This window comes from Humulus lupulus, chromosome 2 (assembly GCF_963169125.1).
Source record: "Humulus lupulus chromosome 2, drHumLupu1.1, whole genome shotgun sequence".
Lineage (NCBI taxonomy): Eukaryota > Viridiplantae > Streptophyta > Magnoliopsida > Rosales > Cannabaceae > Humulus > Humulus lupulus.
Window position 1 is genome coordinate 204,185,601 of NC_084794.1, and position 72,089 is coordinate 204,257,689.

Consider the following 72,089-nt stretch of genomic DNA (forward strand, 5'->3'; position numbering starts at 1 on the left):
TTGGAAACTTCAAGGCCAGATGTCAAATTGAAGTTACCGCTCATAGTTCTACCAAGATGCGTCTTCCAATCACGACATTATATGTGGGCAGAAAATCAACTACTTTGAAAGTAGTGAGTAATTTCCTGTACGTACGTGCTGTTCCCGTTGTAACTGGGAGTCTGATCGACCCTGTTGGTGCTAATACCTCACCAGAGAAACATAGATGGTTTGTGTAGTGCACCAAATTTTTTTTTTTAGATTATTTAAATTTTGTGCTTTATTTGATTTAAATGTTAAGTGTGATGAATTGTTTTATTTAAGTGTTGTTATTTTATTTAATTGTTTATTTGTTTCATTTGATTGTTTGTTATTTTATTTAATTGTTAGAAATGTTTTGGTTAATTAATTTAATAAGTGAATAATTGTGTAATATGTTATTTTACTATTAGTGTTACATTTTATTTAAATGTGACAAATGAGGTAATTATGTGAGCTATGGTGGAATGCACTAAGGTGCATGATAGATAGTAATGCACCCTAGTGATTTAGTGTGTGCTAGTGCATGGTAGCATGGTGCACATGTGTAGATTTTCTACACATTTTATGTTTCCTTATTTTAGATTTTATTTAGGTTAATGTATTTATAAAAAAAAAAAAAAAAAAGAAAGGGGAAATGGGAAGTGGGCGTGTGACCTAGTGGGAATGGAATATTTCCTTAAGATGGTAAAAAAAAATCAAGACTTGAAGACCATGATCATTTGGGGATAGGCATGATCATATCTTATCCCTTTGTATCTTTTTGAAATAAAGAGAAATCAAAGAAAATAAAAGAGAAATGGAAACTTTCCTTAATATTGTTTGGGGAGACTTTATGAGAGGATTTGTGATAAAGGGGCTAAGAAAGGAGAAGAGAGCCATTGCTCTTGTGTGTGTGTGTGTGGCTGCCGTGACCTAGAGAGAGAGAGAGAGAGAGAATGGCGTGTAGAGAGAGAGAGAGAGAGAGAGAGAGGAAGAAAGAAAGAAAGAAAGGAAGAAGGAAGAAGGAAGAAGAAAGCGAAGAGGAACCCCCTAGAGCTTGAACAAGGGTGTGGAGTTTGGGGTATTGATCTTTTGTGTTCTTGATTTTTACAATCAAGAGAGGTAATGGTCTTTTCCTTAGCCTTATATTGTTTTTGGTGGGTTGTATATGAGGTTTTTGCTAATGGTGCTAATGGTTGATTTTGGTAGGATTGATGTATAGGATTTGGATTTTGTGAGAGTATGATTTGTGTTTAAGGGTTGTGATGTTGATTTTGCTATGCATAAAAAAATTGTAATAATCTATGAATACTTGTATGGTGATTTCGGCCTAGGTGTACCCAAGGGTGTTCTTGATATGTTGTGTGATTTACAATATGTTTGATCCATGTTTTAGGATCTATGATATATGGGTAAGAGAAAAAGTGGTAATCTTGATATTTTGATCATGAAATCTTGTTAGATGCATGTTATATTTTGAATGATTAAATTATAAGATGCATGAAAATAATGATAGAAATATGCTAGGTTAATATAAGGCATATGTGAATATGGTGCTTATAAATTTACTATATGCTATTTTTATTGTTAATGTTTTGTTGGTTTTCATGGAATTGCAACAAATGATTTTAAAAGGATTCATGTGATTATGTTAGTAGAATCATGCATATTATAAGAGCATAATGAGATTTTAGGCATGAATGATTTTATGTAATTTTTGAGACAAAAGTTGAGTTTTACAAAGAATTAAGCTTGCTGTTTTTTTTCAAATAATTGGGGAAAAGTTGATAAAAAGATGAGTTGCATGCATAAATAATGTTCTTGATGAATATGTTAATTTTTCTGAAATTAAAAGAGGATTTTAAGTCTCATGTTATGATATTTTACTCAATTAATATCCTACAGAATTTTTATTGAATTTTGAGAAAAAAATGAGTTTATAAAATTGAATATGGTGATTTTAATAATAAAAAAATGGTTGCTGGAATTTTGTAATAAAATATGAAGTACGTTTCACTAAAAATGAATTTGATTAATTTTTGGAATAAATTATTTTTCCTAAGTTATGGTAATATTGAAAAATGATATTTTAATGGTATGAATGCATATTTTGATAAATAATGATTTTTCTTTATTTTGATTGAGAAAAATATTTAAACTCTATTTATTTGTGATTTTTGAATAAAATAAATAGTGGCTGAAAGTTTGTTTTAAAAAGGTTAACAATTGTTATTAAATTGTCACATATGGGTTTTTACTACTTAAAAACTAAGTCTTAAATAAATTAAATCAAAATGTATTTTTCCACACTTAAAATATATTTTTCCCATCATTTTTGTAACATAATAATAAAATATATTTTTCTAAAGAAACATGTTAAAATAGGTATTTTAATTAAACCCAAGCTTGTTGGTTAATTCTTGGTAAATTAATATTTATTAAATGAACATGTCACATATTTTATTTTGAGCTAAAATAAAATAAAGTTTTGAGAAATTTAATCAACTTAGAAATTTTAAGAAAAATAAAGCATGTAATATGGCCATTGATTTTCAAACAATAGAAGCAAGAAATGTAGAGTTATCGTTTTTGAAAACGTCTTTATTACGCAACGTTCCCACGTATGCATGTTACATACAAATCAACTTTTACGTCCAAAATCATGATTATTATTCAACTATGTAATTTTTATAAAGCAATCATGTTAGTAAAATGGGTAGAACGGGCATTATTCTTTTGGCGATAATTGCATGTTTTAGTGTAACTGTTATCATGAGTGCATGGCCCATGCACACATGAGTTGTATGGAAGGGCAAAATATTAATTTTATGAACCTAAGAAACGTTATTTTGATTATGATATAGGCTCGTTGAAAGATTGTGAAATTCTTAGCTTGGACCTGAGGTAAGGAAGTTAGATAGATTTTATGATTTTATGCTATGAATGGTAAGGCTGTTATATGAATAAACTGTTATGAAATTATGAATGCCTTAATGTGATGATCTGTTGAATGTGATATGTGTATGGATGTTAGATACATCAAACAGATTACGATGTCAGATACATCGAACGAGTTACTAAGGACATTGAGACGTAGCTCACATCAAACAGATTACGATGTTAGATACATCAAACAGATTACGATGTCAGATACATCGAACGAGTTACTAAGGACATTGAGACGTGACTCCTAGGGCGGACGCGCCGAGGTTATTCAAGGACCAGTGATCTCCTGTTTACCTCATAGGGTAACATGGACAACTAGCGTTCCATGCTCATCATGTATGCTGTATGATTGTGATATGATGATATGTCACATTTATGTTATGATATGTTGATATGTCACATTTATGTTATGATATGTTGATATGTCACATTTATGTTATGATATGTTGATATGTCACATTTATGTTATGATATGTTGATATGTCACATTTATGTTATGATATGTGGATATGTCACATTTATGTTATGATATGTTGATATGTCACATTTATGTTATGATATGTTGATATGTCACATTTATGTTATGATATGATGAAATGTTACGATTATGTTATACCATGATGTTTTAGATGAACGTTAGTGTTTGGTTGTTTGTTGTTTTCTTACTTGCTTATTTGCTTGTACTTCCTTACTGGGCTTTTAGCTCACCCCCTTACTTTCCTTCCAGGTAGCAAATAGGATTTCTCTATGGCACGCGTGGTGACGTGAGGAGTTCTTCATCATGGGGTGTATGGCGTGGGGCAATCCTATGGACGATAAAACGATCAACGTAGAACGCCATTCAAATTATGTTTTGTTTTAAGGGACTTTTTCCTAAATTATTAGTGGGACTCTGTTATTTAACTTAATTGGTTTTTCTTTGAACTTTGCATAAAAACCTATGTTTTATTTTAAACTTATGGCACCAACTTGCATGATTTTAAATAAGTCCCCCTGAGACTTTAATAATGGATGGTATTCTTTTATAAGCTATGTTATGCGAATATTTTGTAAGTATTAGTCTAGGGCGTTCTTTACAGTTTGGTTGCATGGTTCGAAATATTTCATTGTTTCCAGTGAAGATTTATATAGAATGTTCATCAAGCTTCCAGTATCTACCAACACTCGTTTCACCATCATGTTGGCGATTTGAACATCCACGACCAAGGGATATGAGTGGGGGAATCGGACATGTCGTGCGTCCAGCTCAGAAAATGTTATAATCTCTTCCTCTATTCAAACTTTTTTGGGAGTTCTCTCGTTGACATTTAGCACTTCAATGTGTAGCTCGTGACGTAGGTTCCTGGAATATCTCTCCCATGCCTTACCATTGTAACCAGATAAATGCGCCCCCCACAGATAGTCAGCAAAGTACCAGCGACTGGGGCTAGCTGCAGCAGAGGCAAGCATTGGTGTACATGTGCCTGCTCGTTGCCTTCGTTAGCCCCTTGCTGGGGGTTTACCCCTGCTCGCACATATCTTCTCAGATGTCCCTGTCGTATAAGGAACTCAATCTCGTCGTTCATCTGGTTACATTCATTGGTATCATGGCAAAAGTCGTTGTGGAAATGACAAAACTTGGTTGTATCCTGCTTCGATATGTCCTTTCTGATTGGGGTTAGTCTCTTGAAAGGGACTCAGGTGTGAGTGGCCTAATACACTTCTGCACTGTTGTCGACCAGGGCCGTGTAGTTAGTGAACCTTGGCTCGTACCTGTTCTGCTTAGAGCGTTTGTTATCAAACGTCGTCTGCTTAGTGTTTGTTTTTTTTCCTCCATTCTTATTATTATTATTATTGTCACTATTGTTTATGGGTTTGCTAGACCCACTATCAGCCTTGGTCAACTCTTCCTTTTTGCCCCAGTCAGCCTTTGGAGACTATCCTTCATTGGCAATAGCCTCCTCCAACATGATGTATTTATCTGCTCGATTTAAAAAATCTGGAGTTATTTTGACTCCATTTTTCCTTAGGCTGTTCCAAAGGGGAGACTGGCTTTGCACCCAAGCGGTGATGGCCATCATCTTTTCCTTGTCTCTAACTATTTTTGCCCGAGCCGCTACTTGCATAAACCTCTGGATGTACTCCTTTAGAGGTTCTCCTTCCTTTTGTCTTATATCGACCAACTGATTGGCCTCTGTTGGATGTATCCGACCAACATAAAATTGTCCATAGAATTCCTTTACAAACATCTCCCATGAAACTATGCTAGATGGAGGAAATTTGAAGTACCATTCCTTGGCAGCATTAGATAAAGTAGTGAGAAAGATCCTGCATCGAGCATCTTCGGACACCTTTTGGATGTCAATTTGTATCTCAAACTTATTCAAGTGAGATATTGGGTATTCTTTTCCAGTATAGTTGGGTAGCACTGACATTTTTAATTTTCTTGGGATCTCTGCCAAAGAAATTCTGCTGATGAATGGGATGCCCTTTCTCCAATCATAATCAATATGAGAAGTTTTATTCGCAACCAACTATTGTACAACCCAATTCAATGGTCTTTCTGAGCCTGAACAACAACTGGTATAACAGAAGCATGAGCAGTCGTAGCTGGTGGGGCATGCTCATCGTGTTTTTCCCTTAGGTCATTTAGCATGTCCCTTAAGTCTTCATCCCTTCGTCTCTGCTTGGTTTCTCTTAATCAGTCAAAAAGGTTGGGTTGTCTAGGCTGTCGCCTAGCATTTTGACTCATGGTCAGTTGTCCATTGGAGGAGGGTTTGGTTGCTGATACCTTTGCTTATGTTGATGACCATCATTTCTCCTATTATAAACTGAGTCCCCTTCATTGTAATTAGAGCCATCTCTATACTGCGACCTGTGAGTACGCGACCTGCTATTTTCATTGTCTCCCTCTCTCCTCCCTAGGTCGTCTCGGTAAACAGGAGGAGGACTGTGCTGGTTGTTGGGTCCCTAGACATTGCTTTGTCGTGGGGGATCCTGAAACGCAGAGCCTAACTCCGTCTGCCTCTTGCTTCCTGAGGGACGCTATCCCCTGCCAGGAAGGTTTTGTTAGTCTTTTGCGAGACGTCTAGGGCTTCTAAGACGATGCTCGTCCCTATTCTGTCTTTGCTGATAGGTACCACCTCGACCAGCATGAGAGGGTTGACGTTGCTCGTTATTTCTAGTAGGATTTTGAGGCTGTCTTTCCTGCTGGGCAGCTGGATGTTGTTCTGATTGCTGTGGACTTCTCGGGTCTTATGGGTTTGGTGGACATTGGTGGTGTTTTGATTGTGGGTTTTGAGGAGGATGAGGATTTGATGGTAGGTCTGGCTGAGAGTTTGGTGTAGGTGGAAGTCCTTGAGACAACTAAATGGCCACCTCTAAAGTCATCGTCGCGTCTCTTTATCAACGATCCATGTCTGCTTGTCTTTCATTCAATTCTCGACGCTGTCGATCAAGCTCCATCTGTTGCATCACCATCGTTTCAGCCACGTTCTCTTGGTTATATTTTAGGGTGGCTAACTCGTCTTGCAACACTTCCAAGATTGTTCTCAGGGCTCCAGCATCCATCTCATCCTCTTCTAATTCCACCTGTGGCTCATCCTCTGTCACACCAGGTGGGGGGGGGGGGGGGGATGGATTCGATACATTCTTCAACATTTGTCCATCTTGACCCATCCTCTCGGTGTTCTTAGCCATCATGTTAGATCCTGGTTTCCTTGAGTTCAACTCTCAATGAAAGCACCAAAATGCTGACCCTCAATTTGGTCAACGACACAGAGTCACAAAAGTGATAAGAATTTAAAGAACTGAATCCAAGAATGAATGAAACACTAGGATTTTATAGTGGTTCGGCCCCAAGCATCTGTAATGACCTACATCCACTTAGTGTTTTATTGATGTAGAACTCCAAAACTAACGATCAATGAACTAGGGTTCATCAAGTTTCATAAGCCTTGAAAATAAATACAAATACTGTGTAAAAAATTACTATTTCTCTCTGAATACAAAGTATTGCGTGTCCAATAAATGAATCCTATGAGTCCTATTTATAGGCTCATGGATGTACATATGGGCCTATGGGCCGTATTTAACTTATGTTACAAGCATAACAAAATAATAACTTAAACAATGTTATTTGCATTTAAATTAGTAAATATCTCCGCAATATATAACTTATAATTGCATTTGAGCATGTCTCGGTCCCACGAGCAGCTCTGGTTGAATACTTCTGTTCACGTTCTTTTTCGTGTTGCTCAGCATATTCCTTGCGTCTATTGAGCAACATAGTTTCTTCTGATAACTTGGTCGTTAGTCGACCAGACCTTCATTAATGATCGGTCATGTACCATACACATGCCTTTTTAATATGCCACATCATCATGGAAATATTTGGGGAAATAGGAAATAACTCAAACTTGTACGTTACAAGTGTATCAAGCAGCTCTTAAGTCTGTCTAGTGAACCCCTATAAATAGAGGGAGAAGGGACAGATCAAGGGATCTAAATTTGTATGCCAAAACTCTATAGAAATTGTCATAAACAATTTCCCAAGAGATAAAAAGCTTTAGAATAGACTCGTGGACTAGGTAAGTTTTAACCACAGAACCATGTAAAGTTCTTAGTGTTTTTATTTATTTATTATTATACGGTTTAGAAAAAGCCTGATTTCCATTTCTCGAATTTCTTAATTCAGTGTTTTCAAAAAACTACATCAACAAAAGTCTATGTCATTTACCACTAAGGTTATACTTTCTTTATTTAATTAATAAATTAATCTCATTAAAACAATTAAATAAATATTTAAATAAATAAAAGGAAACTAAATAATACAACTTGCAACTATTTACAAGTGAACCATTGCATTGGCACGTGGCTTTGTAATGCCACATGACATTTTTCATTTATTTAATAAGATAAATTTATGTATTTAAAATAATGTATCCCTTCAAATGTGAATAAATATCGATTAGTTCACAATTAACTTTATCTTATAAAACTTAATTAAATTATTATCTTATAATAAATTAATGCATTCTCTCCCAATATTAGTTTATTCATAATCAATTAATATTATCTTTAACTAATGTATAGTTTTCAAATAAAACATATTAGTTGATTTAATTAATAAATTAATCATTATTTACTTATAATTATCTAATAATTATATCTTTGCCCTAAAAAATTCATTTCCTTGCAAATAAGTCATTTCTACTTGTCATAGAAATTCACACCCTAGAATATTGTGGCTAATCAACACAACTAGAACATTATAATTGAGGATAATAAATCACAATATACAAATGTATTCAAGTAAATATAACTCTAGATAATCTCTTAAATAATGGAAGAATAATGTAGAGTCCAAGAACTTTACTTAGCTAGTTAAATAGTAGTATTATAGTATTTATAGTATTATCTTTTTAACTGTGGATTTTTGGTTCAGACCGGGAATTATTTGGACACTCATAGTAGTACTTATAGATTTTCTAAGTTTAACCTATAGTTTAAGAATATTAATTTTAACCTAAGGTTTGATTAATATGACTGATATTAAGGATAATATTTATTATACTATAAGGTTTAGATAAGGACCAATAGGATTTTAAGCACATGTTATGAATGGGTGATTGAGGATTAAGTATTTTGAGGATTTAATTTAATAAGGGGTAAAGTTTGAATGCTATAAGGTCAGTCAACAGCTTTGAATACGTTGAGGGCTTAGTCAAGGCTGTTTACTCCATTCAAACTTAGCTAAAAATGTGTAATTTCGTGTTTAAATAATCAGCGTATGCCGATATATCGCAGCACGTAGATACGGAAAACACGAGACGATACACGACAGCCTCGGGCATACTGGCCCAGGCGATATATCGCCTACAGGGGGCGATATATAGCCTCCTTCAGTGTATTTTGAAACGTTTTGAAATCATTTTCCTTTCAGCCATTCAACCTCTTGATAAGTCCAGCATCTTTTTGAACGAGTCTTCAGCCTCTGCTGAACGATTATTCAAATTATTTTCACCTAAAAAGCTATTATTTTTATTCAAGTAAAATCAAGATCCTTTCATTCCTAAACTCTATAAATAGGACCTAGTACCCAGCCATTATTCATCTTTTGCTCTAAGTTCAGAGGCTGCAAGTGCTAAGTGAGTGTGAGAGTATAAACACCTGGGTTTGGGAATCATAAGCTTGATCATCATAAGCTTATCAAACACTTTGGGAAGTAAGGTTTTAGAGTATTTCAGTTTGAGGTGTAGATTGGTCTTACAAGTCTTCAAGGTAACCCAAAACTCTAGTTCAATTCTGTATTTGTTCTTTTAAGTTCTCATAGTCTTTTACTCAGCCTCTAACCTTAATCTTTATTTTGGTTAGGAAATCTAAGTTCTTGAGCACATAAGTTTTGGTAAGTATGTTTCTCAATGGTTTAGTCTTCCCATTCCTTTTCATCTCTTTTTCTTCATTAGACTCACTCTTTTTCATAATGATTATTAGGAGTGTTCCAAAGTCCCAACACTGTCCACATATCCCGGTAACTTTGGTAAGGAAAATAGGATAGAATCTATATGTTTTATGCTTATGTTATCTTATGTGTTATGTTATGAAATATGTTATAAAATATGTTATGAATATGTATGTTTGTAGGCTTGGGCATATGACCCATAAGACTAACAAGACCCCAAATAGATTATGGGCATATGACCTACTTAGCTAGTAGGACCCCACTAATCTCATGGGCATATGACTTGTTTAGTCTATGGGACCCCAAGTAATAATGGCCATTATAGTATGTGTATGTAATAAGTGTTATGTTATGTCTTTATGTTTATTATGGCAATTATGTACATGATGTATGTGTTAGATTTTCCTTGCTGGGCATTAGGCTCATTCCTTTTTGTTTTATGTGCAGGAAAATAGCTTTAGAGGCGGTAAGATTCGTGGACGCTTAGAGAATGTGTATCGGTGGTGAATGGATTCAAGGAGTCGAGAGTTCGATTTTCGAGGATGTAGTCTTTATGGTTTTTATATGTATTTTTCCGCACTTATTATGTAACCCCTTCTTATTATAAATCATGTTATGTTTTGTTTTTAAGACAATGGGATCCCATATCCTACTTATTTTTTTTTATGAAAGTAACTCTTATTTCTACAAGTTTCCAATAAAGTTTATGGTATTTTCGCAAATGTAAGTTTTATTAAGGATTTGTATGTATAGTTTCGTTAATGGTCCAAAAGTCTAGAGTAGTGTGTCATTACAAATAAACACAAATTAAATTAAGGGAAAGAGTGGAACTTTCTTGGTAGAAACCCTAGTTACATAAAATCATAAAGTTATGATTTAATGTAATAAATCAATGGATAGCATCATGAAGGCATGACACAATTGAATTGTTGTCCAAAAAACTCTATTCCTAGCCTCCCATAAGGATAGCTTGAAGCTACTACAATGGTGGAATGAGTCTTGGGATTAAAAATCCTTGGTCTTAAAACATATCAAGCTTTCTCGATGAACATCTTGGAGAAAACTAGTAACCTTTGTGAGTTAAAGAGAGAGAGAAAGAGGGTTTTAGAGAGAGAGAGAGAGACAGAGTATGGAGAGTGATTAGTTTCCAGTCTCAAATGAACCCCCTAAATAGTGTAGGAACCGTCATTAGTGTTAACCAATGAGATTAGAGCATTTTAAACTATGTTTTGGAGCCACAACATGTTATTGTATGGATTTGTACACACAACCCATGCGATGCATCGCCTGTCTAGGTTGTTAAAGAACAGGCGATGGAACACCTCTCAACAGGCGACACAACGTCTGATGCACTAACTCTTGACCACATACATCTCCCCAATACACCTCAAAATACTCCCAAACATTTTTGGTACTCTTATACACTCAAACAAAACACTTTGGACCCAAAATGATAATTTTATAATGCCTACAACAAAATTCATCCCGCTCATGTTGACTTTAGTGAAATCGTTATGATTTTGCACCTCTTTGTGCATAAGTAATTTCACTATGTATTTAACAAATCCTAACAGACTACGTAGTATAGAGGTGACTTACATACCATAGATCTATAACTCTAAGGTTCAATAAACCAAATTATTAAATAAATTCTTTGATTCAATATTCTTATTTATCAATTCTATTATTATTCCACTATAAATATAGAATTGCACTCTTAGTAATTATTGACTTATGTTTACAAAATAATCTCATTTATCCCATTGATATAATCACTATGTATAGTTATCTCTTTCAATTATTGGTTTGTAAATTAGAGCTGGTCAAAATTATCATTTTGCCCTTCTAATTACCTCTTGATCCATAAATACTATTAATCCACTAGTGAACAATTAATTTATAATCCTATAATAAATTTGAGCTCAATAGGTATTTAGTTCCAGATTTAACACTTAAGGGAACACATATTCAATTTTTTTAGGAAAGCTTGAATTTCAATTCTCGTAAGATCATTTTCCTAGCAATTCATGCCATTGAATCTCCAAAACAAAAGTTATTAGCATGTTTTCTAAATAAACCTTAACGAGTGAATCAAAAGATCCACTAGACATGAATATGAGTTCATGACTACTCAGGATTTAGACTGATCTACATATGATCATTATATTGACATGAATTAAATCTTTATGGAAAACTGTAAGTTTATAAAGAGACTAATTCACACAAGTCCAGTCATATATAATCCAATTTTATAATGTACCTTCACTAAGATGTCTATCCACATCAGCAATATGGATCTAGATCACATACATTCTTAAAAATGCTTAGCGAACCATACTAGCAACCATTCGTTAAATATTCCATATTTTAATATGTTGCAGACTGTTCTATTCATTATTAATGGTTTAAATCCTTTCATACTAATACAAGAACATACTCTCATTAAGGAATATGAAATTTTCTGATATATATTATTTAACAATAATTAAAATAATTAATTATAGGAAAAATTTACTTTGATTAAATTCCATTAATAAAATGTCTTTACACTTATTTTTAGGGCATCGACCTTAACAATCTCCCACTTTCCCTAAATCAAGTGTGGCATCTCTCATAATCCCATATTTCGTACATGGCCCTCAAATGAATTAGCAGGAAGTGTCTTAGAGACTGACTTAGCCAGGTTCTGATCTAATGTTATCTTCATAACATTCACTTCACCTCGATGTACGATCTCTTTGAGCAGATGATATTTTTTTGCTATTTGCTTGCCTCTCTTTTGACTCCTTCGTTCTTCTAAATTAGCTATCGCTCAACCGTTCTTTTGAATTAGTAGCTTATCCATATCTGGAATGACTCCTAGATCAGTATAAAACTTTCTTAGCCAAACCGCTTCCTTAATCATGAGCAGCCAAGAACTGTTGTTCATGTCTATTGGATCTTTTGATTCACTCGTTTAGGTCTCTTACTATAATGAAACTAGTGACTTTTATTTTGGATATTTAATAGTATGAATGGCTGTGAACATGATCTTACAAGTATGAAATCCAAGCTTTCCTAATAGATCAAATATTGGTTTTCTCAAGGATTAATCCTTGAACTGCATAGTTATTAAGCTCAAATTTATAATATGATTATAAATTAACTTTTCACTAGTGAATTGATGGTACTTGAGGAACAAGAGGTAATTAGAATAATAAAACAATATTTTTGACCAGCTCTAATTAGCAAACAAATAAATTGAAGGATAGACCTACATGAGGTGATTATATCAATGGAAAAATCGAGATGAATATAAATTTATAATTACAAAGAGTGCAATTCCATATTTATAATGGAGTATAATTAAATTAACAAATAAGATTATTTAATTAGATAGTTTAATTAATAATCTGTTTTATTGAAGCTTAGTATTATAGGTCCATAGTCCCAAAGTCACCTCTATGCTATACTATCAAGGGTGTGGATATAATTGACAAATTAAAAGGAGAAAATGACTTAATTGTCAAGAAATTAATTTTCTGAGACCAATTAAAATTATGTGTAATTAATTAATTAATTGTAGTGCACCAATTTATTTTTTAGTTTATTAAAATTTTTGGTGTTTTATTTAATTTAAGTGTTAAGTGTTTTATTTAAATGTTGTTTATTTTATTTAGTTGTTTTTTGTTTTATTTAATTGTGTGTTATTTTATTTAATTGTTAGAATTGTTTGGTATAATCTTTTTTAATTTAAATTTGTTAATTGTTTGTTTGATTATTTATTTTTAATATGTGAATAATTGTGTAACTTGTTTATTTTACTATTAGTGTTACATTTTAAATAAGTGTGACAATTGATGTGATTAAAATAGGTTATTTTTTATTTATTTTAAGTGTTTGCCGAAATGTGTGTGTGTATGTGAATGTGTTTTATTTTCTTTTATTAATTTATTTAGTTATTGTTCCTTTTATAGAAAAGGAAAGGCTAGTATGAATCTAGACCTAATGTGAGTCTTGAGCATTTTTCCTTTTAATTATGAAAAGAAAAGAAAATAGAAAAGAAAAGAAATATAAGTTGTCATCTTGTAGGAAAAGATGACAAGGTTGATTTTTGATTTGGTTCACATTAGGATAAGGGTTTAGGTGAGGTGTAAGGAGAGGAAATAATGGGATTTAGCTTAAATTATGGGATAGGAATTTGGCTTTTCACACTTGAGTCCTTTTCTTAAGGTTAGGTCACTAGAGGCTATAAATAGGAGAGTATGGAAGCCTTGGCATTCTTTTGCTAGTGGCTGCCGAAATTAGAGAGAGAGAGGTGTGAAAGAGAGAGAAGGAGGAGAAGAAAGGAAGAAGAAGGAGGAGGTCTTAGGTATGGTTTTTCTTATGATTCCTTGTTGTTTTAAGATTTAGGTTTATCTTCCTTATTATCTTAAGTCTTTTTCTATGTTCTTCTTCTTCATGGGTTTCAAAAAAATCCCTAGGGTATTCAAGGGTGATTATCACTTGGGTGTTGATCAAGTTGTGTTCTTGATTTTACAATCAAGAGAGGTATTGAGTCTCTACCCCTAATGCTATTGTGTTCTCTTGAGTTATTGAATTTGTGGTTATTTTTCATTATGTTGATGCATGGGAGATTGATCTAGGCGTGGGTAGGGGTTTATGGTGTTGGTTTGATTTCTATTGTTGTATGTTCATAATATGTGTAATGATATGATTATTGAAATATGATGTTGATGATATTCTATGATTTTATGTATGTATGTTTTGGCCTATGTGGTTTGGGCATATTGGGTTGTTTTGTTTTGTGTCACATTTACATGTTAGAAACATGGGTTTCATGTGTATATAGATGAGGTTTTTGTGTAAAGTATTGTTGGGTATCCTAGGTGTTTCGGCCTAGGGGTGATGTTCAAGCATAATTGATTTCTTATATGTTTTAAATCAATTGTGAATCTAGAAACATGATAGGGTGTATATGAGATTTTGTATTAATATATTATGGTATGCATGAAAAATAATAGGAACATGTTAGGTTTAATATAAAAGCATATATGAGGATTTGTGATATGTTATTCATGCATGTTGTATTATTATTTTGTTGGGTTGCATGCATGAACTCATTAGAAAAAGAATAATGTTTTATAAGGTTGTATATGAATATGTGTTAGTTATGTTCTTTGAATTATTTGTATAATAAGAGCATGTTAGGATTTGTGAATTATTGTGTTAATGAAACATGAATGATCTTGTATGAATTTTATGAGATATGAGGTAATAGATAAAATTCATGGTGATTTATGCTTGCTGAGTTTGTGAATAAATGGTGAAAAGATTGATGAAATAAGGATATGTATGCATAAGAATGACTCTAATGATAAGTGGTGTTTGTGAAAATAAAATGGTGTATTAATTCACAATTAAAATGATGTTTTTGCACAAATAATTACCTAAAGGTTTTTTGTTATATTTTTTTAGAAAATATGAGTTTTAAAAATAAGGATGGTGATTTTAATGATAAATTTGATTGCTGGAATTTTTGTTTAAAAATGTAAAGTGTGTTTCAATAAAATAAATTTGATTGGTATTTTGAAATAAATAAATAACCTAAACAATAGTAAAATTTAAAAGTGATGTTTTTAATATAATATGAGTGGTTATTTTACAAGTTATGATTTTCTTTAATTGGATTAAGAAAAATATTGGATTTAATTCACTTGTGATTTTTAAATAATGGTTGAAAGTTTAGTTTAAAAAGTTTTAAATAGTTATTTAATTTTCACATATGAATTTGTGTTACATAAAATTAAGTATTAAAAATAATTCAAACAAAATATATTTTTCCCACACTTAATATTATTATTTTCCTCACATCAAATTATGAAATTATATTAACTTAAATTAAATTGATATTTTTCTAAGGAAACATGGTAATCATAGGTATTTTTCTTTTAAAAATAATTTCCAATGTCTTTGCTTTCTTTGTAATTTAAAAATAATAAATGGGTCTTTTATATTTTCTTAATGGCTAAATAAAATTGTTTTTATGAAATAAAAAGAATGTCTTGGGAGGTTTAATCAACCTAGTAATTTTAAGAAGATAAACAATGATAAACAACACATGCTACAAGTCTATTATTTTTAAAACGATAGAATTAGACGCATGGAATTATCGTTTTTAACGCCACATTTACGCAACATTCACACGTATGCATGTTACATGCAAATTCACTTTTACATCCAAAATAATGTCTATTATGCAACCATGTAGTTTTTATAGAAAGATCATGCATCTAATATAGGTAGAATGAGCATTATTCTTTTTATGACCTTATGTGTAACCAAGCATATTGTATGTTGTGTGTAACTCTCACTCATGCACACATGAGTTGTATGAAAGGGGAAAATAATAATTATATGAAGCTAAGAAATGTCGTTTTGATTATGGTATAGGGTCGTTGAGAAGTTGTGGTTTTACTAAGCTTGGACCTGAGGTAAGGAAGTTAGATAGAATTTATGAATATTATGTTATGAATGGTAAGACTGTTGTGTGAATGAAATGTTATGAATTATGAATGCCATAATGTGATGATATGTTGGCTTGTATGAATATTGTATGATATGAATGGATGTTAGCGTGATGAACGTGACACATCAAAATGGGTTGCTAAGGATAAAGAAGACGTAACCCGAGTTACTAAGGATATGAAGAAGTAACTCCATGGGCGGACACACCGAGGTTATTCAAGGACCAGAGACTCTTGTTTACCTCAAAGGGTTGCATGGACAAGTTAGCGGTCCATGTTCACAAGGAATTGTACATGATTATGTTATGATGTTTGGTGATGTTTATGATTATGTTATGATGTTTGGTGATGTTTATGATTTTGTTATGATGTTATGATGTTTATGATATGATGGTGGCATTATGTTTATGTTTATGATATTGATGCCAATTTTATGATGATGCTATGATGTATAAAGATGAATTATAGTGTTTGTAAATTGTTTTATCTTACTTGCTTGTTGTTTGTACTGCCTTACTGGGCTTTTAGCTCACCCCCTTACTTTTCCTTCCAGGTAGCAAATAGGTTTTTCTGTGGCACGCGTGGTGATGTGGGAAGTTCTGTCGTCCTGGTGTGTATGGCGTGGGGGCATCCTATGGACGAAAAATGATCAATTAAAAACGCAATTTTTAATAAATGTTATGTTTTATGAGACTTTTTAAACTTATGAGTGGGACTTGAATTATTGGTTGTTTTGGAACTTTGCATAAAAACGGATATTTTCTTTTAAAACTATTTGGCCCAACTTGCATGTTTTAAGCAAGACCCCACTGAAACCTTTATAATAAGTGGCTTTCTTTTATAAACCAATGAAAATGTGAATGCTTTATTAAGTACTAGTTTATGGCGTTTTACATTAATTAATTAAAGCAATATGTTTTATTTGAAAATTATATATTAGTTGCATTAAATATTAATTAACTTTAGGTTAATTAATAATGAGAGAGAAAAATATTAATTTATTATATGATAATAAATTATTTAAATTATAAGATAAAGTTAATTTTGAATTAACTAATATTTATGAATTTATGAAATATTATATTATTTCAATGCATAAATATTTTGTCTTATTAATTAAATAAATAAATGAGAAAAAAATTGGGGAGATACATGTGTGTGACTAGCCCAACTTGTTCAATTCAAATTTTAATTGTTAAGATTTTGAATTATATATTTATTAAATAATTATTTAAAAAGAAATAGTTTAATTGGATTAAATAATTAAGTTTTAAAACCTAATTAGTTTTGAATGAGTCTAATTTTGCAAGATTAGTTTAGTTTTATAAAACTCTAATAATGTATCGTAAAAAGAAGCTATTGATAGATTTTGAGTTTTTTAAGAAAACGTAAACACTATGATACACTCTCAGAGCTTTTGTCTTCTCCAAACCTCTATTGATCTCATGTTTTGAGTACATCAATAAAGCCTAAATTTTGTCCATAATATCCTTCATGCCCACACATGTCCTTGTGTGTGAGGAGTGGCTTGGAAGATTTTGGTGTGAATCTGTCCATTGGATTTGATTATCGTTAATTTTTTTACAAAAAGATAGCGATGATTCTTAATAGGCTACGAGAGGTATGAATCTGTCATTTATGAATTTTGATTTAATGTATTAGTATGTACTTGATCTTGGCTTTAGTATTGGTTAAATTTTTAATGTCTATTTTTTGCTACACACTCAGATTTACACAATCAATACCAACAAGGATTTAATTGATAACGACTGACTATTCCCATTGCATAACAAATGTCTGATCTTATAAATAACATGACATATATTAGGCTATCAATAGTTGATGCATAGTGATACTTTCTCATATCCATTTCTTCTTGAGGTGTCTTAGGACACTGCTTCTTGGAAAAAAAAAATTCCATGTCTGGTTGGTAGCTGACCATTCTTGTAATTTTTCATAGAGATTCTCACTAGCTCCTTATCAATATAAGACACTTGGGAAAGTGCTAAGAGTTTGTTCTTCCTATCACATATGCTTTGGATTCCTAGAACATAACTCGCTTCTCCCATGTCTTTCATTTGAAATTTCTCTGCGAACCATTTCTTTATTTTTGATAAAGTTTCTAAATCATTACTAATGAGTAGAATATTGTTCACGTAAAGAACTAAGAACACCACTATATTTTCTTTGATATATTTATGAACACAAGGTTCATCAACATTTTGTTTGAAACCAAATGTTTTATTAGTTTCATCAAAATTAAGATTCTAAGATCTGGATGTTTGCTTTAATCAATAAATGGATTTAGCAACTTGCATACTTTCCAACCTTCCCCATTTTTGATGAACTATTCTGATTGCACCATGTAGATGCTTTCATCAAGAAAACCATTTAGAAAAGCTTTCTTGACGTCCATTTTCTGTATCATATAGTCAAGAGTAGCAGCTATGGATAGAAGAATCTGTATGGATTATAGCATGGCCATGGGAGAAAATGTCTCTTCATAATCAACACATTCCCTTTGGGTATAGCCTTTTGCTACAAGCCTTGACTTGAAAGTCTCTACTTTCTCATCAACACCTCTTTTCATCTTGAAGATCCACTTGCACCGAATGGGCTTGATATCTTCAGAACTGGAATAAAATCGAATCCATTTCTTGTTTCGTGGCTTCTTACCATTTATCTTTTTAGGATCATCCATTGCTTCCTTGAAATCTAATGGATCGTCTTTATCTGTATCTAACACAAGGACATGACATGTTGTTTAAAAACCCTCCTACTACTTGCACCAAGGCTTCCTTTTCAGGAACTGTGGATTCTACGGTTTCGCATTTATCACTTGATGTTGATGATGAAGATGGTCTCATCTCATTGGAAGTGACTTCTTCAATAACCACTTTTCTTTGAGGTTTATAATCTATAATATAGTCATGTTCAAGAACATGAACTGGACACCCCTATATACAGAAGTGGCATAAACTAGGTTTAGAGCCATTCAATAACAATAATGATGTCTTGCTTATGATCTTAGATGAGACTTCATTTAGCATGGATGTCGCCATGTGAATGGAAGTGATGAGTAGGTTAACATACACCTGACCATATCCAATAAGATTATGTTTCTCCTTTCACAAATACCATTTTGATGTGGCGTTCCTGGTGCTGTGAGTTGTGATTGAATACCATGCTCTAGCAAGAAATCCATGAATTCTAAATCCAAGTATTCTCCACCTCGATTTGATCAAAGTGTTAGGAAAATATTGTTTTGCCTCAATGGAAATGATTATAATATTACAACTCTATGCAATAATATTACAAGTAAATATAGATTGATCAAATAAGGTTACAACTCTATAACTGAAAATACAAATAAACTAAAGAAAGGAAGAAGATGATGATGAAGAAGAGAATAGTGAGAATACAACTCTAAGCAAAAGATTACAAGTAAAATAAAGTGTTTAGACTAAATGAAAAGATTACAACTCTTAAACAAAATATACAAGTAAATAGAACAAGAGAATAAGAAGAAAAGCAATAGAATAAAAAGAAGAACAGAAACACAATCAAACTCTCACTTACACAACCTAAGTGAAGAGGATTGAGGATCACCAACTTGAACAAGGTTTAAAACCTTTGTCCAAAAGCTTATTTCCCCCAAACTCAAGCACTAAGGGATCTCTCTCAGATTTTGGAAATGCTTTTTGGAATTATCAAGCCTCAAGGTGTTTCTAGCCTAGTGCTCTAATGGATAGAAAAAATTATGTCTCAAAAGTGAGCTATAGGCTCCTATTTATAGAGTTTAGAGACACCCTTTGAATTTCAAATTCCACCAACCCCCATGGTTGTTACCAATGTTTAATTGGATTAATATGGAATTAAAAAAGAGATTTGGGAGTTATTTGGGTTTTTTGAGCCGTTCAACAAATATTGAAAAAACTGAAAATTTGGTCAGTTTTGGCCTGTGGCCGCGGCCAGAAACATTAGCGACCGCGGCCACTGGTCTCTGACCCACAGGCCGCGACCACTGACCAATTTCAGCACAAAAAATTGTGCTGTTTTTCAAAACGGTTCCAAACCCTCCCAAATGATTTTGTAACTCCCAAAACACATTATTGGGGTTAAAATCATATCTCTAACAGCCATATCACATATGGCTTTATGAAATTCATCTCAATATTGTGTAACAACAATTTTACACAATAAAGGGTAATATTTGGAAGTTACAAATTTGTAACACCAAATATGTTACATTATTTGGATATATCTCATATATCTAAATATTGTAACTCTCTATTATATGTTACAATATGTGACACACTTTGTCACATGTATTTAATCTAAAACATTATATTATAATATAATATAATTTTACATTATATTATAAAATAATATAACACAAAGTGTTTTCAGAGATTTACCTAATTTATTTTCTATTAGGGTTGGTGGCCTAAAAGCATGTTATAAGACATTTTATTTGCAACTAAATAAAAGTACGTTTTCTTTATAATTGATTGTTTGAATTATTATTGAATAATTATTTTAAATATCATAAAATTTCATATTCATTGATGAGAGTATGTTCTTGTATGAGTATGAGAGGATTAATATCATAAATAATGAATAAATTTGTCAGCAACATATCAAAGTATGAATTTTCTAATCAATGGTTGCTAGAGATCTAGATCCAGATTGCTGACATGGATAGACATCTTAGTAAATGTATTTTATATATTTAGATTATATATAAAAAGACTGATGTGAATTAATTTCTTTATAAACATACAATTTGCCATAATGATTTAATTCATATCAAAATAATGATTATATGTAGATCAGTCTGAATCCTGAGAAGTCGTGAATTCCTGTTCATGTCTATTAGGTCTTGTTATAACCAAAAAATATGAGATGACATGTTTAGTTCATGGAACAAAATGGCAGCGGATGAAATGATTGAGCCTATTTGAAATATGATAAAGGCGGGCAGGATTCTCTGGTTAAGGTTAAATATGAGCAAAGTATTTAATGAAGCTCATAGTTTCTATGTCATCAATGATCAAGTTGAGTTCGAGGAAAAGTATTATGATGGAAGTTCTTCGTTCATCCCCGATAGTTCGTCAATTTGGCTTATGTTGGTAGCTCGTATAGTGAGGTAAATTTGCTCAAGTCATCATGATCTAATTTTAGCTCGTAAAGTATTTAATGACGCTAAAGAAGGCGAACAAGAAAATCCATAAAGATCCAGGATTTACTCCTCGATAAGGAATATATCTTATTGATATATCAATTGTAATCAATTCTCAATTAAGATAATATATTGTAATTATGGGTAGTTACCCAAAATTATGTATTACCCAAACATGTTCATTTCCCAATATAAATTGAGAGGGAATGAACAGGAAAAAGCGATGGTCTTTTATGTACCAAAACTCTGGGGAAATTTTCTGAGATAATTCAGTCTAAGAAGAACATTCAGAAATAATAGTGATTTGTGGACTAGGTGGATATTAACCACTAAACCATGTAAAAGATTTTCTATGATTCCATTGTTCTTTTGATATTGTTTATTCAAGCCTAAAACTTGTTTTTCTTATTGTTAATTCTCAGTTGATGAAAAACCGCTTCAACAGTTTGGTGCTTTCATTGAGAGTTTTAGGCTTGATTTCAAAATTCGATCTTTTGGGTGGATTTTTTAGAATGGTTCTAACAACCAGGAGATCGATGCATGGAGAATATCTGGCTATGCCAACAGACCAAAGGGAACATGAGCCTCCCATTCCAAATAGAGAAGGGACCTCTTGACGTGCTGATAAACGTTGTCAACACAATTCAGAGAACAACCAAGACACGGGAAGTTCATAAACACACCCTAGAAGAGAAGCCTGCATTTCCTCTTATTATGTTAAGAAAGTTGAGCAAGAAAATGCTTAATTTTGAGGTCATCTAGCTAGCGCTGATAGGCGCATTGATGAAATACTGGCAAGGTTACGAATGTTAGTTGTTCTGTTAGAGCTTCCACTCCGAGTACGCCAATACATTTGAGACAAGCTCCCTTAGACAACAGGTTCATCGAACTAATACTACCTCTGCTCAAAAAAATAGGAATGGGTTCCCTCCTAATCCACTAGCTTGGGTACCCTCAATTAGAGAAAATCAGGAGGATGAACCTCTTATCGAGGAGAGAGAGATAGAAGTGGTCATGGAACGCCCTCAAGTAGTATGGCCAAATGGTCGACATGCTGCTTCCCCCATACGTGATCCTCCTTTTCCTATCTGTCATCCATCACCTCTTTGAGCTTAGTGTTCCTAGCAAAGAGCTCAAGGAAATGAGAGAAGAAATCACGCTCCATCAAGAGAGGCCACACATGTAACTCGATCTCGTCATACATGAATTAGAGTTCAAGTGAATGACTAACCTCATCGCCCATATCAGTGAGCTATGAGTTTTTCAGAGGGGAGTTATTGGACGGAGAGTCATCATGAGAGTAAGTCAGTGAGCATTTATAACACCCAACATGAAGACAAGAATCTAATCTATGTGACCACTTGAACTCAGCCAATAGTTACCAAAATAACACTAACAGATTTACGCGGTCATCTTAACTTACAAAGGAGACAACAGAGTCAAGATCGTGAGAAAAGTTATTACAGCCAAGGGACAATCCCACTTAAGGGTGCGAGAACAGGAATACCTCAGATAACCAAGTTAAATCTCAGAGGGACCATAGCCTGAATAATGTGCCGATAGGAGTGTGAGCTAATAACTAGCTCCCCGTTAACCTAGCAGTTTGGGATCTGACACAGGAGTGACTGACATTTGTAAAGGAGAAAATTAGACTCCTCTTAGCTGAGAAGAAAAAGGATGATGATGATTCTAATGAAGAATTCGAGCCATTTGTAGCTGATATCGCCACAACTCCATTTCCTCCTAGATTAAAGATGCCTCATATGGCGACGTACGATGGAACTACTGATCCGACCAATCACATCAAAACTTTTAACACATTGATGAGAGCTCACAACATAGGCATATATATCTGATGTGTATTTTTTCTTGCTACTTTAACTAGAGCTGCTAAAATGTGGTTTGATAAATTTTGAAAACATTCTATCACAACATGGAGTCAATTTTCATCGGATCTAAAAAAAAAACATATAAAATTGGACAGCCAAAGAGGGTGAGTAATGTTAGAGACCTAGCGCAACCACGATAGTATCCTAGAATTCAAGAAATTTTAAATTCAATTTATGGTTTCCAGGATATCAACGCGATTGCACTAGGGTAGGGCGTGACCGCGCCAACAACCCCAAAATCTGAGTTTCCTGATTTTTGGGAAATAGGCTCAGGGCTTCAGGGATCTGATTTCCCACTTGGAGGCTCGGGGGACGATTCCATTACCTAATTGAATGGGATTGGAGGTCATGAGAGCTAGGGTTTAGTTTTGGAGCAGGTGATTGAACTTAGTCCTTAATAAGTGTACAATTTATGTTGTGACTAGGGTTTCTGTGGGGGCTCAAGAAAAGGATCGCACTCGAGGTCGCTCCATCTTTAGCTCACGACTCGATGTAAGAAAATTGACACATGTACATCGAGCAGAGAACGAGCCCCCATGTTGATATGTAATGGGTATAACTGTTTATTTGAATGATGAGTTAGGGTTACGTACCCCATTCTATATCTTTGGTTCTTGCAATGATTGCATTATACATGGTTGTGAATAATTGACATTGGCCACATTCGATAATACATACGAAATGTTTGTCATGATGGTGCGGAACCACTATGGAGTGTTGTCACGCTCGCCCAGCATAGGCCAAAAAATTGGTGCCGGGAGATGTACCTTGCTCGGTGTCACGGGCCATCAACTTGACTCCTCGAATTGACTGAATGTGCGACACTTGTTAGCACTCTCAGCTAGCAAGTCAGCCTAAAATTCACACCTGCGGCAAACAAACCCAACGGTTAGCCATGATACAAGTCTCGCACATGTAAGGGTAATGACGAAGCATGAGCAAGCACAAAGCAAGCCATCCAAAGGCAACATCCCACACAAAAACTAGAGCATACAACATAGGCAAGTGGCATGTGATGGCCCAACAAAGGTAACAAACAAGCAACACATGCACCATAAAGGAAGCATACATAAAGGGACATGGATAAACATCGTTTTATTCATATAAGGCCTTGATAGGGCAAGGGAGTACATAGCTTAAGCCCCTATCTGCTAGTGGCCATGGTGCTTCTCTAAGTCACCAGGTAACCTCCCCCTAAGGAGCATTCTAAGGATATAAAGGCTTCCCAGGAACATATATGATTTTCTCCTGGGAGACATATACATAATTACAAAAATGTCATTCCCTACCCTTGAGGTTACTTGGTGCAAGACTTGACTAATGATCAAGCACCAAGGCATGCTCATACATAAAAAAGGTCCCCCCCAGAGGTGTGTCATGTCACAGCACATCACACTATCCCCCACTTAAATCTTCGGCGTCCTCGACGAACCTGCTCCTTGCTGATCTTCAATCTTCTGCGTAAGCTTGTGCAAGTCCTTTGCCCTTTCCCAGCAAATTTCTTCATCTCTGAGCCCTTTCTACTTCACCAAAAAATCTTTCTTCTTCTTTCTGTCCATGACCACGGTCCTCTCTACTAGGATTTCTTTAGGTTGTCTGCTGCTTTGTGGCTCGACGCTGACTCCTTCTCTGGAAGACTGGTTGCAAGCTGGGTCTTCTGGATCTTCGTGATACGATTTGAGGTTGCTGACATGCAAGATCTGGTGTATCTTCATCCATTCTGGTAAGCTAACTTTGTAAGAGGTTAGGCCCACTTTCGAGATGACTAGAACATGACCCTCGTATTTGTGGACGAGTCTAATGTCCTTATTCCCTTAGAATTTAAGTTGTTTGGGCCTCAACTTGATCATCACTAAGTCACTTGCTTAGAATTCTAGTTGTCGTCTTTTCTGATCTGCCCACTTCGTCATTCTCTTAGAAGCCTTCTCCAGATAGGCTCGGGCAATCTCGGTGGTTTTCTTCTAGTCTTTCATGAAATTAAAGGCTCTTGGATTTCTTCCTTGATACTCATCAAGTGTGTGGGGTAATTGTAGCTGCTGGCCGTTGACAACTTCAAAAGCGCTCTTGTTTGTCAAAGAACTCTTCTGAGAGTTGAAGCAAAATTGAGCTATGTCTATTAGTTGCGGCTAGTTATTTTGGTTGGCGTTGACAAAATGCCGCAAGTACTCTTCTAGCATCCCATTGAATCTTTCAGTCTGCCTGTTTATTTGAGGATGGTAGCTCAAGAAAATGTTTAGTTGTGACCCCAAAAGGTTGAATAACTCGGACCAAAAGGTCCATGTGAATCTTCCATCTCAATCACTGACTATATTTTGGGGTACTCCCCAATACTTAACAACATAGTTAAAGAAAAGTCTTGCTGTCTCTTCTGCCGAGCAATACTTTGACACCGGTATGAATGTTGCATGCTTTGAAAATATGTCCACGATCACTAAGATCACACTCAATTATCCTATCTTCGATAGACTAGTAATGAAGTCAAGCGACACACTCTCCCATGGTCGGATTGGGACTAACAAAGGTTCCAACAACCCTGGTGTCTTGTGTCTCTCCACTTTGTCTTGCTGGTAAGTGAGATAGGTCTTGGTATACTCCACTATATCACCGCGCATATGTGGCCAGTAGTACCCTTGCTTCAACAGGGCATGTGTTCTCTGCCACCCTGGATGACTCGCCCACAAGGTGTCGTGACACTCACTCATTAGTGTCCTCCACAAATCTCCCTTCTTTGGAACATATAAGTGCCCACCCTTGGCCCACAAAAGATCGCCTTCCACTCAAAACTGGTGAGTCTTTCCTTCTTTTGCGAGATTCATGATGGTCTTCACCACTAGGTCTTTCACCAAGTTCTCCTTAAAGTGCTTTGGATGGGAGTAGTCATCGTGCTAGCCGACATATTTGGTAGCAATTTTAGAGCTGCTAACTCAGCTTTGTGACTCAGGGCATCAGCTTCCTGGTTTAGATGGCCCGCCTTGTGTTAGAAATGAAAGTCGAATTCAGCTATGAACTCATGCCATCTTGCTTTCTTAGGGGTAAGCTTTGGCTGGGTGAGGAAATGACTCACCGCGACATTATTTGTTTTCACCACAAACTTTGACCCCGACAAATAGTGCCTCCACACTCGTAGACAATGAATTAATGTGATAAGCTCCTTCTCTTGTGCATAGTACCACCTCTCTACCTCCGTAAGTTTGCGGCTTTCATAATTAGATGCATCTGTCTGCACTTCAAAGGGTTTAGTGACATCTGGTAAGGTGAGGACAGGATCTCACATCACGGCTTCCTCCAGACTCTCAAATGCTTCGACACATCTATCGGTCCATGTCCAAGTGACACCCTTATTCAAAAATTCGGTCAAGGGTGTCACTCTTCTTGAATAACCTTCCATAAATCTTTGATAATAGTTGGCTAAACCAAGGAAAGAGCGTAGTTCCTTCAAATTGGTGGGGGCCTTCAATTCTTGAATAGCCCGCACCTTCTCTAGATCCATGCGGATCCGACCACGTTCTACAATGTGGCCTAGGAACTTGATTCTCTCTTGTGCGAAGGAGCACTTCTCTCGCTTCACATAGAGTTGGTTATCTCTAAATTTATGAAACACTTGAGCTAAGTGTCATTGATGTTCTTCTATTTTGAAGCTATAAACAACAATGCCATTTAGGGAAACTTGGTTCATCAACGTACAGAATGTGGCTGGTGCGTTTGTCAGTAGCCCGATCTCAAATCCAGTTTTGTAAAGAATTTCACTCCACTTAACTGGTCGAACAAGTCTGCTATCAAGGGAATGGGGTACGTATTGCGCACTGTCACCTTGTTGAGAGCCTGATAATCAATACACAGTCTCAAACTCCTGTCGTGCTTCTTCTGAAATAGCACGGGTGCACCAAATGGTGCCTTCGATGGTATGATGAAGTTTGCCTCTAGTAATTCCTTCAACTGCTTCCTCAGTTGTTCTAGTTCAGGGGGCACCATTCTATAGGCCGCCTTTGCGGGTGGTTTGGTTCCCGGCACCAGTTCGATCTGGTGATCAATCCCTCTTCTAGGTGGCAAGGCTTTGGGGAGTTGATCCGGCATAACATCTCCATACTTCTTCAAGACCATTCAAATTTCTGGTGGAATGACTTCATCCACCATATCCTCATATACTGTGGGTAGGGAAATATACATGGGTTCTTATCTTTTCACCCCCTTCTTAAATTGCAAGGCTAACAACAACTTAGTTTCTGGGGGCTGCTCCACTTTAGTAGGCACCATTGTAGGTGTCTCTGCCATTATGAGTAAACTTCCCATAGCTAGGATGGGAATGGCTCCCTTCTCCATAAGAAAGTCCATACCTAATATCACATCAAAGTCATCCATTCGCATGACCACCAAGTCAGTTTGCCCCTCCCACAAGCTGATCTTCATGTTCACCTTCTTAGCCATGCCGGTTGTGGCTAAGGCTTCTGAGTTAACCGCTTTCATGCGGCCATAGTCCTTCTCCCATTTTATTCCCGGAAATTTAGCTTCGATCTCTGAAATGAAGTTGTGAGTGGTTCCCATGTCGATCATCATGCTTTCGACCATTTTACTATTTAGAGTGGCGTCCATATACATTAGTCCTTTTCAAGAGTCTTCTTCACTTTTGCACCATGTTTCTTGAGAGCATTTAGCATCCGGAGGGCACCCATGTGCGTATATTCCTCATCCTCCTCTTCGTTGGCTTGTTCCCCTTGGGAAAATGATGCTTGGAGGGCACTCATCTTGGATTTGTGAGGACATTTTGTCGACTTATGCGGTTCGGTAGATATCCAACATGTAAGAGGCTTCTTGAACGAAGGGTTACTACCTTTGTTAGGAGAGTTAGACTCCACAATCCTCTTCTCTCCTCCAACACTCTTGCCTACAAAGACTTTCCCGACTTTTTACCCCCAACGTTGCTTCCACTAGGTGAAGGATTAATCTTCTTTGATTGAATATTCCCTGATGAGTAATCGGTCAGTCATTCTGCAGCAGCTTGAGCAGTGGCCAGGTCAGCCACTCGCTGTCTCTCGAGCTCTTGCTTTGCCCAAGGCTTCAAACCTTCCAAAAAATGTAAAGAGCTTGTCCACTTCAAACATGTCTTTGATATCAAGCATCAACCCAGAGAATTTCTTCACATATTCTCGGATTGTTCCAGTGTGCTTCAGCTCTCTCAATTGGCGTTGAGATATGTAGGCAAAATTTTCAGGGAGAAACTGGGTCTTCAATTCTCTCTTTAGATCTTCCCATGTTGCTATGGTACATCTGTCGTTCTAAATGTCATCGTACTTCATCCTCCACCACACTTTGGCATCCATAGACAAGTACATTGATGCCATGGCGACCTTGCCATCTTCTGATTGAGCTCTCGCGGCTCTGAAGTAATGCTCCATATCAAAGAGGAAGTTCTCTAAGTCCTTTGCGTCTCTAGCCCACTACACCAAATACCTCTTTCTATAATACAAAATTATAAGCTAATTGGAAAAGTATTATAATAGGTAGCCTAAAAAGTTAGAAAGTGGTAAAGTTAAAATGGAGGGAAATAAAAAAAAATTGTTGGGTAAAGTTAAAATGGAGGGAAACAAAAAAAAAAGGCAAATGTAAAAGTATTTTTTAGCAAATGTAAAAGGCAAAGGCTCTGAAAGCTCCGCCGCACCATTTTTCTCTGATTCCTCTTCTGCTCCGCTGCAAGAGCTGCTCCGAAAGCTCCACTTTAGTTGATTTTGCTTGACGTGGCATCGGCTTTGCCTTAAGCCAGGGATTGTCAACATTCTGGTAGGCGTACCCGAGCTTTCTCGTGTCGAGGCAGTCTCAGATCTTGACTCAAACTAGCTAGGCATTCTCGTCGTAGAACAAAAACCTGGCGTTGAGCCACACTGGGTCAGTGAAATCTCTTCCTTTTCCTCCAAGGGTTTTCCACACACTCAACAATCGGTCAATGTTCGAGTGGTGGGCAAAGAATATTGATTGATAATTGTTCTTCTCTACCAGTCGTGGGACCACCGGCATCTGCAGGGCTCTAGTCAAGGTATCTGTTCTATGTTTAATTGATAACTGTACTAAAGGTTTTGCTCTTTATTTTTAATTGATTATAGGTTCCATGTCAATTTGTTTGGGTTAGTTTGCTCTGTTTGCTTGTATAATTTAGGGGTTGTCAAAATTTTCAAAGTTTCTATGTTCTCTAAGCTTAGTTTTGATCCAATTCATACCAACCATCTAGGGGACTCAGGAAAAAAATGTAGACCAACCAGTAAGACATTACATGGAACAAGTCCTTAAGATAAAAAAATAAAAAATAAATAAAAAAGTCAGAAGTCAGTCCCTTAAATTCTTGTATGTTTCTTTGAAAAATTCAGTTCAATCACATAACATACACATATATAGTGATATAGGAAAAGAAATAAAATATGTAATTGTAATAACTATTTACAAGTTAGAGCTAATGATCTCCAACTTATAGTTGTCCCTATGATAAAGGCAAATGATCCTCCAAGAACAATCATGAGCTGAAGACCAAACAAGCAAACAAGTATAAGAATTTAACTTAGATCATTGTGTTTGATTTAAATTAGGTTGTATTTTTGTTGTTGTTTGTCTTCTTTGAGTCTCGTTAATGAAGATGTAGATAGATTTTTTTTTTCTTTCAAATCACGACTTATTGTTGTCAATCACAACTGAATTGATATGTTGCTCCTTTTAAACATAAAAATTTCTTTCTACAGTTTGGTTGCTGAGAGATGTGTCTAAAATGAAAGGAAAATTTTATTCACTGTTGTGATATTTTAGGGAATCACATATTTTGGATACCCTTTTGGTTAATATCAATGTTATAGTTGGTAACTAATTATTTGAAATGATAAATCATTTTGGAGATTTGGGTTGAGCATTTTATTTTATTTTTTTATAGTAAACACTAAATTTGATCACCAACACTCTTGATATTTGAGTCTCATAACTTAAATCAGACCAATGTATAATTTGACTCTGATTCTAGTAGTGTCATCATGCCAATGGATGATTTGATTTTGATTATAGCTTTATAGAACTAGTAGTAGCCATTTTCATGGCTCATATTCTGAGGGATATTTTTTAAGAGCTTTGCTTTCCTTTTAGTCATTACAGAGATAGCAAAACTAGGAAAGTTTAAAGATTGATGAGATGTGCAAAGTATTTCCAAAACAGGGGAAATAAAACTTGCATTACTTAGTATGCGGCTCATATATATATATATACACATAGAATTACATGGGTATGTATAGATTAGAATGCTTTACAACTTATGTAGCTGAATTAGCACATACATATGGGAGGAAATTCTGATGTTTCCATAGCTAAAACTGTATATTAATCTATTACAACAGATATATTTTAATTACCAAAAGTTCGCATGTTTAAGCTTAACTAAACTAGAAAACATAGGTATTTGAAAAATCTTGCTTATTAAATGAGTAGGACTTTCAAGTAGTTAATATATCATATATATTTACACAGTCACAACAGTAACTTCTCAAGGGGTTCATGCTATCTGTTTGTTAGTGTGACCTTTTTCTATTAGTATACATTATAAATTCAATCTATTGTACTCACTTCGTTTGGACCTTCTTATAGGCTATATAGATCATCAGAATACACCGACCAGCGGATATCATTTGATATTGAACCACAAGGCCAGCATCTTGGTACAGGTGGTCAGGTAGCATCTCAACTTTCATATGGCCAAGTACTTTCAGATTTTGATTATAATTAATTGAAGAAATTACACTGTTTAATTGTAATTTTATTCCACCATACCATCATATTCTCAAGTTGCTTTGGGTTGGCATATTTTTAGCATGCCTATTCCCAATTTCCCACAATCTATCGCCAAATGAATCTTAGAAGTAATCTAAAATATATGCAAACCCATAGAGCACCCATCCAAATTTCAAACAGTGCAAAGCCTCTTCACATTAATACTTTTGTGTGTTGCAAAATGATTTAATTAAATATCTAAAGTGGTTTAAATATAATTTTATATTAGGTTAATTTCTTATCGTGACTGCTGCAAGGCATAGGCCGAAACACAATTTTAGATGATAGTTGAAATCAAATGAGATGATTGCAAGTTTCCCTAAGCAAAAAAATCCTGCATTTTTTCTTCTATTAATTTAATGTTTTGGTTTCAGGATGGTTCTATTCATATATATGATCTAAAAACTGGGCAATGGGTATCAAGCTTTCAAGCTGCATTATGTATACTCTGGTCCACTAGATGTGGAAAAATTCGTATTAGAGATGACTTACGCTTTCCTTTATAACTTATTTTTGTATGTGTGACGCCTCAGATATTGTCAATGGCTTCTCCTTTCATCAATTTTTGCCAATGGCTACCTCTTCATCAGGGCAGCGTAGGTTTGTTGTTCCTGGTGATGGCGAGGAGGATTTGCATTTGGGTGGTAAAATTTTTATTCTTACCAGTTTTTTTTCCCTCTAGTCTTAGCACTTTTGTTCATGATATGATACTTGTGTCTTCTCTCTTGGAGGAGAGCAAGTTCATACTTTTGCCTGGTCATGTTCTATTAATTCAGTAATTTTCTTGATTCTGAACGCAACAGAATATATGTGAACATGTTGAGTTTTGACACTTGAATTCAAGTATTCAACTTTTCTAATGTGCAAGTAAATACGTGTATATATTTTTACTCACCTTTAAATGCTCATCAAAGGAAAATGTAGCTTGTATGATATAGTGTTGTTTTGCTATGTTTGGAATTTTACATGCTGTATCAATCTAAAACAAATGATAACGTTGTGATGGTGAGACATGTGGATTAAATAGATGCCGATATCTTAAATCTAACATAATTAAAAAAAGTATTATAGCTTTATATTCTTCAGATTTCTGCAGGTATTATAGCTTTATATTCTTCAAATTACGTCATTGATGATTGGTTTTATATTCCATTAATAATCAACTCATTTTGCATCATTTTTGTTTTGGGGTGAAAGATCCTATGAAACAAGCACTAGGTAGGCTTGTTTTGGGTTGGTTGGGGAGGCTTGCATTTCCTCCATCTGGAACCATTATGGTGCTTCAAGCAAGGCCTTTCTTTTGCTGTGAGTATGTTATGTCATGATGGATAATTTTGATTAATAAAATTTGAGTGTTGTATTGCAATGAACTTGTGTACATTCTTATTATCTTAACAAGTGTTTTCCCATCGTTCAATCCAATCAATGTCCCCAAGGCCAAAGGTGTGTATACAAAGTTTGTGAATTTTCTGTAGTATTTGTGAGTAGTTTATAATTGCTTGTTTTTCCTTACTAAATTTTACAAATTACAATAGAATTGTCCAACAAATGGAAGAGATAGGAGAAAAGCTTTTTGGTATCTAAAGCATGAATATAATGTGTTTTGGTACATATGATCTAATGTTCTAACCTTATTTTGATTAATAATATTGCTATGAACTTGTGTACATTCTTATCTTCATAGGTGTTTTTTCATCGTTTATTCCAATCTATGTCCCCAAGGCCAAGGGTGGTGTGGATACAGTTAATTATAGAGCCTTAGGTTAATGATATGAAACAGTTGGAAACCTTCTTTTACAAGCACAGTTTTTTCTTACATGTATTGGATTACTCAGGTATGATGTAACCAATTTTATCTAATCTCTCTCTCAGATAACATAAAGTGAAAATTACCTGCTTAGATGACATGCCTATCTTCTCCAAATTGTTAAGCTGAAACAGAACAAATCCAATATTCTATTTCAGCATTCATTCACAAAAATGTTGACAATATATTTTGAAAAACTTTTCTTACCAATTTTACTAGACTTGTCTCTCTCAGCTCTAGTATGTACTCTGCAATTTTTACCCCAATCCCCTATAAACAAACCATCAACAGTCAAATACTAAAGATAACGAGAAACAAAAGATAATTAAGTGATTTCAAAAGATGGTTAGCTTTGATGAGAAAGTCTGGCTTGTTACACCAGCTTTAAACATGGTTATCTTAATTGCTAGGCAATGTACCTTTAACTTCAGCAACTCCTCCCTGCAAATACTTCTTAAAATTGTGAAATGTGTGCATTCTTATTTGTTATTTATTTTTATTTTTTTGTTGTACTCACTTGATTTTCAAGTTATTACTTTGCTGTTCTGACTAATCATCAATAGTCCTGTTTATTTTATTGAAACATTTTTATTCTCCTTGTTCAGTTTCCTATTGAATGCTCTCTACCCTGGATGTTGGTGGATTATGTTCTTGAGTCACAGAACGCGAGTCTTATTGAGAGTATTTTAATGCCATTTGACATCTATAATGATTCAGCCCAACAAGCATTAACTGTCTTGAAACAATGTTTCCTCTATGATGAAATTGAGGCTGAGGTATAGAAATTTCTAAAGTAGTTTGAGACATTGTAGTTTTATTCTTGTATTTCCATTTATCCTACTGGGCAATAAGTATTCTCTTACCTTGAGACTAGTATGAATAGAACTGATTTTTTATTAGAGAGCAAGCCTTATTTTTTTAATTTGTAAATATGATTTTGTTTTTCAGCATTTGGGTTAGCATTTATAACTTGAATTTCAAATTGGAAGGTCACTTTTGTTTTAATACTATGAAAATTTCAGGGTCATGTATAGTTTCTCCTTGAAATTAACATGATTTTACTTCTCATTATATAGTTTCTCCTTTAATTTTCTTGATTTTTCCTAACTGAAGACATTGAGACATACAGAGTTTCTTGAATCATGGGGTGACAAGGTATTCAAAGATAAATGGTGGGTGTTTCAAGGTGTGTAGAGTTTCTACTTCTATTTTTCTTGTTATTGAATTTTTGGAGCTTGTTTTCCTTGGTCAAAAATAAAATTTTATTTTAGCAAGAATGAAAGATAAAATATACTGTAGTTGTTGCATCACTTTATGTCTTAATCAATTTTTAGTAACTTGATCTTGGGAATTGGTAGTTTAGTTTGTTGGCTGGAATTTCATTGCATTAGAAAGCTTTAAGGAGTTTAGTTGATACAAGAGGAATTGTACATTCGTGTCTTGAAACTTGAAAAACTTGAAAAGCAGGAAAACCTCGCTGAACCCATTATTTTCATGTTGCTGGTGTGTTCTATAAATTTCTGGATGTCTTTGTTCGTGTGATGTCTAAATAAACACAAGTGTGAAAAGTACAAAGTACATTTGATTAAATATTTTCACTCTAATCATGTTGACTGTGATATACGAAATGGGGAGTCTTATGTAGAATTAAACCAATACTTAGAGTTCTCAACTATAACTTTAATGAAATTTATTTGGAAAATAAAGATGAATTTTTTAGCTACTGTTTTCAATTTTTTAGCTGCTGTTTTCAATTTTGATCCATAGTACAAATTGCAATCTATGAAGATTCTTCTTCTTGATTGAGGAGCCTTATTTTTTTGGTGTGGTAATTATGTTGTTATGCATTGCTATTTTTGAATTTTACCTTTTGTTGGTGATGATGGCTTTGTATTTATACAGCGCGGAGGTCAGACTGTCTCTAAGATTACTCTAGCAATTGTCTCTATTGTTTGGTTAGCTGCTGGAGTTTGCTTTTTCATTGCTTTGCCAAACCATTCCTAGCTTTGGTTGAGTAACATTTTTAAGTAAGATTCATTCTTTAGTTACCTTTCCTTTTCTTTTGGTTAGAATTTTGAGTTTCAAACAATTCAGTTCGATTAAAAAACATTGGAAAGCTAGATGATAAAAGCATTTGTTTTCTTCGATTTATTGGCTTAATCTCTTTATCATAATTAGCTTTAGGTTTCTAAATTCCATTTGCTATGAAATATATTATTGATTCACTTTCTGACTTGGAACTGATTCTTTCCGTTTTCAGCTCAATCCAAGTCTTTATGACAGTCATCAAATATATTCCTCACGTTAGAAATGCCTCATTTCTTTTTTCCCCAATAGAAAAAATATCAATTGTTTTAAATATAATCTTATGTAACATCAGTGATGAAATAATTTAGCTATCGAAAAGGTTTTCTTTTTCCTTTCTTATTACTGTATGAGTAGAGAATTATAGACAGTAATACTATGTTGTCAACAGTTCTTCTATATCCTTTTCCCCTATAAGTTATTTTGATGGTTTCTTTTAGGAGACTGCTCATGAGACAGTAATACTATGTTGTACTTTATGCATGCTTTATGTTTTTGAAGTAATGTGGTGACTACATAATAGTTTCTTATTCCCAATTTTTGTTTCTTAATATTTGAGTTGTTTAAAATATGGTTTGAGTTGCTCCTTTCCGAGAAAGTGTTTTGTCTCATTAGTTTTTTTTTTAGTGTGTTTTTGTCTCATCCCATTACACTCAGTTTAGCTCTTTTTTCTCTGTCCTGGACTGGTTACATTTGTTGAGTTCATGCAAAAAAAATTCAAATTTCACAGCTGCAACTATTCTGTGAAAAAGTGATTGTTTGTTAATCAAAATAGCCATATTTTGGTGCACGTATATAAGTGAACCTTACATCATTATTTATGTACACAGATTTAGAGAGCACTAAGAGAAAAAGAAGAGAGAAAGAGAGAGTTCAGTGAGTTATAGAGGTTGGAATTCTTGTGAGAAGCTTGTTCAAAGAAAGCTAAAACTAAGAACTTTTCTCTTTGTACTGAATCCTTGTAATTATTCTAGATTGATCATAGTGAAAACTCACGTAGGCCAATTCCACTAAACCATGTATATTGTGGTGTTGTTTTGACTACTGTTTCTATCATTCATTAAAGTTTGTGATTTGTTTCTGTTTCTGGCATTATTTCTTGTTTGTGTTTGTTCTTTTTTCTAGTTCGTTTTGTTGGTGTTCTTGGCAGGTTATTAAAGGTTTCAATCACTTTGAATATCATCCTCTTATACTAGGTACACTGACTATGATTTCAAGCTAGATTTCTCGAACGTAGACATCTTAAAAAACCATGGTGAAACAGATATATATAACACATACTTTAATCTTAGCACTAGACCTTATATATATAATTTAGTTAAATCATTTAGTTTAGTTAAGTTATTGAGAGTAATTTTGAGCTTAGTGCTGGACCTTATATGCCTAAATTAGATGAAACAGATAGTTTATTTAAGTATAAAACTGTATCTTACTTTTCTTGATTCTTCTTTGTGGCATGTATATAGTGGTGCCACTTGTATTCTGTATTCATTCTATTCAATACAATTTCATTTTCTTTCATAATATGGTATCAGAGAATTAAACTATTCTAGCTTCATTTATCTCCTATACTTTAAAAAGACAATGTTCAAACTTGTATCTTAGGAATGTCTTTGACTAAATGAGTTATTCTTCATTGGAAATCATCACTTATAGATTTGTAAACTTGATTAGAACAAATTTTAAGGAGCTAGGGTCTGGTCTATCCTATATAGGGTCAAGAAGACTGATTTTTAACACAAAATAACTGTGCCAAATCCATCTTTTTGAAATAACATCCTCTGATATCTATGCACTGTAGTTTCAAAGTCTTCAACATTTTGTAATCATTAAGTAATAACACAACATGTGTTTACATATTTTCAATGGGCAATCACATTAAGTGTAGATTTTTCACTTGCACAACTTATTCAAGTGATTATTCTCCTTAGCACTGGTGGAAAAACTGGTGGTGGATATGAGGCCTCAAAGTACTCAGTCATTGCTTTCCATGGAGGAATTTTGCTTCTTCATGCTATCACAAACAATCTTCCCATATCTTGGTTATCTTTCTTTGGACAGTTGGCTGCTGCATGGAATATTGTTGGTATGATCAAGAGTTTCCCTCTCCTGCCTATACCATACATTTTCCAATTTCTCACTAAAAATTACTGAAATTTTCACTTACTTAGGAGTGTTATTTGTTCTTATTATCCTCATTCCTTCAGTTTTCATTGAGAGAGATTGTGTCAAATATGTCTTCACTCACTTCAACACTGATAATGAGCAAGGAATCAACTACTCGATGACCCCAATTTTTGTTCTATGTAACAGAAAGGTCAGAATAATTCTTCTTGTTTTTCTTATTATTGTAAAACACTTGCACTATTCTTCAGGCAGGTTTCTTCTCATTTTTCCTTAATTGATGTCCAAGAGATGGATGCAATAGTGTCAAGTTTTAATGCTTTTGAAACTAAGGAAGCAGGCCCACTAATTCTAACATGGGCACTGTTTCTTTGTCTGATTTCATCACTTCCGGTAAAAGAAGAAAACAATGTTCTAATGGTATGCATTTCAGTTTGGCTTTTTCTTTTCCCCCCTGCACTATACTGTTACAATATTTAATTAACATTGTATATGCAGGAGATTGATCATATTAGCTATGTTCGTCAAGCTTTTGAAGCTGCATCTTTGAGATTTTTTCTTGAGATCCTCGAGAGTGACTTATTAAATGAGTCAGATGTAAGTTATTTTAGTTTATCTAGGTTCCTATGTAATAAGTTGAACTATGTTTGTTACCTAATATGTGAATTTTTTTCCCTCACTTTATTAGTTTAATATTAGTTTCAAGTCTGTGATCTTTTTTCAATTTGTTTGTTTCCTTAGGGTCCCGTTGCTGGTTATCAAAGTGTATTGAGAACTTTTATTTATGCATTTATTGCATCTTATGAGATCAATATTCAGGTAATTAGATTAAGTATCTTCAATGACCTCAAGTTGTTTATTTTATTTATATTAATATTTTATGTTTTGTCTATGTTGCAGCTGGAAGACAGTACCCTTAATTTGATATTGGATATTCTTTGCAAAGTTTATCGGGGATAGGTTTAGCTGCATAATGATTGTCTTTCAGGGTCATTTATTGATTATTTTGTTGAATTTTCATTGGTGGTTCTATTAAAGTTGACATTTTTCTTTTCCTTCGTAGTTTTTTATTGGATTTATTGCTTTAAATTTTTCAGGAATCACTTTGCAGTCAGTTTTGGGACAGAGAAAGTTTTGTTTATGGTCCTATTCGGTGTCTTCTTTGTAACCTAGAAAGTGAATTTCCCTTCAGGACTGTGGAACTTATTCGCCTCTTATCATCCCTATCTGAAGGAACTTGGCCAACAGAATGTGTGTAAGTTTCTTTATTTCTTTGCATTAGGTTGAGGATTCTACAGTAATTTTTGTACGTTTGTAAACACTACACTGTACTATATCAGCGTAATTGACTGCGAATATGTATCACTGTTTTGTAATTACTTGTTAATGCCCAAATAACTTAAGGTCTAGAGTTTAATACCTGTTTGAGCTCCATATTCTATTACACCTCTCCTTTAAATGAGATATGAGATTCGATGGATCTACCCTAGAAATAATAGTATCATTCTAAATGCTTTTGTAACTCAAATCTCCCAAACTTTTAACATGTTGTCTCAGTAATTAAGCACCTGAACCAGAGATGTCTTTAGGGTGAAATTGAGGCCCCTTTAACCTGAAAATGTTAATGTTTGTTTACTGTAATATGTATCTATTCACTGTGTGATAGCAGTATTTTGAATTTTGAAGTATGTTCGCCTGGTATTGCTTGCTTAGGTCTTATATTGTATACAGTTTTATTATTTGATTCATATTATTTAATTTTTTTTAAGCATATACCTTACCTTTTATCTGCTATTGCAGGAGAAAAATGTCTCTTTCTCCATTAATTGGAGGAGGAAAGGATACTTAGTTTTGAAGGCTTTGTATTGGGTAGCTGTAGAATATTTTGTGCTGAAAGTAGTAACTTTTTAATATGTTGAATATTTAAGACTACTTGAATACTTAAAGAACATTTTGTTGTTGATGACAGTGTTGAATGTTTTAAACTAATTTGTGGATTGTTTATACAATGTTGAATGTTTTTACTTTTTGTTATTTGAAAATAAAGTTCATTTGATGATGCTAGTATATATTAGAAAGCTAATTTTAATTATATAAAAAAAATTAAAATAATAGAATAAGTTAGTGTTATATAAATGAATATATAATGAGAATTTAAACTTATCTAAATATTAAAATAATACGAAAATTGTGTTATACTATTACAATAACACTTTTTATGTAAAGAATTTTGTTATGCAAACTTCATTATATAACACAAAAAATGTGTTATACTAAAATGTAGTATAACACAAATTTATAAGTATTGAAATGGGTTATATAATCGACTATAAATAATATAATTAAACACTTATCTATTTATTAAAATAACACAGAAAGTGTGTTATCGTTGATAGTATAATAACACATCTGTATAACAATGATAAAGTGTTATGTAAAGTACCCTGACCTACGATAACATAGTCAGTCTTAACACATCAAAAAGTGTTATGGTATGTTTTGATAACACATTTTTGGTTTTATTAAAAGCATTTTTTTCTTGTAGTGGCCCCGTCGTAGCGCCTCAGCTTAGGTACCTTTACCCTTTTGTATTCCATACCAATGGGTCCAGTTGCAGGCTAATTTCTGACCACCCTCATGGTAAGGTTCAACTTAGTGTTCATCTCCAGCATCTCGTCCTTCAATGCCTCAACTGACCCCCTACAATTCTATACAAGGTCATTTAGTGTTTCTTGTAGGTCTTTCACCGCTCGTTCCATTGCCTCAATATGTTCCTCCCTCTGAGGACTATTGGATGTACTTGAAAGGTTCTCCCTTCACTCAATTGTAGTTATGCACACAATTTTGTATGTTGTTCGTCTCCGGTTCTAGCCTGACAGAGCTAAGATCCCCGACCCTCTCGTCCAGGCCATCTAGCTCTCTAACACGCCTCTCCAACGGCTTGATCCTTTGAGTGTTGCTCACCATCATGCATGGTCACCAAGCTTTCTCTAACCTAGCTCTGATACCAACTGTCACGGCCCGTCAACTTGACTCCTCGAATTGACGGAATGTGCGACATTTGTTAGCACTCTCAACTAGTAAGTCAGCCTAAAATTCACACCTGTGGCAAACAAACCCAACGGTTAGCCACGATACAAGTCTCGTACATGTAAGGGAAATGACGAAGCATAAGCAAGCACAAAGCAAGCTATCCAAAGGCAATATCCCACACAACAATTAGAGCATACAACATAGGCAAGTGGCACACGATGGCCCAACAAAGGTAACAAACAAGCAACACATAGACCATAAAGGAATCATACACAAAGGGACATGGATAAACATCATTTTATTCATATAAGGCGTTGACAGGGAAAGGGAGTACACAACTTAAGCCCCTGCCTACTGGTGGCCATGGTGCTTCTCTAAGTCACCAGGTCACCTCCCCCTAAAGAGCATTATAAGGAAATAATGTCTTTCCAGGAACATATATGATTTTCTCCTGGAAGACATATACATAATTAAAAAAGTGCCATACCATCCTCTTGAGGTTACTTGGTGCAAGACTTGACTAATGATCAAGCACCAAGGCATGCTCATACATACAAAATGGTCCCCTGGAGGTGTGTCATGTCGTAGCACGTCACACTTAGCAGGGCCACTTTGCACAGCCGTGAGATGATTTATGTGTTTCAATTAAGCGTGTTTATAAGCTGTGAAATGTATTAATGGTTTATATGGCTAAGATGAATATGTTTTCAAACTGGAAAGCATGCAAATTGTTGTTTATATTGATTATTATTATGCATTATGGGGTTTTCTTGCTGGGCCTTGGCTTCGTGTGCTCTATGGTGCATGTAAGGGCAAAGTAAAGGTCGACCAACCTTGAGTTTGAGGGCTTTGGAGTGGTACTTACATGTTCGACCTGCTCGGCCACCACAGTCGAGATATTTAGTGGGTCTTAGAGTATAAAAGTCTATTTTTTTTTGCTTAGACTGACTAGTTTGTACACCCTGAGTGTAATTGTAATTTGATAAACCTTTTTGGGATCCCTTGTAAACGTTTAAAGTTTTTAATGAAAAGTTTACTCCTTTTGACCAAATTTTTTAGTACTTAAACCTATATTTTGCTTTTAATTACACTTTTGGGTCCAAATGACTCGCTTAATGAGTTAAGCACTACTTTAAACACATAGTGTAACAGTCCTAGATTATTAAGGTTGTACAACTTGGTATCAAAGCCACCAAGGCTTTATGGTTCTTCAAGATCGACCGAACATGCACGCTCACTGTTAGATACCTGTTCAATTACTTATTTGAATTATATACCTTATCTGCATGCTAGAATAGGGTGGTTGATATATGCTGTTAGAGCAAAGCCTTTTGATTCTTATATGAGTGTCATAGAGATGCCTATTAGCATTATTGATGCGTGTTAATGCTGTGTTTGTTCGGATTGGATCGTGGGAAGGATTCTGGATGTTGTTATCGTGCATAATAAGCTGAGTCATTGATTACAAACATACTTGGAAGTTATGTCTTCAAGGCGGTCATCTGACTAGGTGGCGCTAATATCGAGGCCGATAATGATAATCAGGGCCAGAACTCTCGACCTATCCCTTAGAATTGGCAGCAAACGTGTGCAGATATGAAAGCAAGATTTTAGAGGCAAGAGGATGAGATGACATGGTTTTGGAAGCAGGTTCTGCTAGGGAATGATGTCATGGTTGCGCCACCAGTAGTGGCACCGGTATAGGTACAACTTGAGATTGAGAATAGATGAAAATTGTTGACTGTAAGAACTCGCCAACCAAGTTAGATCGGAAAACGTATGAGCTTAAGAGTAAATGAAGAGTGGTAAAGAATCTTAGAAGAACTTAGGATAGCTATCTGAACTTAGAATCAAGTTACATATTGTATTACTCCATAGTCTCTGGTTACAATGTCCAATTTTCCAACCCCCTTCCATGATGAAGTGATGTCCTATTTATAGGTGAGATATAATGGCTCTTAATACAAAGTGGTCCCAAGAGGACAAAATGGTACCCTGCCATGCTGCAAGAGGTTATTGTGCAGATCGTAGGGGTGTTAGAAAGGTGGTGGTTGGCTCTGACCTATGTCAAATGCGTGGCAGTGTTGGTCCCACAAAGTATTGTCCTTGTACAACCACTGCTTTTCTGGTGTGGGTTCCTGGTTCGTACTCTGTGATCTCCAAGCTTGTATGTACCTAACCTGATGTACTTCGTACTCAAGCTTTCTCCTCCTCTGCCTTTCTTTGGCCCATTTTGCCTTATCAGTTGTACCTCCCAACACTTGACAAGGCTGATGCGTGGCTCTTGTCTTGGGAGTTAGTCACTCTATATTCTTTAATAACGAACTTCCTCATAACACCCTTCAACCATGGGTAAGGTCTTGCCTTAGCTTCCATGCCCAACTCTACGATCGTAAAACCAAGTGAAGACCTCTTGCATTCGTATTTGAGAGCTCGCGAGATGGTGGAATTGAGGTTCAAGCCACTGTCTCTCACTTAGGCCATGTGTTAGCGTGTGAGGTGCAGGTCTTACAAGACACAGGGTTGTGGGGAACTCAGTGGATAGTGGCATTAGTGCCTCACACAGGCGGCGTATGTGCATGTGAGGCAAGGGCCTCGTGAGATGCTGGGGTGTGAAGGCTTCGCGAGATGAAGGAGCTAGCGCCTCACGCGCAGGTAGCTTATGAGTGTGCGGTAAGGGCCTCACGAGACACAGGGGGTGTATGCGGCATGTGAGGCAAGGGCCTCGCGATATGCTAGGGAGTGAGGGCCCCGTAGAATAGTGGAGCAAGCTCCTCGCACGTAGGCAGCATATGGGCGTGCGTGGTAGGGGCTTCACAAGACGTTGGGGCGCGAGGGAATCGCGAGATAGTGGCCCTAGAGCCTCACAAGATGATGGGGTGCGAGATGCTAGGGCGCGTAGGAAGCATAAGGGGTACACGAGGCGCGAGTCTCGTAAGGTACAAGGGTTACGTGGTGTAAGGACCTCTCGAGGAATGGTTATTATCTTAGGAAGTAATGAGACCGATGTTGAGGTATCTCATGACTCTCAAACCTTTGGTTTTTGCATGAAGAATTGGTCGTGCTTTGTTGGGTTTTATACCATTCACAGGCGCCTCCATTGGCATGATGTATAGGCTTTGCAAGATGCCCCCTCCCAGGCGCACTTAGGTCTACGGCGAGGTAGAGACCTCGTGGGACACTTGGGAGTGCATCCTAGAATGTGGTCTCGTGAGACCAATAGGCACAAGCCCGATGGATTGACTAAGTGACCCTTAGCCATTTGTTTCAATAAGGGACAATCCTTTTTTTCCTTTGCAAATTTTTAGCATCCACAAGAACCACTATATGAGAGGTTCCGGAAGCAGCACCTCCCACATTTGAGGGAGGCCCAGATCCACTCAAAGCTGAGCAGTGGATGGGCATGATCAACTCCATCCTTGACTTCAATGTGGTTGTGGGCAACAACAGAGTGGCCTATTGTAACGTCTTGTGTTTTCAGGGACCTTGAAACGACTCGGGTGGGAATTGTTTTCCCCGAGTTAAGAATATTATTTTAAATAATATTATATTTTGTTTGGAATTTATTTCCATGAGTTATTGCTAGCCAAATTATGAATTTTATGTTTAAAAGTCAAAATAAGACATTCGGTCTTGGACCGACATAAAATCCCTGATCGGGTAAAAATAAAATGAAAAACTATGGCAAATATATTTTGGGCATAAAATACATTCATAAAAATTAAAGTTTGGCCAAAAATAATAAACCTAAGAGAAAATGGAAATTTTAGGGCATTTTGTGTTAAATGCTTAATTTTGCCGAATTGGGGAATTTTATTCCATAAATGGACCTTAGGTTAAATTTTATTGTGATTAATTAAATTAAATGTGATATATTTTAATTGGGTGTACCAAATTTCTTAAGTTTAATCCCATTTTAAAACACTCTCATCTTTTTTTTGTTGAAATCTCTCTTAAGTTTTCTCTCCATCTTCAACCTCAAGAACACTAAGGAAGCTTGGAAGCATTAAGCTTTGGTCTAGGAAGGGTTTTCCCCTAAGGTAATGTTTCAATAAACTAGACTTCTGTAAAGTTTTAACCATAGATTGTTCATTAGCTAATTATCTATGTTGTTGGGGGGAGTTGGTTAAGGTTTTGAAAGGGTTTTGAAGGAGCCAAAGCTAATAGGAAGATTCAAACCTTAAGCAAGAACAACAAGAGGTAAAACGTTTACTTTTTATGGTTGTTATTGTATGGTTTTTATTTTTAAGCATTATTTTGTATATTTACTGCTGAAAGTTTCATATTGGTGATGTAATAAGGCTATGGTAGTTTCTCAATAATTTTTATGATGCTTGTGTATTGATTTTTTTAAATAGGGACCAAAATCCCTAAGGTTTTGGTGAGAACCCTAAAACAAAATACAAGTTTTGAGCTGTGATATCCAAGGGGTCAAGCACCCACTATATATTGATTTTGTAAAATTTAATTGTACTGTGATGTTTTTGAGATTGAGTACATAAAATTGAGCTTTTAAAACACTCAAAATGTTTAAAATGAGTGAGTTATGCTATTTCAAAGTTTAGGTAAAAAAAACTATTTTTTCGTCTTCTTAATTTCAGGACCAAGATTGGATAGCCACTGTATAGGGAAAATGAACCCAGTTTTTTTTTAAATTTGGTGGACATAATCTTGGCATAACCTAGTATTCTACTGTAAAATTTGGTAACAAAATATTGAATGGTTTGAATGTTCTTAATTTCCAAAGTTTGGAAAAATTAAGGACTTGAAAATAAGGTCATTTTTACCTCATTGTTGGAAAATAATTTCACCAATAAAAATTTCTCTTTTTGACCTAAGATTTTACAAAGACCTAAATGGGATACCAAAAATGGAATTGTGAAATTTTGGTAACAATTGGGTACGTAAATTTCAAGTTATGATGTAACAAAGTATGTAGTTAAAAATGTGAAAAATAGGATTTTCACACTTAGTGTGTAAATGAGATTTTGGAACATAACGTAAAAAGTTAAATTTTGCTTATTGCAAGTTAAAACTTGGTAAGTCTTGAAAACATATTTTGACCTAAAATACCACTTTGAGATTAGTGAGAATTATTTTATTAAAGAATTTTTATTCTTCCTAAAAATAAAAGATTTAATTTATTAATAAGTTAACAAATTAAAAGAGGGTTTAAAACCCTATATTTTGAGAAAATAATTGAGTGAATTATTTTTCTAGTAAGTAAACTTGATTAATTGACTTTGGAAAAATTAACTAGTCAAGATGGGAAATTTTTAACGGTTTTCCTAATTAAGATAAATTAGGCAATTTTTTTAAAACTGTTTTTAGACATTAAAACCTTAAAAAAAAAAGGAAAATTAAGAGTTTATTTTCTTGAAAAATAGTTAAGGAATTTAATTAGTATTTTCGAGATATAATACTGGCTAAAATCTTTTATATATTTTACCGACTGTTGAAAGTACGGGTTAGTAGCAGAACTTTTAAAGAATAAGATTTTAAGCGGATTATGGAAAAATACTATTGTGATACCCGAGACTAGATATCGAGACCATAGGGTAGGTTTCCCCGAGACTTAGGGTTTAGTCTCAAATATTTTTGTATGAATTTCCTTAATGGGTTTAAAACCAAATATGGATCTTTAATCCTTACAAATGATTTTAAAAATGACCAAACTGCCCAAAATAATAATAATGAGTGCTATAATTAATCTGAGTATATTGTATAGATAATTATAGTATTGGCTAAGCATAACTGGATTATACTTTGGAGGGCGAAATCTTGCTGAGACCAAAGGAATCCAAGTAAATCAACTTCTATTGTGTGGGTTCAACATGAAACGACTATTGTATTCTATGTTAGTATAGAGACACATGCACATATATACACTGTCGTAGAAAGTTTGTTTAGAGACGTTAGTCTAGTTGGTGCAGATTCAGAAAATATGACCGATAGATATCTATCATATTCTAGACGGCTCATCCCCGTCACAATACTTGATTTTATTTATGTTCGGTTCATTACCGCGACGAGTGGCCAAGAGGTGAGGATTGCTGGTTTAAACCTTGGGGCGCCAAAATGAATGGGACATATGGGCCCTCTTGCTTACTTAATCAGTGAACGGTTAGAACCTGAGCAAGTGCTCTGATAAGTTATTCCCGGATAGTAGTTGTGAATATTGGCCATTCAGTGAGAGTGCCTAGAGATACTAGGGGTTGCCAAGTTTGAGTGAGGTTGTACACCCTAGGGGCAACTGCTCGCCAGCACCACTGATTAACATAGAAGTGTCTGTAAAACCGTGTAACTTCGATTACACTCTTGGATAAGTAGTGATGCCCTAGGTAACGCAATAGTTACCCTCAATGGAGATATTTATTAACTAGATCTTAGTGTTGAGACTCAGTTCTCTCTTACAGATTAGCATTTATGCTGGAGGGTGTGTTACGCCCGAATTGTTGGAAATTGTCAAGCGTTGGTCTCGAATTATATTTTGGTATATTATATATGCTTGCTATGGGATTTTCTAAGTGCAGGGATTTATTTATTGATAAGAAATATTTGTGATATAATATATCTTCTTGTTCTAGGATTTTCTGAGTGTAGGAATTTATCTGTTTATATGAAATAATTTGTCATTGGTTATCAGGCATGACCATATGTTTGCTAGGATGCTTTTGCGTTCTTGAAATTGATTGTGTAAGGTCCGGATGGATCTAGAACCCTAATTCTCTGCATGCTTTTGTTTTAAAGTTGAACTTACTAAGCGTTTTTGCTTACCTAGTTGTTTCCTGTTGAAGGTAAGAACAAGGGCAAGGCAGAGCAGTGAGCGTTGGAGTCTACCTTGGAAATGAACATGTAGACCGACCTTTTGGGAAGCCGTTTTATTTTTTGGAAATGTTGTGTAATTTTCCTAAACTAGGCTCACTCTACTCTTTATAAAATATGTTTGTAATTAAATATTCAGTATGGCCGTATGACTTTTTTTTTTAAAATTATACGGATTTTTGAGACATTATGTTAAATAAAAATATTTATATTTATGCATTATCGAGTCTTGAAAATCTAGGTCATTACAGTTGGTATCAGAGCTCGAGTTGAGCCGATTTTGTAGACAACCCACATGTACATTTCATAAAGACAAACCAACATTCATTGTAAGTACTGTCTTTTCATATATGTTTCCTTTGCTTTCTTTTATTTACCTCAATTCTATAAATTCTAGGTTATGGTCGATATACCTGTGATAGGTGACCTTGTGATAGGATACCTACCCATGATCCCTATGCTTAGGATCGATTACTATAGAATCTTTAACGATGAGAATGAGTGACACTTCGAGTATGATCAACAACATCGGCGTGTCATTCGACAATGGACTCATTACATGACAGAATTCCTTGATAGAGCCAACATACCCGAGTGAGGGAGAGTGTAATATGCTAGCACTTATTTGAGAGGCTCAACATAGATATGGCTTCATCACAGACGTTGACGACTAATTCGTGACACGTGGGACGACTTCCATATGCAGCTCGAGCTAGCGTTTGGGACATGGATTGACCTATCTCCATGGTTGATAGCATACCTCGAGGCAAAGGAGGATCCTGAGAAGCCGAACGAGGATACCGACATAAAGCTGGATATCCTGATTGATAGCCTAGATTAGGTTATACTGTGAGAGTCTTGTTGATACTTTTTGTAAAGACCTTGCAAACCTACTAATTTGTAGGACTTTGGTGTATTTGTAGCAGGCAGATGCAGAAACCCGACGTGTAGTTAGGGTTCTCTTTTTGGATTTATCGTCCTGCTAACTAAAATCCTATGGCATGATCTGTCATGATCATTTTTTATTGCTGGGTTAGTATTCTTCCCTACTATACATTGTGGTATAAGTACTTGCAATGGTGCCTAACACTCGAGCTAGGGGAGGTCGAGTTGTTAATCAACCAGACCCAGCCGAGAGAGCAGTCGTTGACCAAGATGCAGGTCGTGGCTGAGGTAAAGGAAGGGTCGAGGCCGAGGACAAAGAGTACAGCCGGAACCAAATCTAGCAACTCATATAGAGGATCTTTGACTTTGTGGCGGCTACCGAAAGGGAAAAGGTAATCTGCGTTGGTATTAACTTCTTGTCCCTATGCACTTAGGAGCTTTTTGATTTTAAATCAAACAAAAATGGTAAGGATAGGAGCTTAGAGAGGAAAGGGTGCTCCTGGTCGGGGCCAAGCTGCACCTGCTGCTAGAGCTAGAACGTGCCTGTCGCTAGAGCTCCAACCCAAGCTGCTAGAATTCACAAGATTGCTGAGCAGATGAATAATCTATAAAGCCTAGTGAAGACGCAGGGAGCCCAAATTGAAAAAAAGGCAAAAGAGACAGGAGGACGTTGATTCCCTCCAACCTGAAAGATTTAACACCCTTTTGGGATGACTCCCCATGCCACCCAATAATGATTAGAACAACAAAATACCACCTGAAAACAATGAAGAATAGAACCTTGGCCTGAAGGTTGTCATTGAGAAATTGGTACTTCTAGTAGAAGCACCAAGAGCTATCCGAGCGAAACCTATATCAGAAAGGTTCGCCAACCAGAATCTGCCTATATTCGAGGGGAGGAGTGACCCATCAATGGGAAAGGAATGGATCAGTATTTTGGATAGGATTTTCGACTTCATTGGAACTACTGAGAGAGATAAGGTAGTTTATGCAACCTATATGCTGAGAAAAGATGCCCACATCTGGTGGGACACAGCCAAGAAAGGGCATAACGTTGACGAGATGGAATGGCTAGAGTTCTTGATCGTGTGCAATGGCAAGTACTTTAGTAAGGCAGTGATCGAGCACAAAGTGAATGAGTTCACTAATCTGAAGCAGGGAACATCAAGCATGTAGGACTACGTTCAAAAATTTGACCAGTTGTCTAGGTTCGTAAAGAACCAGGTGAACACTGAAAAGAATAAGACCTAGAGTTTTATGAAGGGCCTATGCGGAGACATTGTCAGGTGTGTTGACACTGGTAGAACTTGCCTGGAGACATATGTCGAAGCTATGGAACAGGATCTTCGCTAAGATTCTTAGGCCATGTTAGACAAGCCAGAACCACGGAAGAACAAAGATAGGAGGTACACTCCCAACAATCCCGGACAGTTTCAGGCCAATTAGAATGGCCCAAGGGGAAAGTTCAACCCAAGGTTCGACCAGAACTCGTGGCGAACAAATAATCCAATAGGCACAATGCCGATTTTGGGGGAAATAACAAAAGAAAAGGGGGACCTCCTAATCAGGCAATGGCTACTCCCAAAATATAGACAAGACGTGAGTTTGAACAATGGCCACTATGCAACAAGTGTAACTGACGCCATCAGGGCGAGTGTGGGGTATGTTTTAACTGTGAAAAGCCAGGGCACTTTGCTAAAGATTGCCAAATTCCAGCCAAGGGCAATGGAAATGACCAACATAAACAAATTGGAGCTTCGCCTCGAGTTTATGTGCTTACGCAAAGCGACAAAGGAGCTGGACCATCTGATATGGTGTCAGGTCAGATCTCTATCACCCAAACCTCAGCATATGTATTAATGGATACTGGTGCATCGCATTGTTTTGTATCTGAATCCTTTGTGGAAAAACTAAATAGAAGTCCTGAGCCTATGCATATTATTTGTGGGGTATCCTTGCCTTCGAGAGAGGATATGCTGGTGCGGACATGGGTTAGAATTGTACCAGTTTGGGTTGAAGGTCGTGAGCTGACAATGGATCTGTCAGTCTTGGACCTACATGAATATGATGTCATATTTGGGATGGATTGGTTAACCAGATATGGAACTGTTGTCAATTGCAAGCGTAGAAAAGTGGTCTTCACCCCAGTTTGAGAAGAACCATTCGAGTTCAAGGGTACATCAAGAGAAAAGAAGTGTACCCTGATTTCTGTGATGAAGGCGAGAAAAATGCTGATTGATGGATGCATCGGTTTTCTGGTAAACATAATGGATAAGGATAAAGAGACGAGTTAACAACCATCTGATGTACCGGTTGTGTGCAAGTTTCCCAACATATTTCCTGAAGATATCCCAAAGATTCCACCAGACCTAGAGATCATGTTTGAGATAGAGTTAATCCTGGGAACTACGCCGATCTCAAAGACTCCTTACTGAATGGCGCCAGCTGAACTCAAGGAGCTGCAGTTGCAACTGCAAGAGTTACTGGACAAGAAGTTCATAAGGCCTAGCCATTCTCCGTGGGGAGCCCCGATCTTATTCATGAAGAAGAAAGACAGCTCGATGAGAATGTGCATTGACTATCGGGAGCTGAACAAAGTGTCGATCAAGAACCAATATCCATTACTGAGGATTGACAATCTTTTCAATCAACTACAAGGAGCGTCAGTATTTTCCAAAATATACCTGCGATCAGGCTATCATCAGCTCAAGGTTAAGGAGACGGATATACCAAAGACGACCTTGAGAATCCGCTACGGCCACTACAATTTCTTAGTGATGTCCTCTGGACTAACCAATGCGCCTGCGACATTCATGGATCTCATGAATCACGCATTTCACGAGTATTTGGATAAGTTTGTTGTTGTGTTCATTGACGATATTCTAATATACTCAAAAAGCCAGGAAGAGCATGCAATGCATCTAGAAATGGTCCTCCAGCGTTTTCAAGACGAAAAGCTTTATACTAAGTTTTCGAAGTGCGAATTTTGGCTAAAGAAAGTAAGTTTTCTGGGGCACATAGTGTCGGGAGACGAAATTTCAGTAGATCCTGCCAAAATAGAAGTTGTTAAGCAATGGAAACCTCCAAAAAAATGCTCATGAGGTTAAAAGTTTTTTGGGTTAGCAGGATATTACCGGTGATTTGTGGAAGGATTTTCCAAAATAGCCGCATCAATGACTACTCTCACCTGCAAAAACGTCAAATATGAATGGACTGACAAGTGCGAGAAGAGTTTTCAGGAGCTGAAAACAAGATTGACAACTGCCCCAGTGTTGACAATCCCTAATGGCACAAAGGGGTTTACTATTTATAGTGATGCCTCAGGCCGAGGGTTGGGAGCAGTGCTGATGCAACATGGAAAAGTAATTTCTTATGCTTCTTAACAACTAAAAAAATTACGAGAAGAACTATCCCACTCATGACTTGGAGCTGGCAGCAGTGGTTTTTGCACTGAAAATATGGAGGCACTACCTGTACGGGATACTATGACATCTAAACTGATCATAAAATCCTGAAGTATTTCATCACTCAAAAGGAATTGAATATGAGACAGTGTCGATGGTTGGAGCTATCCAACAACTACGACTGTGACATTTTGTACCACCCAAAAAAATCAAACAAGGTGGCAGATGCATTGAGTTGACAGCCAAGTGCTTACGTGATGACAGTGAAAGAGATTTCGCCGCAGTTACAAGCCGACCTTGCTACCTTGGATTTAGAGATAGTAGTTGGTAAATTGGCTAACCTCTCTATTGAGCCTACCATTATTGACGCTATAAAGGGTGAGCAGTTACTCGATCCTTGGGTACACCGATGTACGAAGTGAGGGAAGATGGGCGATCAGGATTCCATATCTCCGAAGATGGAGTATTGGGGTTCAAGGGCAGAATATGTGTTCCAGACGATGATGAGATCAAGAAGCAGATCTTTTTCGAGGGAGATAATGCTCCTTATGCCATGCATCCGGGTACCACGAAAATACTTTTGGAAGTGGGAGGATGTAAAAGGAGACGACTATTTATATGTGGCACACTGCTTGACTTGTCACCAGACAAAGGCTGAGCATCAACGACCAGCCGGATTGTTACAGCCCTTAGAAATTCCGGAATGGAAGTGGGAGATGGTCACTATGGACTTTGTCACAGGTCTACCAACCACTCCCAAGGGGCACGATGCCATTTGGGTTATCGTGGATAGGCTGACTAAGTCCGCTCATTTCTTGTCAATCAAGGAAACTTATGGGGCACATATGTTTGCAGATATTTACATTGCAGAAATAATGAGACTGCATGGTGTACCCAACTCAATTGTATCAGATCGCGACATATATTTTACCTCGACATTCTGGAATAGAATCCAAACGAGGTTGGGTACTAAATTGAAGTTCAACACTTCTTTCCACGCACAAACAGACGGTCAAAGTGAAAGAAAAATTTAGACCCTGGAAGATATGCTCAGAGCTTGTGTGCTCGACTTTCAATGGTCATGGAATGAGAAGCTTCCACTGATAGAGTTCACTTACAATAATAGCTATCATGATTCCATCAAGATGGTCTGTATGAGGCTTTGTACGGAAGGAAATGTCGATCACCAATTCATTGGCACGAGACTAGTGAAAGAAAGTTTCTCGGATCGGATGAGGTTGATCAGATTACTGAGGACATCTAATCGATAAGGAAATGCTTGCAAACTTCGGTTGATCGACAACGCAAATATTTTGACCGATGCAAGAAACCCCTGGTGTTTGACGTTGGCAATAATGTGCTACTTAAGGTAGCTCCACTACGAGGGGCAATGTGGTTCGGGAACAAAGGAAAGCTTAGTCCAAGGTTCATTGGACCTTTCGAAATCAGAGAAAGGATCAGGGAAGTAGCTTATCGTTTAGCTCTTCCGCCCACCTTGTCTAAAGTGCTTGACGTGTTTCATGTATCCTTGTTGAGAAAATACAAGCACGATCCCTCGCATGTACTTAGCTGTGAGCAGCTGAGTCTTGATCCTCAACTCGTCTATGAGGAGAAGCCGGTGATGATTCTAGACTGAAAGGAAAAAATGTTGAGGAACAAGACGGTGTCGTTGACAAAGGTGTAGTGGTGTAACCATGGCACTGAAGAGGAAACCTGGGAAACATAATACAAGATGAGGGAGTTGTATCCTCATTTGTTTTAAGTTTCGAAGAAACCTCTATAAATTGAAGGTATTGTAACGTCGTGCATTTTCGAGTGCCTTGAAACAACTTGGGTCGAGATTGTTTTCCCCGAGTTAAGAATATTATTTTAAATTATATTATATTTTGTTTCAAATTTATTTCCATGAGTTATTTCTAGCCAAATTATGAATTTTGTGTTTAAAAGTCAAGACAAGACTTTCGATCTTGGACCGACACAAAAACCCCGATCGGGTAAAAATCTTGAAAAATAAAATGAAAAACTATGGCAAATATATTTTGGGCATAAAATACATTCATAAAAATTGAAGTTTGGTTAAAAATAATAAACCTAAGAGAAAATGGAAATTTAAGGCCATTTTGTGTTAAATGCTTAATTTTGCCGAATTAGGGAATTTTATTCCATAAATGGACCTTAGGTTAAATTTTATTGTGATTAATTAAATTAAATGTGAGAGACATTTAATTTAATTATTATTTGTTAAGTTTTTTGTTTAAAACTTAATAAGGGTGAAAAAAGGATATACGAAGTCAAATTGGATTTTTTCTTCTTAGGAAATATTTATTAACCTTTATATAAAAAAAAAATATGATTACATATATAACAAAAGGGGTGGCTATCCATGTGGTATAGGTTAATTAGGAGGACCAAATTTATTAAGTTTAATCCCATTTTAAATTTAGGGTAAAAGTCAAGTGAGTAATAAAACACTTGAGTGTTTTAGGATATTTTTTAGAGCTGTATAAACTCTTCTAACCCCCCCCCCCCCCCCCAAAAAAAAAAAAAAAAAAACCGACCCTATACTCTCACAAACACTCTCATTTTTTTTATTTTTTTTTGAAAACTCTCTCAAGTTTTCTCTCCATCTTCAACCTCAAGAACACTAAGGAGGCTTGGAAGCATTAAGCTTTGTTCTAGGAAGGGTTTTTCCCTAAGGTAATGTTTCAATAAACTAGACTTTTGTAAAGTTTTAACCATAGATTGTTCATTAGCTAATTAACTATGTTGTTGGGGGGAGTTGGTTAAGGTTTTGAAAGGGTTTTGGAGGAGCCAAAGGTAATAGGAAGATCCAAACCTTAAGCAAGAACAACAAGATGTAAAAAGTTAACTTTTTATGGTTGTATATTTAATGCTTAAAGTTTCGTATTGGTGATGTAATAAAGCTATGGTAGTTGCTCAATAATTTTTATGATGCCTGTGTGTTGATTTTTCAAAATAGGGACCAAAATCCCTAAGGTTTTGGTGAGAACCCTAAAACAAAATACAAGTTTTGAGTTGTGATTTCCAAGGGGTCAAGCACGCACTGTATATTGATTTTGTAAAATTTAATTGTACTGTGATGTTGTTGAGATTGAGTACATAAAATTGAGCTTTTGAAACACTCAAAAATGTTTAAAATGAGTGAGTTATGCTATTTCAAAGTTTAGGTAAAAAACTGTTTTTTCGTATTCTTAATTTCAGGACCAAGTTTGGACAGCCACTATATAGGGCAAATAAACCAGTTTTTCCTAAAATTTGGTGGACATAATCTTGGCATAGCCAAGTATTCTACTATAAAATTTGGTAACAAAATATTGAATCGTTTGAATGCTATTAATTTCCAAAGTCTGGAAAAATTAAGGACTTGAAAATAAGGTCATTTTTACCTCATTGTTAGAAAATAATTTCACCAATAAAAAATGCTCATTTTGACCTAATATTTTACAAAGACCTAAATGGCATACCAAAAATGGAATTGAGAAATTTTGGTAACAATTTGGTAAGTAAATTTCAAGTTATGACCTAACAAAGTGTTGACCCACGATTTAGCCAACTGACACGGAGTCAAAATATGAATGATATAGACGAATATATATAGATAATAACGTAATGTCAAAAGTAAAGAAAACACAGTAATTTATAGTGGTTCGGCCCCAGGATCTGGTAGTGACCTACGTCCACTTAGAATGATATTGATATGGGATCAAAAGTGTAATCAGAGAACTTGGGTTCAATGAGTTTCAACACTCCTCATAAACAATACAAGTTTACTCAGATAATTTCTATAATGTCTATGATTTCCGGGCTCCAAAAGGTCCCTTCCCATGAGCCATCTCCTGCTATTTATAGGCTCATGGATGGTTGCCCAATATTGTTACAGATATTATCCCCTGAATCATGGGATATTCAGAAGATTGCATGAGATAAATTCGGGATTCATAAGATCTTTCCATAAATGTTGCTTTGCCAGCGGAACCACCGACCAGTCTGGTCGTGGTAAAGACAGGTCTGTCCTGCTTCTGGTGTGTCTCCTGGTCGATACTCTAGCAGACGCTCCAGGTGTCAGCCACGTGTCAAGAGATTATTCGCCACGTCACAAATGCTAATTTATTGGATAACATTTGCCCCCCAAAGTTTATTTACCACGAACAGTAAATAAACTTTGAACGAACGACCCTTCGGTAACCCCTCCTGACGTGTCAGAGCCCTTCGTGCGTTCTTGAAAAAAGCAAACCACTCCTGTCTAATCAAGGCTTTTCAGTTTCCCAGAAACAATTTTGACGGCCATCACGCTTCCCCATACTTCGAAAATGGAAAACTAATGATCACGCCTTTTGAATACCAAAGACAAACTTATATAAGGTTACTTGAGCCACTTCTTTCCTTTTTACGCACGCCACCTCTCTGTCGAAAACCCTAAAAACCAGAGCTTTACTCTCTCCGGCGAACCTTCCTTTGTGCTGTAGGATCAGACGGTGGGCTCATTGACTCCTGAAACTCTCACTTCCATCTTCACGACCATTTTCCTTGGTAAGTTACTTTGAAACTCCACGCTTCTATCCTTTCGTGGTGCATGCTTTTAAATGGTGTACTGTTTGAATCTCTTGGTTTCTGGTTTTTTAAACGCCTGTAGATAAGATGTTTTTGTAGGCAAAGTAGGCTTTTGAGTAGGTTTAAAACCCAAGATCAGTGCTTTTCAGGACGTAGGATCGAAGTGGCATTTCGATTTTTTAAACCAGTTTAGAAATAATTGTTTCCCGCCGTAAGGGGAGTCGAAAAAGCTTTTCAGGAAAACTTTTCACTTTCACCCTTTTAGTCCGTTTTTTAAACTGTTTGCACAGAGAGACTTAGTTAGAATGCTGTTATATAAAGGCTTAGCTTTTATACTCGACCAGCGCTACTTTAAGAATCTCCTAGATTCCTCTGACCTCGCCTCCCCATTCTTCTGTTTGCAGATTTTAATGCCAGATTTGTGGGGAGGTGAGAGACCCATCGACGACGACCTCCTCGCCCAACTGCTCGAGGGAGAAGAACAACCAGCCGATCGCATCCACCAGATACCTTTCTCACGAGCCTCTTCCAGACCGCACCCTTCTCCTTCAATGGCCCGTTCAAAATCCTCTGGCAAGAAAAGGCCCGAATCTGAAAGTAACCCTTCTTCTTCTGCCCAGCCTGATTAGCAGGCGGGGGCTCCCTCAACCAGTGGCCGAGAGAATCTTTTTCCTGACCCCAATATCCAAACTAGGGCTCGTCCTCGTCATCGCAATCCGCCTGATGTCGAGTGGTACACTCCTCCAGTCAGTTCGATGACCCCTCGGATGGTCGCTAACTGCTTCAGAAAATACCCCCTAACGGGGGTAACCATTACACGTCCTACTGCGGAGCAGAGGGCTAATCTTCCAGGAGGAGCAAATAGCGCCTGGTCCCGGTATCACATTGAAGCGGGGGCTTATCTCCCTCTTCATCCTTTCTTTGTGGGGGTGGCCAATTATTTCGGCGTCGCTCCCTTTCAAATAACCCCTAACGGATATAGGATGTTGGCTGCACTCTATGTCCTGTACAAACTTAACAAATGGCCAGAACCTTCACCTCATGAGGTTAACTACCTCTTTGACCTCAAGTCCAATCCTCAACACAACGGGACTGGCTTTTTTCACTTCTGCCATCAGGAAACTGGCCGGACGTTTTTGAGTGGCACTACCCATATATCAAACGTGGGACATTACAACAAGGAGTACTTCTTTACTCCGGATATATCCAGTAACAACTTGGCCTTCGCGAGAGGAGGTACAAATTTGTCTTAGCCTTGGTCGATACTTTATCATAGAGTATTTCCTTTCGTCATTTCTCAAACTTGATCTGCTTTTCAGGCCCCTGGTTGCGCCCGACCCCAACACCAGACATGGTGTCGAGGTCTGATACTCTGGGCAAGATGTCTGCCGCAACCAAATGTGTCAAGACCTTGATACTAGAAAAGAATTTGAGGTCGTCTGGCCTTCTGGCTCCTCGCCATGACAATAAAGGGTCCGAAACAGATGAACCCACTGCCGGGGGGGTTCCCGAGCAGCAACTTCCTGTGCCCTCTCCAAGGAGGAGGCCAACAGGAGTTACGATCAAGGAACCCACGGGCAGCCCTTCTGCAGAAAGGCCTTCTGCTCCCAAGGCAAGGGGAAAGAAAAGGCCACAGAACCAGTTGTTGACTTGGAAGAGTCTTCTGATGACAATGGTAACGTTATTTCGCTTTTAAATGGTCTGCCAATCCCCTGTCACATGTTTGACGGGGATTGTAACTTTACATATGCTCCAAATCTAGGGCCAAACTTCTTCATGCCAGAAAATGAGTATATGATTAATAGAGTCAATAGTATAGCGACCAGTAGTTGTAGCTCAGGTATTCACTTTATTATCTTCTTTCTGTTGTATTACTTACTTTCACCTTTTTCTTCCCTTACTAACCTCTTGTGTTTATTTTCATGCAGATATGTCGACTCCCAATATCTTTGACATGTACCAGGCCGAAGAGGAAGAGGAAGTCCCTCAACTTCAACGGAGGTCAAAGAAACGAACTGGTGCAACCAGTCAAGGCCCTTCAGCCAAGAAGAGTCGACCAGAAGACCTTCCTCAGGGCACACCAACCGGGCAAAGTCCTACGCCAACTGGGCGAACTCCTACCCCTCCTCCAGCTCCTTCTGAACAGCAAAACACCCCTGCTCGGTCCAACCCTCCACCTGCGCCTGCTAGGGAGCATCTTTCTCGCGAAGAGGATCATGAGGCCAGGCTCGTGAGCCGTACCATCCGATCCGCTAAGGATCGGATTGAACGCATAGGCAAAGGTGAGCGTGTTGGGGCCGCTATGATCCAAGCTGAAGAGCTACCAGTTGATCAGATCCTGAACAGGGCTCTGAACGAGATCTCCAGCGTAAGTATTTCTTTATTCCTCGAGTCTTTGTTTTTTCACCCCTCGTAATAAGTCTTGACTTCTTTTTCTTTTGTTTATAGGCCTTACTTTCTGCCATTACTGCTCGTACCCGAGCCCAGGCCTACTTTGAGCAGGTTGAGGCTAAAGTTCTCGAGAAACATCAGGTGAAGGCGGCTGAGGAGCTTTCGGCTGCTGAGGCCAAACATGCTAAGGAGTTGGAGACGGTGGTCCGAGAGAGGGATGCAGCGGTGACCAAACTGTCCGCGGCTGAAGCTGCAAAAGATGCAGCGGTTAAGCTGAGGGAAAAGTACCGGTCGTACAACAAAACTCATCTCCGCGAAATCAAGCATCTGGAGGGGGTGGTCAAGTCTAAGGACGAGACTATTGCCACTCTCGAGGGCAAGGTGCAGCAGTCGGAGCTTGACAACTCCAAGAATCTGGAAAAGTACAAAAGGACGACACTCCGATGTTTCTATAACTTCTGGAAACACAATCAGGGTGCTGACTTTAGCTACCTTTCAGAGGAAGTCAGAGTTGCGGAGTTGGCTCGGTGCGCTGCTCAACTAGCTGAAGAGGAGGCGAGAGCTGCGACTCCTACAACCCCAAGCGTCGTTGGTTTGGATGAGGAAACCATCGAGGAAGAGACTGACCAGGTTGTTGCCCAGGATCCTCCTGCCCCCCATGCCTCTTAATTTATTTAACTGTTTTTCTTTCTTTTTGAACATGCGACCCATGGGTCGCAATGTAAAGACAATAGTTTCTTTTTAAACTTTGCTGCACGGGCAGTAAATCTTTTTGTTCGAACAATTACATTCAAGCAGCAATGCTTGTGGTGTAAAAGCTTAACTCTTGGTGCTATAATATTTTTACTTATTATAACGTTTGTCCGTATGACCGAACTTAGCATAGTACTTTGGCATGATTTATCAAAACATATATTTTGAAAAAATACTCTAAGTACTTGAAGCATGCTTTCACTCATTTTGTTCATGTGTTTACATACCTTGAGAGTATGCTTTGCTATCGATGTGCCTTATATGCCCCCCAAGTGATCGAGGAGCTTTAGGTCCTTGGTCACTTGCCTTGACCATGGCCTGCCCGAACATTCCTGTTCGTACGGAAAAATGATACTTGTAATACAGCAAAACAACACATGTAATGAACAAATACTTGTAAATGTAAATTCACAAAGGTTGGCAAGAACGACTGGCTGAGCACAGTCCCTTATAATTTCGTATTAAAAATAGACTAATCATGTCTTTACAAATGATTCTAAAACAGAATCTTACATATACGAGCAGTTAGCCATACACCGTGGCTAACCCTCTTTGCAAAACTTGTAAAAATTAATAGAAAAATTTGAACAAGCCAGTCCTTTAAGAAGGGCTGTTTATTGATAATACTTGCGTAGGTGTTCCCCATTCTAGTAACGTGGAACGAGATCTCCGTTTAAGCGTGCAAGTTTGTAGGTGCCTGGGTGAAGGACTTCTTCAATCTGGTAAGGTCCTTCCCAGTTAGGTCCGAGCACGCCAGCAGTGGGGTCGCGGGTATTCAAGAAAACTCATCGTAACACTAAGTCTCCGACGTTGAATCTTCTTTCTTTAACTTTGGAGTTAAAGTACCGGGCGACTTTTTGCTGATAAGCAGCAACTCGGAGTTGAGATTTTTCTCGTATCTCATCAATTGAGTCTAAGGACTCCAACATTAGCTGGCTGTTTTGCTCTTGATCATACGTTAAACGCCGATGTGAGGGGAGATTTATCTCGACGGGTAACATGGCCTCATACCCATAAGCTAAGGAAAATGGGGTACGTCCTGTGGCTGTTCGATGAGATGTTCTATACGACCAGAGGACTTCAGGTAGTTGTTCTGGCCATGCTCCTTTAGCTTCTTCAAGTCTTTTCTTCAGGGTGTCCTTGAGGGTTTTGTTTACAGCTTCGACTTGCCCATTCTCTTGGGGGTGCGCGACTGAAGAAAAGCTCTTAATTACCCCATGCCTTTCGCAGAAATCGGTGAACAGGTCGCTGTCAAATTGGGTTCCGTTGTCTGATACTATTTTTCTGGGCAAACCATACCGGCACACAATGTTCTTGATGACAAAGTCGAGAACTTTCTTGGTTGTGATGGTTGCGAGTGGTTTAGCTTCGACCCATTTTGTAAAGTAATCGACTGCCACAACTGCGTACTTTACTCCTCCTTTTCCTGTTGGCAGTGATCCAATTAAATCTATTCCCCATATTGCGAAAGACCACGGGCTCTGCATCTGCTTTAGCTCGTTTGGAGCTGCTCGTGGGTTTTTGGAGAACCTCTGACATTTATCACACCTTCGTACGTACTCCATTGAATCCTCGTTCATAGTTGGCCAAAAATAGCCCTGTCGGAGAATTTTTTTCGCCAAACTCTGCCCCCCAGCGTGATCTCCGCAAAAGCCTTCATGCACCTCTTTCATGAGTTCCTTAGCTTTTTCTGATGTAATGCATCTGAGCAGTGGCATTGAATATCCTCTTCGGTACATAACACCGTCGAGCCGTATGTACCTAGCAGCTTGTCTTTGCAGAGTTCTGGCCTTGTTTCTATCTGCTGGCAATGTCCCATTTGTCAGATATTCCAGGTAAGGCGCCATCCATGTATCTTCTATTCGAATTTCCATGCTGACTTCGGTCGCATCAATGCTTGGTTCACTTAATCTCTCTACTGGGACTATGTTCAAGGTGTCAGCATCTTTAGCACTTGCAAGTTTGGCCAAGGCGTCTGCATTCGAATTTTGGTCTCGCGGAATCTGCTGGAGGATGTATTTTGTAAACTGTGCTAGCAAATCTTTTGTTTTGTTAAGGTAGGCCATCATTTTTAACCCTCGCGCTTGATATTCTCCCAGGACTTGATTCACGATCAGCTGAGAGTCGCTGTAAATATCGAGCGCTTTTATGTTCATATCCCTGGCCATTCTCAGTCCAGCGAGGAGTGCTTCGTATTTCGCTTCATTGTTTGACGCTGCGAAGTCAAACCTGATTGCGCAGTGAAATCGATGCCCATCGGGCGTTATCAATATCACTCCCGCTCCAGCGTGAGATTCATTAGATGATCCATCTGTGAATAGTTTCCACGAAGGAGTCTTGTCTTGAGGCATGGGCGCCTTAGGCTTTTCGCACAACTCATTGCTGGGGAGTTCGGTGAACTCCGCAATAAAATCGGCTAAGGCTTGTCCTTTTATTGCTGCTCGTGGTGAATAAGTTACGTCGAACTGTCCCAATTCGACCGCCCATTTTAACAGTCGTCCAACCGCCTCAAGTTTTTGGAGGACTTGCCGAAGGGGCTGGTCGGTCAGAACCGTGATAGGATGGGCTTGGAAGTACGGTCGCAACTTTCGGGAGGCTAGAATTAGGCAATATGCTAATCTTTCGATCAGTGGATATTTTAATTCTGCACCGATAAGCCTTTTGCTGACGTAGTAAACAGCTTTCTGCACGCCTTCTTCTTCCCGTATCAGTACCGCACTAGCAGCAACTTCGGTAATCGCCAGATAAATATACAAAGTCTCTCCTTCGATTGGTTTTGATAGGATGGGAGGTTGCGACATATGAGCCTTTATTGTCTGGAATTCTTGCTCGCAGTCTTCCGTCCATTCAAACTTCTTATTTCCCCTAAGTAGATTGAAGAATGGAACGCACTTGTCAGTTGATTTTGAGATAAATCTACTAAGGGCATCTATCCTTCCGTTCAGGCTTTGGACATCCTTGATCTTTTCTGGCGACTTCATATCGATCAGGGCTTTTATCTTGTCAGGGTTGGCCTCGATTCCCCTTGAATTCACTATAAACCCTAAAAACTTTCCTGACCCGACTCCAAAGGAACATTTGAGGGGATTCAACTTCATATGGTACTTGTTTAACACATCAAAGCACCTTCGCAAATCCCTCACATGTCCTTCAGCCTTCTTGGACTTTACCAGCATGTCATCCACATATACCTCCATGCTTACTCCGATCAACTCCTTGAACATGTGGTTGACCAGTGGTTGGTAAGTCGCACCTGCGTTTTTTAGTCCAAAAGGCATTACCTTGTAACAATATAAGCCCGTATCGGTCCGAAAGCTGGTATGATCCTCATCAGGGGGATGCATGCTGATCTGATTGTAGCCTGAATACGCATCCATGAACGAAAGGATCTCATGCCCAGCAGTTGCATCGACTAGCTGGTCGATCCTCGGGAGTGGGAAGCAGTCCTTTGGGCAGGCTTTATTGAGGTCTGTAAAATCCACACAGGTCCGCCATTTGCCGTTAGGCTTGGGGATCAGCACCGGATTGGAGACCCATGATGGATAAAACGCCACCCTGATGAACCCATTTTCTTTAAGTCTTTCGAATTCTTCTTTCAAGGCTCTTGATCTGTCTTGATCAAGCAGCCTTCTTTTTTGTTGCACCGGTGGAAAGACTTTGTTTATGTTCAAGACATGGCTGATCACTGCAGAATCTATACCGACCATGTCTTTATGCGACCAGGCGAAAACTTCCTGGTTCTCTTGCAAGAATTCCACCGGCGCCTGCTTTGCAGTAGGTTCTAAATTCTTCCCAACCCTTACGATTCAGGTCGGGTCTTTTTCATCGAGCTGGACCTCCTCTAGGTCCTCGATGGGTCCAACATTTTCTTCAAAATCCCCAAAGCGAGGATCCAAATCTATATCCTCACTTTGGGCAACACCCTATTTGGTGACTTTTTCACCTGATTGGGTTTGTCTGTCTTCCGTCATCTGCAATCATTCTGGGGTAGCACTCCTCGATGCTCCACTTTTTGCCTTTGTGATCGAGGCGTTATAGCACTCCCTGGCTTCCCTTTGGTTTCCCAAAACGCATCCTACCCCTGCGTCCGTTGGGAACTTCATGGCTAGATGCCACATGGAGATGATGGCCCTTAGCTCAACCAGTATGGGTCTTCCAATAACGGCGTTATACGCTGAAGGACAGTCGACCACTACAAAAGTGGCGAGTAATGTCCTTGAGGCAGGCGATGTACCCGTTGTCACTGGGAGTTTGATCATTCCGGCCGGTGCGAGTCCTTCTCCCGAGAAGCCGTATATGGTTTGATTGCAGGGCTCCAAGTCCTTCACGGATAGCTTCATACGTTCCAGCGTTGATTTATACAGGATGTTCACTGAACTTCCTGTATCGACCCGTACTCTTTTTACCATCATATTAGCCATTTGGATATCTACGACCAGCGGATCGGTATGTGGGAACCGGACGTGTTGGGCATCGCCCTCAGAGAAGGTTACCCCGCACTCCTCTGAGCGGGCCTTTTTTGGCGCTCGGTCCTCCACAGTCATCATCTCGATATCCTGGTCGTGGCGTAGAGTTCGAGCATATCGTTCTCTAGCCTTTCCGCTATTTCCTGCGAGGTGCGGGCCTCCACAGATGGTTAAAAGTGTTCCGGCTACGGGGGCAGGCTGTAATGGTGGCGAGCGTTGGCGTGTGGACGTCTGCTCGTTGCCACCTAGAGCTTCTCGTTGGGAAGTTCCCGAGGCCCGTACGTACCTTCTCAAGTGTCCTTGTCTAATGAGGAACTCAATTTCGTCTTTTAGCTGGTTGCATTCATTAGTGTCATGTCCGTAGTCGTTATGGTAACGACAGAATTTGGTAGTGTCTCTTTTTGAAATGTCTTTTCGAATGGGCCCAGGTTTCTTGTAGGGCACACTAGAGCTTGTGGCCTGGTAAACCTCTCCTCGAGACTCAACGAGGGCAGTGTAGTTAGTGAACCTAGGTTCATAACGATTACCCTTGGCTCGTTTATTGTCGGAGGTGGAAGGCTCATTGTGTGGCCGTTGCCATTTGGTTTGGTGCCATTGGCGGCTTTGGCGGGTTCGGCAGCCTTCTTACCCTTGTTCGAGGGTTTTCCATCATCGGCAATGGCTTCTTCGAGCTTGATATACCGATCATCTCGGTCTAAGAACTCCTGGGTGGTTCTAACCCCATCCTTACGAAGACTTTTCCATAGGGGCGAACGGCGCCTCACTCCCGCGGTTATAGCCATCATTTTTCCTTCGTCTCCGACTGTCTTTGCTCCGGCTGCCGCTCGCATAAAGCGCTGGATGTAATCCTTTAGTGATTCTCCATCTTGCTGGCGGATCTCAACCAGTTGGTTTGCTTCGGTCGGGTGGACACGACCTGCGTAGAACTGTCCGTAGAACCCCCTTACGAACATTTCCCAGGAAACTATGCTTGCAGGTGGGAACTTAAAGAACCATTCCTGTGCGGCTTCAGAAAGTGTTGCAGGAAAGATCCTGCACCGAGCGTCTTCGGACACTTTCTGAATATCCATCTGGATTTCAAACTTATTCACATGCGAGACGGGATCCCCGTATCCATCAAAGTTTGGGAGCGTAGGCATCTTGAACTTGCCGGGAGTCTCTGCGTTGGCTATTCTTTGGATAAATGGAGTGCCTTTTCTCCTATCGTGATCGATGTAAGAGGTCCTTCCTCCGACCAGCTGTTGCACAGCCTGATTCAGTGCGTCTATCTGGGCTTGCATCGCAGTAGGAATAGCTATGGTCTCAGCTGCTGGGGGGATGTTCTCACCATGCTTCTCTCGACGATCATTGAGTATGTCTCTTAGATCTTCCTCTCTTCTCCGTTGCTCGCTACCTCCGAGCCGGTTGAAGACATTATTTTGCCTGGGTTGCCCCCCAGAATCTTGTCTATTTGGTTGATCATCTTGAGGTATTTGGCTCCTGTTCTTACCTCTATTTCCGTTCCTCCCATCAACATTGTCCTTGCCTGAGTCAGCCTCGTTGTAGCCGTGGCCATCTTTGAACTTTGACTGGCTGTGGTAAGACTGGTTGTTCCCTCTATTCCCGTCTCTGGCAGAAACACCCCGAGCGTTAGAGGGTGGCCTGCGCTGGTCGCGATGTCCCCGTGCATTATCATGCCGTTGGGATCCACGGACCGGAGAGCCTAACTCCGAGTCTTTCCTGTTACCAGGAGGGTAGTGACCCCTGTTCGCTTGGTGTGGCCCATCATTCTCGCGGCGTCTAGGACTACGAGGCTGTCGCTCGGCCCTATTCTGCCTTTGCTGCGGGGGATTACCTCGAGTAGCGTGGGATGGAGGATCTGCCTCGGGGTCCAGTGGAACGTCGTCATGGGGCATCTGGGGTTGTTCAGGCCTTTGCGGACTTGAAGGATGGATCGGTGGGCTAGGATTGGGACCTCCCTGGGGTGGCCCATTTTCAGGTTGGTTAGGCTGCGAGGCAGGCGCGGCCTGATTTCTGGCCAACAGCAAGGCCGCTTCAAGGGCTGCCATGGCCTCAGTCTGGCGGCGATCCACCTCCGCTTGTCTCTCGCTTAACTCCGCCCGCTGACGCTCAAGTTCCTGCTGCTGCCTTGCCATAGCTTCTGCGGCAGTCTCTTGATTGGCTCTCAGACTAGCCAACTCTTCCTGCAACGTGCCCAAGGTGCTCCTCAAAGTCGCATCGTCCATTTCCTCCTCTTCAAAATCTAGTTGCGGCTCATCTTCTGCCATGCTTGCAGGGGGAGGAGGAGGTGGTGGATTCGACGGTGCAGCGGCGGCGGTCTGAGCAGCTTTCTTCCCTGCTTTCGCCATTAGTTTTATCAACAACGATGAATCGTCCTCTCAATGAAAGCACCAGAATGTTGACCCACGATTTAGCCAACTGACACGGAGTCAAAATATGAATGATATAGACGAATATATATAGATAATAACGTAATGACAAAAGTAAAGAAAACACAGTAATTTATAGTGGTTCGTCCCTAGGATCTGGTAATGACCTACGTCCACTTAGAATGATATTGATATGGGATCAAAAGTGTGATCAGAGAACTTGGGTTCAATGAGTTTCAACACTCCTCATAAACAATACAAGTTTACTCAGATAATTTCTATAATCTCTATGATTTCCGGGCTCCAAAAGGTCCCTTCCCATGAGCCATCTCCTGCTATTTATAGGCTCATGGATGGTTGCCCAATATTTTTACAGATATTATCCCTTGAATCATGGGATATTCAGAAGATTGCATGAGATAAATTTGGGATTCATAAGATCTTTCCATAAATGTTGCTTTGCCAGCGGAACCACCGACCAGTCTGGTCGTGGTAAAGACAGGTCTGTCCTGCTTCTGGTGTGTCTCCTGGTCGATACTCTAGCAGACGCTCCAGGTGTCAGCCACGTGTCAAGAGATTATTCGCCACGTCACAAATGCTAATTTATTGGATAACACAAAGTATGTAGTTAAAAATGTGAAAAATAGGGTTTTCACACTTAGTGTGTAAATGAGATTTTGGAACTTAAGGTAAAAAGTTAAATTTTGCTTATTGCAAGATAAAAACTTTGTAAGTCTTGAAAACATATTTTGACCTAAAATACCACTTTGAGATTAGTGAGAATTATTTTATTAAAGAATTTTTATTCTTCCTAAAAATAAAAGATTTAATTTATTAATGAGTTAATAAATGAAAAGAGGGTTTAAAACCCTATATTTTGAGAAAATAATTAAGTGAATTATTTTTCTAGTAAGTAAACTTGATTAATTGACTTTGGAAAAATTAACTAGTCAAGATGGGAAATTTTTAATGGTTTTCCTAATTAAGATAAATTAGGCAATTTTTTTAAAACAATTTTTAGACATTAAAACCTTAAGGAAAATTAAGAGTTTATTTTCTTGAAAAATAGTTAAGCAATTTAATTAGTATTTTCTGGATATAATACCGGCTAAAATCTTTTATATATTTTACCGACTGTTGAAAATACGGGTTGGTAGCATAACTTTTAAAGAATACTATTGTGATACCCGAGCCTTGGTATCGAGACCATAGGGTAGGTCTCTCCGACACTTAGGGTTTAGTCTCAAATATTTTTGTATGAATGTCCTTAAGTGGTCTAATACCAAATAAGGATCTTTCATCCTTACAAATGATTTTAAAAATTACCAAACTGCCCAAAATAATAATAATGAATTATTAAGTGCCATAATTAATCTGAGTATAATGTATGGATAGTTATAGTATTGGCTAAGCATAACTGGATTATACTTTGGAGGGCGAAGGGCGAAATCTTGCTGAGAGCAAAGGACTCCAAGTAAGTCTACTTCTATTGTGTGGCTGCAACATGAAACGACTATTGTATTGTATGTTAGTATAGAGAGACATGCACATATATACACTGTCGTAGAAAGTTTGCTTAAATGGTGCTGATTCAGAAAATATGATTGGTAGATATCTGTCATATTCTAGACGATTGATCCCCGTCACACTACTTGATTTTATTTATATATGGTTCATTACCGCGACAAGTGGCCAAGAGGTGAGGATTGCTAGTTTAAACCTAGGGGAGCCAAAATGAATGGGACCTAGGGGCCCTCAAGCTACTTAATGAGTGAACGGTTAGACCCGAGCAAGTGCTCTGATAAGTTATTCCCGGATAGTAGTCGTGAATATTGGTCATTCAGTGAGAGTGCCTAGAGATAGTAGGGGTTGCCAAGTTTGAGTGAGGCTGAACACCCTAGGGGCAACTATTGACCAACACCACTGATTAACATAGAAGTGTCTGTAAAACCTTGTAACTTCGATTACACTCTTGGATAAGTAGTGATGCCCTAGGTAACTTGATGGTTACCCTTGTGAGGGATTTACTCTTGAATAAGTAGTGCTGCCCTATGTAACACAATAGTTACCCTTGATAGGGATATCTATTGGCTAGATCTTAGTGTTGAGACTTGGTTCTCTCTTACAGATTAGCATTTATGCTGGAGGGTGTGTTACGCCCGAATTGTTGGAAATTGTCAAGCGTTGGTCTCGAATTATATTGTGGTATATTATATCTGCTTGCTCTGGGATTATATGAGTGTAGGGATTTATTTATTGATAAGAAATAGTTTGTAATTATAAAATATGTTTGTAATTAAATGTTAAGTATCACCATATGAATTTTTAAAAAGTTTTTTTTATACGGGTTTTTGAGACATTTTGTTAAATAAAAACATTTATATTTCTGGATTATCAAGTCTTGAAAATTTGGGTCATTACACCTATGCCACTTATATGCTATGAGATGTTGCCCAGACTTGGTGGGAAGTTGTATCCCAGACTTGGAACGTTGCTATGATGGGATGGGAGGAATTCAGACAGTTGTTTAATGAGAAATATTATAATGACGCAGTTCAAACTGTGAGGATGAATGAATTTATGAATTTGTTTAAGGGAAACATGACAGTGACGGAGTACTCCATGAAGTTCGATGGGTTGGCAAAGTTCTCTTTTGACTTGGTACCAACTGATGTTCCTCGGAAGGAGTGATTTGTTCAAGGACTGAATTTCAGGATATCCCTGGATGTCAGAATCGCTTCAATACAAGGGGTTTCTACATATGCTCATGCAATAAAGAAGGCCCTTAATATTGAGGTTGCAAGGCATGATTCTTGGAGGGTAGTACTTTTGTGTACTAGGTCAAATAGGAGTGGAGGCCCCAGTGATTGGAAAAGGAAGATTGCAGAGACAGTTAGTACCCTCGATTCAAATAAGAGACTTCGGGGTACACAAAGTGGCTGCCAGGGCATGATGGAATGGGACCATTGTAGAGTGATGTACACACTTGCCTGGCATAGGCCATAAACTTGGTGTCGGAAGACGCACCTCTCTCGGCAGGGTTGCTCAGCAGAGCCACTCAACTTGGCCCTGAGATGATTTATTTGTTTGAATTCAGCATGTTTATAAGCTGTAAAACTTATTAATGGTTTATATGGCTTGGATGAATATGTTTACAGACTGCAGAGCATGCAAATTGTTGTTTATATTGAATGTGATTATTATTATTATGCCTTGTGGGGTTTTCTTTCTGGGCCTTGGCTCACGAGTGCTCTTTGGTGAAGGTAAGGGCAAAGGAAAGGTCGACTAGCCATGAGTTGGAGGGCTTTGGAGTGACGCTTACATGTTCAGCCTGCTCGGCCACTAGGTTCGGGATATTTAGTGGGACTTAGAGTATAAAATTCTTTTTTTGTTGCTTAGGCTGACTATTTTGTACAACCTGAATGTAATTATAATCTGATAAACCTTTTTCAGATCCATTGTAAACATTTAAAGTTTTAATGAAAAGTTTACTCCTTTTGACCAAAATTTTTAGTACCTAAACCTTTATTTTACTTTTAAATACACTTCTCGGTCCAAATGACTCACTTAACGAGTTAAGCACTATTTTAAACACACAGTGTAACAGTCCTGGATCAATAGGGTGTTTCTGTATAATTTGATATTCAAGAAGGTCGTCAAGACCTACAAAGGTGTGCATAATGCAATAGCATAGTTGAGATGCAATTCGTTTCTTACTTCTCAGCGCAAAATAGCATGTTGGATTATTGTGAACCTTGGAGGATATATCCAATATCGAATGAGGATAATTGAAATCATGTCGTATAAGGAGTGTTATGATAATGAATGATGATTTCCAGCTCCAGAAAAAAAATGATGAGTAGAATTTAAGGCAACAGAACATGTAGCTTGAAGTTAAGATCATGTATTTGAGAGAGTGTCTCTAGGGGAGGCATCACGAAATTAGACAGTAGAAAAAAGCTGAGATGAGGCACCATAGGTCTTGAGGTTCTCGAATGGGTTGCTTGGCTTATAGCTATACTAATCACTCAAGATGTGATTTATGGGGAGTATGCAACATGTATGTTGCATATGTTGATTTGATAAGAAATGGAGTTTTATGAGAATGCAGTTAAAGGACAATAAGCACTCCATATAAAAGGAAAAATAAAGTAATAAGGTGGTAAGGAAACGTTGATTGGAAAGTTGTGGAGAAACTACTTATGATAGGTAAGTGGACATATAAGATCCATTCCTAGAAGAGTTCAAGTGAACATTGAGGATTGATTGTTACTAGAACCGACAGTAGTGACATAGACCTAAAGTGGCAAACTATTGGAAGTAAAGAAAAGGAGCACGCGTTACAAGAACACTGCAAAAGGATTAAGTAATGAGGATTAAAAAGGAGGGTTGAGTAACCCAAAATTTGTGAATGTGATGAATAATGATCATAGAGCGTTGTTATGATAATTGGCATGGACACGTCAATATGTTCTTGAGGAACTTAAGTAGAGTTATGAAAGTAAAAGTTCTACGGAGTTATAGAAATCATGAAGGGGCTGTTGAGTGGTTGTGACACTCAGGTAGGAGAAAAGCATTGGAGCAATAACGATGTGAATTTCGAGGTCAAAATTTCTTTTTGAGAGGGTGATAGTTGTAATATCCATCTAGTCATATCATCGGTATTTTGGTAATTTGGCCTGTGAGGGCAATGTAGTAATTTTACCCTTGAGGGGTATTTTTTGTAATGTATTGGAATGAATGTATTCTTCTGTGTATGAGCATGATAATTGTTTTATGTGAAAATTTTATGAAGTATGAAATAAATACACCAATGGAATTCGGTAATTATAAAGCGACAACTCATGTTTTCCTATAAGTATAGGGGCATTATAGTAAAAATATGTTAAGACCGGATTTAATTGTGAAGTATAATTATTTTTGAGGAAATAATTACGAACTCTAAAAAATGGAAGGTGAATTACTAATGATGGCATAGGGGATGGCTTAACCTAAGGACTAATTAAGGGCAAGGTGGTAATTAGGAATAATAAGGTTACTATATATAGCATGTGATAGAGAGAGGCTAAGGTTTCACTTGCTTTGAATCATCAAAAGAGAGGTACACGTGAAGAAGAAAAGATGGAAGGAGAAGAGAGGAAGGCCCTTGATCTTCATCCTAGGAGCGTTTGGGACATTTAGAAGAGATGATTTTCGTGGTACAGGGTTGTGCTACATCATTGGGTAAGTTTTCTGTTAGATCTTGAGGTTTCTATGAGTGTTCTTATTGGATATATATATATATATATATATATGCATGTTAGGATCTATATTAAATTGTACAATGGTTAAAAATATGCTAGGGTTGAATTTATAAAGTTGTGATTGTTGATTTTTGTAATTGAAAAGATGGCTTGGGGATGAAGATGAAGTTAGGTTTCTTGAACTTTAATAAGGCATGAACATGGAATGATTGAATGTATAGGTTTTAATGTTATGTTTAGATGTTAAATCATGCTAGTAATGTTGTAGGATGCACCTAGGGTCAATTATATGTTTGTATATGTTGTTGGGATGTTTTGGGGTTGATTGTGTAGGGAAATCTCGACAAAATTACGATCTGGAATTTGGGAAAGTGTCGGGCGCGACTGCCCCCAACCATTGATGCAACTGTGCCGTTTTCCAAAGAAACAAAATTTTGTTCTGTTTCGTTTGTTTCGTTCGAGACATGAAGGCTTTGATGTTTGTTTTTGTTCGGGGTCTTTATATCTGTCTTGAGAATGTTTTAGAGGTGTTTGGGACACTAAAAAAATTAGAATTTATTATGTGACATTGGATTGAGTTATGTATCTCTAAATGTACATGGTTGTATGCTTAGAGGATTGGTAAGGCTACTTGAAGGAACGTGATCGTGGTTGTTGTTGGATATTGAGGAAAGAAGATTGGCCACCTGCACATAGGGTGTACGCTCGATGTACTTAAGTGTGGTAGCATTTTGTATGTCATAAGTATGAACTATAAATTATGAATGTTATGTGTGATTGGGATATATGTGAATATGCTGTATGTTTGCATGGCATGCTTACGATATGAAAATGGATGATTACATTACTATAAATTGCATGCTTATGTTATGATAAAATACATGTTTACGTTAATTCCTGCTCAATTGCACGACTGACCAGATTAGCATTGGTTTACGACTGGAACGTCACCGATAATACGTGTTATGATTGTATTGCGTGATGATATGCTATGTCTATGAAATGATTTGTTATTAAATTCTATGTATGTAAAGGTATGGATTATGAATAGTATATGATTTAGGTTGTGATAAGTTGAACTAGTATATGTTTTATGTTTGGGCTTTGGGAATTGTGTCTTACATAACTCTTCTTGTTGGATGTTAGCTCACAGGTTCTCTATGTTGTAGGTGCCAAATGTTAGTTTTGTTTTGTTAGGATGGGTGAAGTCCAATCCAGAAGAAAAATGTATATCATGAGGGCCACTCAAACTTATTACGATCAAAGGGATGTAAATGCCAAAGTTTTATTCAGCATTTTTCTTCATGTGATTTTAAAGATGTTTTATTATGAGTTGAGACGAAATCTTGTTTTAATTTGTTTACTTGTATTTAAAG

At 37.4% G+C, this 72,089-nt stretch overlaps 1 protein-coding gene and 2 long non-coding RNA genes across 4 annotated transcripts; all 3 read left to right on the forward strand.

The window, feature by feature from the left end:
- Positions 1-13,665: 13,665 nt before the first annotated feature.
- Positions 13,666-15,864, forward strand: LOC133816497 (uncharacterized). Its single transcript, XR_009885287.1, has 3 exons — positions 13,666-13,739; positions 13,852-13,918; positions 15,821-15,864. It is a non-coding gene; the product is annotated as an uncharacterized LOC133816497 (long non-coding RNA).
- A 13,029-nt stretch (positions 15,865-28,893) lies between these two features.
- Positions 28,894-31,217, forward strand: LOC133816498 (uncharacterized). Its single transcript, XR_009885288.1, has 3 exons — positions 28,894-28,993; positions 30,574-30,658; positions 31,131-31,217. It is a non-coding gene; the product is annotated as an uncharacterized LOC133816498 (long non-coding RNA).
- Positions 31,218-36,546: 5,329 nt separating this feature from the next.
- LOC133816499 (uncharacterized) lies at positions 36,547-38,460 on the forward strand. 2 transcript variants are annotated; one of them, XM_062248958.1, is made up of 3 exons: positions 36,547-36,734; positions 37,271-37,369; positions 37,870-38,460. In XM_062248958.1, the coding sequence occupies exons 1-3, from the start codon at positions 36,606-36,608 to the stop codon at positions 38,029-38,031; spliced, it is 390 nt and encodes a 129-aa protein (XP_062104942.1). In that variant the 5' UTR covers positions 36,547-36,605; the 3' UTR covers positions 38,032-38,460. The 2 variants fall into 2 exon arrangements, with proteins under 2 accessions (XP_062104942.1, XP_062104941.1); XM_062248957.1 differs by lacking the exon at positions 36,547-36,734 and adding an exon at positions 37,002-37,192.
- Positions 38,461-72,089: the final 33,629 nt, after the last annotated feature.

Coding starts and splice junctions, on each gene's coding strand:
- LOC133816499 (XM_062248958.1), top strand. CDS start 36,606: ATGAGGCCTCAAAGTACTCAGTCATTGCTTTCCATGGAGGAATTTTGC. Junction 36,735..37,270: donor TGCTGCATGGAATATTGTTG/GTATGATCAAGA, acceptor TTGTATATGCAG/GAGATTGATCATATTAGCTA. Junction 37,370..37,869: donor ACTTATTAAATGAGTCAGAT/GTAAGTTATTTT, acceptor TAAATTTTTCAG/GAATCACTTTGCAGTCAGTT.